Source organism: Lethenteron reissneri, unplaced genomic scaffold, assembly GCF_015708825.2.
Source record: "Lethenteron reissneri isolate LAM-NWPU_2019-01 unplaced genomic scaffold, ASM1570882v1 scaffold_1846, whole genome shotgun sequence".
In the NCBI taxonomy this organism is placed as follows: domain Eukaryota; kingdom Metazoa; phylum Chordata; class Hyperoartia; order Petromyzontiformes; family Petromyzontidae; genus Lethenteron; species Lethenteron reissneri.
This window is the reverse complement of record NW_026891604.1, coordinates 1,055,081-1,118,425: the sequence shown is the minus strand read 5'-3', so window position 1 is coordinate 1,118,425 and position 63,345 is coordinate 1,055,081. Positions and strand designations below refer to the sequence as shown.

The 63,345-nt window shown below is 48.7% G+C and overlaps 1 protein-coding gene across 1 annotated transcript; it reads left to right on the top strand.

The window, feature by feature from the left end:
• Positions 1 to 2,770: 2,770 nt before the first annotated feature.
• Positions 2,771 to 32,959, top strand: LOC133339359 (interferon alpha-inducible protein 27-like protein 2A; the record flags this gene model as incomplete). The annotated part of the gene is made up of 5 exons (XM_061547492.1): positions 2,771 to 2,806; positions 20,962 to 21,000; positions 25,547 to 25,597; positions 27,919 to 28,080; positions 31,891 to 32,959. Coding segments are annotated over 5 exons (395 nt in total), but the record flags the coding sequence as incomplete, so codon positions are not given.
• Positions 32,960 to 63,345: the final 30,386 nt, after the last annotated feature.

Genomic DNA, 63,345 nt, shown 5'->3' with positions numbered 1-63,345 from the left:
AAATCTTGGGTGAGAACCTCCTTCCCTCAGCCAGGGCATTGAAAATGGGTCGTGGATGGGTATTCCAGCATGACAATGACCCAAAACACACGGCCAAGGCAACAAAGGAGTGGCTCAAGAAGAAGCACATTAAGGTCCTGGAGTAGCCTAGCCAGTCTCCAGACATTAATCCCATAGAAAATCTGTGGAGGAGCTGAAGGTTCGAGTTGCCAAACGTCAACCTCGAAACCTTAATGAATTGGAGAAGATCTGCAAAGAGGAGTGGGACAAAATCCCTCCTGAGATGTGTGCAAACCTGGTGGCCAACTGCAGAAACGTCTGACCTCTGTGATTGTCAACAAGGGTTTTGCCACCAAGTACTAAGTCATGTTTTGCAGAGGGGTCAAATACTTATTTCCCTCATTTAAATGTAAATCAATTTATAACATTTTTGACATGCGTTTTTCTAGCATTAAAATTATAGACTTATCATTTCTTTGTCAGTGGGCAAACGTACAAAATCAGCAGGGGATCAAATACTTTTTTCCCTCACTGTAGTAGTAACTACTCACTCTATAGTAGTATCTACTGATTCTAGTAGCTACTGACCGCAGTAGTAGTAGTATCTACTGACTGTAGCAGTATTGGCTGACTGTAGTGGTATATACTGACTGTTTTAGTATCTACTAACTCTATATACCAGTATCTACCAACTCGATAGCAGTATCTACTATCACTACAGTAGTGCATACTGACTGGTGGTACCTGCTATCACAACAGGAGTGCATACTGACTATGGTAGTTACTGCTTTAACTACAGCAGTGCCTAGTGACTGTGGTGGTACCTGGTTTCACTACAGCAGGGCATACCGACTGTGGTGTTACCTGCTACCATTACAGCAGTGCATACCGACTGTGGTGGTACCTGCTATCACTACAGCAGCGCATACCGACTGTGGTGGTACCTGCTTTCACCACAGCAGTGCATACCGACTATGGTGGTACCTGATATCACTAAAGTAGTACAATGCGGACTCTATATCAGTATATATCGACTCTACAGCACAAAGTACTCACTTGACAGAGTGCCGTGGTAAGGCCTAGTCCAGTGCAAAGCTCCGGCCTCGCCTAGATTGCCCAGCCAGCGAGGCTGGGTGCTTGGACGCTACCCCCGCCCGCGCTACAATAATACTATCTAAGCGCTATAATATTAGTATCTACCGACCCTATAGTAGTCAGTGTACACATTGGGGTGAGGGGGGGAAAGGGAAAGAAGAGAACATGACACTTTGATGAATTTACATCAGCGCGTGTATTTTTTGCATTTTGAACGCGAAGGAGAAATCCCCCCACCATCCACTGATGACGCGCATGCGTTGCCAGGGGCAACGCCCGTGCACAAAAACGCTATTTTAACTAATTTAAAGGTGACGGACATGGAAAAGGAATAGCCTATGCCAAGCACGAGGCTTACGACGTGGTACCCGGCTAATTTTCGCAAGCGCGCTTACGAGACAGACAGACAAACAAAACACGTTCCTTCGGAGTGGGCAGGTAGGAACTTGGTTGGACAGCGCATTCATGCACGACAGACAATATGCACGACAGACAGACAAATAATCCCTGGTGGGCAGTGTGGAACCTGTTGTTCCTACCTGTGTACAAGATAACTTGACTTGAGGTAGCCAGGCAGCCAGCCAGGTAGCCAGCCCCCTTAACTATCGGCCCCTCCCCCTTCCTTAGGCCCCCCCTGACCCCCCTCCTCAGCCCCTCCACTGACCCCCCCTCCCCTGACCACCCCCCCCATATCCTTAGGCCCCTCCCCTGACCCCCCTTCCCTTAGGCCCCTCCCCTTACCACCCCCATATCATAATGATAATTGGTTCTTTACCCTTCTATCTGGCAACAAAACTGACACCTTTTTGCAAGGAGTCATGTTTGCATAGACCGCAATACCTGCAGTCATAATACAAACAAAAGAACATAACTCTGATAATGTGCACTGTCCTTGAAGTTGATTGGTCCACACCCGAGACAGCTTTCCTTCGAGCCTAGTCTCATATGGGTTGGACCAGATGACGCCAAAAGGCGCACAACTCAAAGACAATGCACCATCAGAGTATGAGAGCTCGGGGCAAGCATCTACACTACGGGAACCTCATTTGCCAGTAAAAATATAATTGACTCCTTGTAAAAAAAAAATAATGCAAACAAAAAACACAACTCCGATAAAAGGCGCCTTTTCACGTCATCTGGTCCAACCCATATGAGACTAGGCTCGAAGGAAAGCTGTCTCGGGTGTGGACCAATCAACTTCAAGGACAGTGCACATTATCAGAGTTATGTTCTTTTGTTTGTATTATGACTGCAGGTATTGCGGTCTATGCAAACATGACTCCTTGCAAAAAGGTGTCAGTTTTGTTGCCAGATAGAAGGGTAAAGAACCAATTATCATATTTACTGGCAAATGAGGTCCCCATGTAGACCCCCCATATCCTTAGGCCCCTCCCCTGACCCCCCCCCAGGCCCCTCTCCTGACTCCCCCCTTCCTTAGGCCCCTCCCCTGACCCTCCTCCTTAGGCCCCTCCCCTCTCCGTACCCGGCAGTAGGTCTCCACCAATCAAAGAGATGTTTATATATATTTATTTATGCAACGACAGACAAATAATCCCTGGTGGGCAGTGTGGAACATTGTTTCTTACTGTAAAATGCCTTTTATATATAAGATACTGTGTATATCTGTGTGTGTGAGTATGTAGAACTAACCTCTCTGTGCAACTCCCCCACACAGAAAAGAAGTCGACCAACTGGTGGAATTTCTGTGCAGGTAAACTTTGACGTCACCCCGCCTACACGTGATCGCTTGTGTGGTGACGTTGTCATGACGCTGTGATGGTGATGGTGTGTGATGGTGTAGTTCTAGATTTGAAGCTTTCGTGACTGCAAGGATTCATACTCTTAGGTTTTTTTGGTAAAGTCACGTAGGTAAAAAATAAAATTAAAATTAATAAAAGTAAAATAATAAATCACTATTTTATTTTTTTCTATCAATTTTATTTTTTACCTACGTGACTTTACCGAAAAAACCTAAGAGTATGATGGTGTAGTGTATAGTGTAGTGTATAGTAGTGTAGTGATTAGTTTTGTACAGTGTAGTATAGTCTATACAGTAGTGCAAAGTTTTGTACAGTGTAGTATATAGTAGTGGAGTGTATACAGTAATGTATAGTAGTGTACAATGTAGTATATGGTTGTGTTGTAGTGTAGTAGTGTATAGTAGTGTAGTAGTATAGTAAATAGTAGTGGAGTAGTATATAGTAGTGTAGTGTGTTGTAGTATGTAGTAATGTAGTATATAGGTACTTGTTGTATATGTTGGGTTATGAAAATTTGTTATGTTGTATGCGTGCGTGGGTGAAATTATTATGTTGTATGTGTGGGTTATGAATATTCAGTGGAAATAATAATAATTAATGAAATTTGGCCAAATGTGTAATTATCCGGAAATATGTTAATTATGTAATTACGCACATTTAATTATGCCAATTCGAGAGGTAATCGTATTAATTATGCGAGTGGGTGTAATTATGATAACGCAAGTCGTTATGATAACCAGACCCCGGTTCACCCCCGTTATCGCTTTAACATTTACTGAGTATGTATTAGTGTGTTTATTAAGGTCACCAAGTTCAAATCTCAACGCAGAAGCAGATCTTATGCATAGATTTCAGGAAAGAATCACACAACCACTTCTGTATTGATCAATTTATTACTAATTCAACCTTAACTATGATATAGTATGCGAACTCTCAATCCCGGAACGTCAATACGGCATCAATACAGTATCATCAACGATTGTCTGATTTCACTTTGACAACTGCACATGGATCCCGCATAACGCGATGGTTGTTAGTGAGAGAGAGAGTCGTTAAAACATGCAAATACTATGCTAAGAAAACCTTAACGTTAATGAATGATTATACTCAATATTGTTCACGCAGTACCGCACTCCTTATTGATCATACGCAACCCTTATCACGTTGTTAACACCTTGGGTCACGGGACAGTTGAATATTCTGTAGAGGATGCGAGTACGTGCGGCGATTATGACTGAAGATACTTGAAAGATTATACGGCGATAAAAAAAAAAAACACAATCAAAACAGTTACTATTCTTAAAGGCACCAATCTCAACAGATACATCGGCAGGTTATCTGACAGCAGAACGGCTCGGAGTAAGGGCCTGCGACGGTGCTCCTTTTCCGAAGATCGTTATCTTATACCAAGTTTACTAATTGGGGACCAGATCACCTGATAAGGATCCGGTGGGCCACCACTCCCCACGTGAGCGTGGCTCGGCGGAAGGAGGTGCCAAGAATCAGTTCGTATTGATGGATCTGTTGGGAATTTATGCGATTAAGAGTACAGCCCACTAAATATTAAAGATAAAAATTAAGAATACTCTTATACGACGGAGGCCACCACTCGGTCTCGTTGTGATGCTTCCCAGCCACGGATGACTTATGGGTTCGAGTGTGTTTGAGTGGTAAGAGTTGTCTTGAATAGTCAGTGTTCGGAGTCGATTCTTTATGTCAAACAGACGCCTGGTGGTCGTGTGGTGAGGGGGCGGTGCGCGTCATACGTATCAGGCGCTCCCCTGTCACCGTGGTGAATTGGCTCGGATGGCTGTTGATACGCTGTCGCAGTTCGGAACCCGGTCGGTAGGTGGCGCCCACAACTCGCTCGTAGCGTGCAGCGCTGGATCGTCGCCAAGTCGCGACGCTCACCACCGGCGGCAGCGGAGATCTCCGGCGGCAGCAGAGATTGACGAGCTGAAGATGAGTCGAGCCGACCCGCTGGTCGCAGCTCGCTCCTGAGTCGACCCTCCCGGTCGAGCTCGCTCCTGGGTCGACCCGCTGGTCGCCCTCGCTCCTGAGTCGACTCTCTGGTCGCACTCCTGAGTGGACCCGCTCTGGTCGCACTCGTTCCTGAGTCGACCCTCCCGGTCGAGCTTCTGAGTGGACCCTCCCGTCGCACTGGTTTCCAATGTTCAGGATCCGTTCCTTTATGCTGAAAAATCCCCCTGGATCCCGCCCACAAGGCGGGGCTTCCGATTTTTGCTGTGTCAGGATCTGTCCGTAGGCAGGTGTGTCCATGTGTGTGTCCGTATGTCCTTGTGTGCATCACTGACGGTATATTCCGTTGTCAACTCCCTCCATAAAACCCACGAGCAAACAACCAGATGTTACAAATTGTCTCGAAGTCGTCTCTCTGTCTGGGTGCAATTTATCTCTTGTCTGGCCTTCTTCATGAACCCAAAACACAGACGTTACAAATCGTCTCATAGGCGTCTTTGTTCGTGTTGCACAACCTGGAGGGAGGGGCAACACTCTCTCCGACCCGGCGCACAAAGAAATGGTTAAAAGTTTTAAGTTAACATTTGTCCCTTACTATTTCACAGTTATGATTCTGTATGTAACCTAAGGTCTGTCGTTTCCCATCGTGGTTCCTGACTCAAGTGTAGGTGTTTCCCCGAGCGTATACACTCCTATCCCGCGCTGCGGGGATACAAAGACGGCCGGGATCTCCCTTTCTCTCCGACCCTGGGTTTAACATTGTTTTTTTTTATTATGTATTTATATTCGACCTGGTGGTGATTCATCCCGTTATCCTGGCTTTTCCATAAGTTTTACTTTGTCTTTTCATGCATATACTTATTACTATTAATTTATTTCCGATATCTTAGGTTAAGGGGTAAGTTTCTTGATCCTAGGAATTCGTATTCCTTGGTGCCTGGATGGTTATATAAGCGGAATATAGTTTACGGTGAATAGCGTTAACATTGATGTTATGTGCGATATTATGTATTGTGATGTCTTTAACTTAACTTGTTTGTCAGGGCTTTACTGACACGAAGTTGCATTCCATAGCCCGCAGTCTTTGCCCCACCCTATCTCTGCTCGCCGTTGTTGTTGCCTGCCGTTAATTCAAGGCCTCATTAATTTCCGTCACTCCTGAGTAGGTGAGGGCGGTTGAACCTTGGAGTCAGTTCTGGTTTTTGTCTGCCTGCTTCTTCTTGTGTCCCCTGACCCCGGGAGTTATTATTCTACTTTATGGCCTGTCGAAGCCCCACTCGCTGTTGCTGGGCTGGTGTTGTTCCCGGCTTTTTGCTTACGTTTGCAGTTCGCCGTGCTCTTGATTTCCTTCCCTCTTCAACCTTATATTGACTATTCGCTCCTGTCTGGGTGCGATTCAATTTTGACTTAGGAAGGTTCTGATTGTCATATGCTTCGGGTCGAATTGTATAGAAAGTATTGAAGTATGGAAATAACATTTCATATTGACTTAATGATGGTGATGGTTCAGTAGGCGTAACTTGTGACCTGGTTTAATTGGAGTGGGTGTGAATATCAATAACTTTAGCCTACCCTGTTGTTAAATTCCGACTTTAACGTTACTTTAATAGCAATACAGAATAATTGAGCTTTTTGTCTTAACTAGGCGAATGCGAACTTCTGGTGACCCCCGCAGCCGTGTTGTTCAGCTGGGTCTTGTGCCTTGAGAGATATACAACCCTCTTTTAAATCACCTCTCCCCCTGCCAACCTTCTGCTCTGGGAGTGTTTATTCTTGATTCCAGGTCCAAGGCCCCCTCACATCCAGACGCGCAGGGTTGTTTACATCAGCTCCCCCCCCTGTGCACGTGTTCTAACTAGCTCGGAATTCCTGAACACACAATCAGTGATGATTCCTGGCTTTCTGTGGTTGTGATTTAGACAAAGGCGCCTCTGTTTTCTTCCATTGCCTTTGAGTCGACACTGCCCTATTATTTGCCCATGTGCTGAGGTCATAGAATTCGTTTTGACTTCAGTAATATTAACATTCAGTATTGGATTAGCAAATGGGCAATGGTTCATTGATGTAGCTCGCAGCCTGGTCTCCAATTTGAGCGAGCGCGAGGATCGATAATTTAGCCTACTCTGTTGTTGAATTTCGAATTTTGACGTTACTTTAAAACCATGCAGGATGATTGGGCTTTTGCCTTAACTATGTCTGGCTGACACTCCCACTGTCTCTGCCGCCTGCACGGGTGACATGTGCCCGTTCATCAGGCCTTATCTTCCCTTGAAGCAACGTTGTAAATTCTGCCATCCTAGCCCTCCTCCGGTTCATTACTTAACAACACCTGGTGTTTTGCAGTTTGCTGCGCTTGGTGTGTTTCACTCATTAAAAAAACAAGTAAAAAGATAATATATAAAAATCATCAAATATTATTAATCTCAATTATGGAAGAAGGGTTAGGATACAACATACCGCCCTTTTAAAAATGACCAGTGGTCAAATGGCCACGGGTTATTTTAAAAAAAAATGTATACCCTTCTTCCATCATGAACCATCGATTGTCCTCAAGTTTTGCTGCTATTCCTTACAACGCGCGCGTACGTGTCACAACTTAACATGGTTATATTTGAATTGAGCAAAGAAAATTAAACAAGCGTTAAACATCGATATTGCGTTACATCGGTTCTGATACATCATGACTCCGACGAATATTCATTTTTGTTTTTGTTAAATCCTGGGAAACGCTAGGTAGCGGTCTCGAACGCATTTATGCGTTACCTTCCTCATGTTGCCTCGTTCACCACTTATCACTTCGATAATTCGATCACGGTTTTCGGGGTTCGTTTTTGTAGTTTCTTCTCTCACTCTCTGTGTCGTGGGAGTGTGTGGTGAAAAATTGTGCTGCACATAACCAGAATTCGCGCACACGACCCACTTTGACCCTTGGTTCGAGGCATTCGCTCTCTCTGCGATTACATGCACATTTGCCGAGTCAGTGTGTCGATTTAATTCTGTCCCTCGTAATGTTGCCCTCTTTGTTTTTACTAGTGTGTTGGATTTCAACACCATTCCCGATACGTCATGGACATTCGTCTCCATTTTAGCACTCCGATCCACATAATTTTTGGTTTCCCTTGGATATTTTCCATTCAAAGGCTCATGCCTGCGCTCCTCAGGGCGTGTCCCTGCTGTCTGTTTTTGTACTGTCCGATCACGCTTCAATGCAACCCTGTCCTTGTATTCGATCCGCGCGTCATTTACGGGAGCACTGTCCACGTTTTTGCCCGCCCTGTCACTTGCAGCCTGCCTGTATTTCACATTGAGCGCCGGGTTTAACACCTCGGCGGGTGTGGCGCGTATGGGCTGCCCGCTCTCAATCACTGTGGATGGTTCATCACGTATTTGGACCGTATTCTGTGTTATTCCTCTATTCCCTCCTGGTATAGCCGGTGGAGGAATTGGTCGGAATTGGATCGATTGTGTTTGACCTCCCATCCTGCGATTCTCGTGAATGTTCGCATCCATACCTCCGCGGTATGTGTAACACCTTCCCGCTAGGTGGTTATCTTCCCATCTCTGTGCGTAATTTGAACCTTGCGTGTGTCGTGGGATGGGGTGTTGATATGGTTCTGCTCTGAACCTCTCCCTCCTACGATTCTCCTGCACCCTTGGCCCAGTGTTTTTCCCATTTGGGTGCCAAATTTTTCCTGGATTGTTACTTCGCCATCCCTGTGGGTAATCTTGACCTTGCGCATGTCGGGGCATGGGGTGTTGGTATGGTTCTATTCTGAACCTCCCCCTCCTGCGATTCTCCTGAATGTTCGGCTTTGTGCCGCTCTCATTCTCGTGCCAACCTCTCTCTGGGTTATTTTGCCATGTGTGCGTGCGTTTCTGCTGCTCTCTGCATGGTGGGACTGCTCGGTGATTTTATTCCTCTCTGAGAGGCTGGGTTCCTCATCCCTCTCCCTGTGTTCTGGATCCGAATTATGATTCTTAGCTCTGTATAACCATGCCATGTACGCCTTGCTCTCTATGCGGCGTAAGGATGCGGTTTCTGGATTCAAAACCATTCTCACCCTTTCTGTAATCTCTGGGCTCAAGGATTCAAAAAACATAATTTTGAACATTTTATCCCCTTCGTGGTATTGATTCACATCGCCTGCGTAATACGCTCTTTTAAATTGGACGAGGTAGTCACGTGGATCTTGGTCCATGCCCTGGGTCATCGATTTTACAGCATAAAACCCCTCAGTGAGTGTCGAATATTCTCCAAACTTCCGAATCACTGCCAGGCTCAATTGTTTAAAATCATTTCTAACCTTGTGTGGTAGTGACTTTACCCATGGAATAGATTCTTTATGTAAGGTCCGTTTCAACAAACTCGCTTTTTCATCCCGTCTCCTCAGCCCTCTAATCATTGCCTCCTCTTCCACTGTCGCGATATGTGTGTGGATATCCATAGTCTTATTGTGGGGGTCAAAATCGGGAATTCTGACTAGAGCCTTGTCCATCAACTTAAGGGTTTTACTGGTGAACAGGTATTCCGAAAGTTGATTGCTGACAGCGTCATCATCAAACAAGTTATCATCAGGCAATCTGTCACTTTGGTCTGTGCTGTGTCTCTTGTGTTTAAGTGGTGTGCATTTTCTGTGTGCGCGCCCAGGGCCGTGTCGCTCGTGTTGCCATTTCCCTTCAGTTTTTGCCTCTGCCCTTAGTGTACCATGTCCTGGCGATTTTACTTTAACTTTTGTGCGATCAATCCCTGGACTCTGTCCACGTACCCAAGAGAGTGATTTGATGTTACTTCCATATTTATTCTGTGGCTCAACGTCTGTGAGTTTCGCTGGTGTCGCGAGCTTTGATTTCTCCTCCCTCTCGAGGGTGTGAGGACATTTCTCGTCGTTTATTAGAGACGATTTCTCTCCCGTTTCCTTTCCAAATTTTCCTTCATTCCACAATCCCTGTCTGTATGCCTGTGTGAGAAGGTATGAGTCCTGTCCTGCCTTCTCTGCAGTTTTTGCATCGTGTTCGCCTTCGTTACTTTTTATCCAGTCAATTAGTTTCCCCCAAGGTGTGTTCGTGTTATCGATACAGCTCCCTTCCCATATGTCTCTCTGACTGTACTGCTTTGTAACAGATTGGTCGGTACGTTTAAATACGAGCTCCCCGTATCCCGTAACCCATTCAAATATTATTCTTAATCCTAGCATCTTAAGTATGGCAAGAGTTACCTTAATATTTCTTTTCAGAGTGCATATAAACAATTGTATCACAGGATGCGTCAGTTCAACTCGAGCAAATAATCTCAGCCCAGCTGTCTTTGTTATACTCTGCTACTCTGGTATTTCCCTTCAGAGCGCGTTTTGTTTGTATACCCCCGTTTACAATCACAAGGCAACGTTAGTTCACAACACTTTGATTAACACATCAGTGATTCGTTCCTGAATTCATGCATAAACTGTCTGCGAGAGATCCCGGAAGACGAGCCCCCATTATGTTGTATATGTTGGGTATGAAAATTTGTTATGTTGTATGCGTGCGTGGGTGAAATTATTATGTTGTATGTGTGGGTTATGAATATTCAGTGGAAATAATAATAATTAATGAAATTTGGCCAAATGTGTAATTATCCGGAAATATGTTAATTATGTAATTACGCACATTTTAATTATGCCAATTCGAGAGGTAATCGTATTAATTATGCGAGTGGGTGTAATTATGATAACGCAAGTCGTTATGATAACCAGACCCCGGTTCACCCCGTTATCGCTTTAACATTTACTGAGTATGTATTAGTGTGTTTATTAAGGTCACCAAGTTCAAATCTCAACGCAGAAGCAGATCTTATGCATAGATTTCAGGAAAGAATCACACAACCACTTCTGTATTGATCAATTTATTACTAATTCAACCTTAACTATGATATAGTATGCGAACTCTCAATCCCGGAACGTCAATACGGCATCAATACAGTATCATCAACGATTGTCTGATTTCACTTTGACAACTGCACATGGATCCCGCATAACGCGATGGTTGTTAGTGAGAGAGAGAGTCGTTAAAACATGCAAATACTATGCTAAGAAAACCTTAACGTTAATGAATGATTATACTCAATATTGTTCACGCAGTACCGCACTCCTTATTGATCATACGCAACCCTTATCACGTTGTTAACACCTTGGGTCACGGGACAGTTGAATATTCTGTAGAGGATGCGAGTACGTGCGGCGATTATGACTGAAAGATACTTGAAAGATTATACGGCGATAAAGAAAAAAACACAATCAAAACAGTTATTATTCTTAAAGGCACCAATCTCAACAGATACATCGGCAGGTTATCTGACAGCAGAACGGCTCGGAGTAAGGGCCTGCGACGGTGCTCCTTTTCCGAAGCTCGTTATCTTATACCAAGTTTACTAATTGGGGACCAGATCACCTGATAAGGATCCGGTGGGCCACCACTCCCCACGTGAGCGTGGCTCGGCGGAAGGAGGTGCCAAGAATCAGTTCGTATTGATGGATCTGTTGGGAATTTATGCGATTAAGAGTACAGCCCACTAAATATTAAAGATAAAAATTAAGAATACTCTTATACGACGGAGGCCATCCACTCGGTCCTCGTTGTGATGCCTTCCAGCCACGGATGACTTATGGGTTCGAGTGTGTTTGAGTGGTAAGAGTTGTCTTGAATAGTCAGTGTTCGGAGTCGATTCTTTATGTCAAACAGACGCCTGGTGGTCGTGTGGTGAGGGGGCGGTGCGCGTCATACGTATCAGTCGATCCCCTGTCACCGTGGCGAATTGGCTCGGATGGCTGTTTGATACGCTGTCGCAGTTCGGAACCCGGTCGGTAGGTGGCGCCCACAACCCGCTCGCAGCGTCGCAGCGCTGGATCGTCGCCAATCTGCGACGCTCACCACTCCGGCGGCAGCAGGAGATCTCCGGCGGCAGCAGAGATTGACGAGCTGAAGATGAGTCGAGCCGACCCGCTGGTCGCAGCTCGCTCCTGAGTCGACCCTCCCGGTCGAGCTCGCTCCTGGGTCGACCCGCTGGTCGCCCTCGCTCCTGAGTCGACCCTCTGGTCGCACTCCTGAGTGGACCCGCTGGTCGCACTCCTGAGTCGACCCTCCCGGTCGAGCTTCTGAGTGGACCCTCCCGTCGCACTGGTTTCCAATGCTCAGGATCCGTTCCTTTATGCCGAAAAATCCCCCTGGATCCCGCCCACAAGGCGGGGCTTCCGATTTTTGCTGTGTCAGGATCTGTCCGTAGGCAGGTGTGTCCATGTGTGTGTCCGTACGTCCGTGTGTCCTTGTGTGCATCACTGACGGTATATTCCGTTGTCACACTCCCTCCATAAAACCCATGAGCAAACAATCAGATGTTACAAATTGCCTCGAAGTCGTCTCTCTGTCTGGGTGCAATTTATCTCTTGTCTGGCCTTCTTCATGAACCCAAAACACAGACGTTACAAATCGTCTCATAGGCGTCTTTGTTCGTGTTGCACAACCTGGAGGGGGGGCAACACTCTCTCCGACCCGGCGCACAAAGAAATGGTTAAAAGTTTTAAGTTAACATTTGTCCCTTACTATTTCACAGTTATGATTCTGTATGTAACCTAAGGTCTGTCGTTTCCCATCGTGGTGCTTGACTCCAGTGGAGGTGTTTCCCCGAGCGTATACACACTCCTATCCCGCGCTGCGGGGATACAAAGACGGCCGGGATCTCCCTTTCTCTCCGACCCTGGGTTTAACATCGTTTTTTTTTTTATTATGTATTTATATTCGACCTGGTGGTGATTCATCCCGTTATCCTGGCTTTTCCATAAGTTTTACTTTTGTCTTTCATGCATATACTTATTACTATTAATTTATTTCCGATATCTTAGGTTAAGGGGTAAGTTTCTTGATCCTAGGAATTCGTATTCCTTGGTGCCTGCATGGTTATATAAGCGGAATATAGTTTACGGTGAATAGCGTTAACATTGATGTTATGTGCGATATTATGTATTGTGATGTCTTTAACTTAACTTGTTTGTCAGAGCTTTACTGACACGAAGTTGCATTTCATAGCCCGCAGTCTTTGCCCCACCCTATCTCTGCTCGCCGTTGTTGTTGCCTGCCGTTAATTCAAGGCCTCATTAATTTCCGTCACTCCTGAGTAGGTGAGGGCGGTTGAACCTTGGAGTCAGTTCTGGTTTTTGTCTGCCTGCTTCTTCTTGTGTCCCCTGACCCCGGGAGTTATTATTCTACTTTATGGCCTGTCGAAGCCCCACTCGCTGTTGCTGGGCTGGTGTTGTTCCCGGCTTTTTGCTTACGTTTGCAGTTCGCCGTGCTCTTAATTTCCTTCCCTCGTCAACCTTATATCGACTATTCGCTCCTGTCTGGGTGCGATTCAATTTTGACTTAGGAAGGTTCTGATTGTCATGCTTCGGGTCGAGTTGTATAGAAAGTATTAAGTATGGAAATAACATTTCATATTGACTTAATGAATGGTGATGGTTCAGTAGGCGTAACTTGTGACCTGGTTTAATTGGAGTGGGTGTGAATATCAATAACTTTAGCCTACCCTGTTGTTAAATTCCGACTTTAACGTTACTTTAATAGCAATACAGAATAATTGAGCTTTTTGTCTTAACTAGGCGAATGCGAACTTCTGGTGACCCCCGCAGCCGTGTTGTTCAGCTGGGTCTTGCCTGCCTTGAGAGATATACAACCCTCTTTTAAATCACCTCTCCCCCTGCCAACCTTCTGCTCTGGGAGTGTTTATTCTTATTCCAGGTCCAAGGCCCCCTCACATCCAGACGCGCAGGGTTGTTTACATCAGCTCCCCCCCTGTGCACGTGTTCTAACTAGCTCGGAATCCTGAACACACAATCAGTGATGATTCCTGGCTTTCTGTGGTTGTGATTTAGACAAAGGCGCCTCTGTTTTCTTCCATTGCCTTTGAGTCGACACTGCCCTATTATTTGCCCATGTGCTGAGGTCATAGAATTCGTTTTGACTTCAGTAATATTAACATTCAGTATTGGATTAGCAAATGGGCAATGGTTCATTGATGTAGCTCGCAGCCTGGTCTCCAATTTGAGCGAGCGCGAGGATCGATAATTTAGCCTACTCTGTTGTTGAATTTCGAATTTTGACGTTACTTTAAAACCATGCAGGATAGTTGGGCTTTTGCCTTAACTATGTCTGGCTGACACTCCCACTGTCTCTGCGCCTGCACGGGTGACATGTGCCCGTTCATCAGGCCTTATCTTTCCTTGAAGCAAGGTTGCAAATTCTGCCATCCTAGCCCTCCTCCGGTTCATTACTTAACAACACCTGGTGTTTTGCAGTTTGCTGCTTTGGTGTGTTTCACTCATTAAAAACAAGTAAAAAGATAATATATATAAAAATCATCAAATATTATTAATCTCAATTATGGAAGAAGGGTTAGGATACAACATACTCCTCCACTAAGGGCAACTGTTCCCCCCTCACTTGGAGAGCACAATCCACCATCTGTCGGGAATGAACCATGATCTCAGGTTTGGAGGTGCTCCCAGCCTTCACACTCAGCATCAATCAGTTCAAGTGCACGCTGGAGATCACAGACTGACGAGGCAAAGAGAGCGACGCCACCTCCATAACCCGTACTGGAAACTCTCCATAGCTCGCCTGCACCTTGATATCCTGTCCATGAAAATCACAAACAGGAGTGGAGGCAAGACGTATCATTGGCAGAGTCCAACACCCACAGTGAACAAATTTGATTTAATACCAAGACTGCGGATACAGCTGTAGGGGTGTTACGGAGGGGCTGTTATACAATGGAATCAGATGGGAAAGAAACACAGTGGGCGTGGCTATGTCGGTGCATGGGAAGGTGCTCCCAGCGACGTCCGCATCGGGCAGTCTGGGGGGCTGACTCGGAGCTGGGATCCCCCGGGGCCCCACCCCTCAGCGGGGGTTTTGGTATAAAAGGGGATGAGCCGGAGGGCTCAGGTAGAGATGTTGAAGCTAACCAGTGAAGACTGAAGATCGTCGTAGATAGAGCCCTGGACTCCCCTGGATCGCCGCCCTTATCAGGGCCGAACAGGATAGAGCCAGCGGCGTGGGTCCCGAGAATCAGAGCCGGTGCGCTTGTAAGAGCTGGTCTGGGACTCCGGGTACCGTGAGCCCGACTTACCAGTGTCGGGCTAGCTAGCCTCCCCTAGCCCGTTAGTGGAGGACCCAGAGGTAGGCTAGGCGTAGCTAGAGAGTGTATCCCCAGTTAGACTGGTGAGGGGGCCGATACCCCCTCCAGTGTTGTATGTCAGTGTTGTGCTGTACCGACACGGAATACATACGTGTGCCTCCAACCCCGGCGTCCAAGTCTCCTGGAACACTATTACACAGCTCTAACTCCGGATAGCACACAAAAGCGGCACCAGTACATCATACTCCCGCAGCACCTCCCACAATACATTCCGGGGAACATAGTCATATGCCTTCTCCAAGTTTACGAAGCAGAGGTAGACTGGAGAAGCATACTCACATCACCCCTTAAATATATGTGAGAGAGAAAAGAGTTGTCTATTGTTCCATGACCATGATGGAATCCACATTGTTCCTCCTGAATCTGAGGCTTGACCACTGGGTGTAGCCTCCTCTTCAGCACTCCAGCTAAGGCTTTACCTGGCACGCCGAGTAGTGTGATCCCTCTGTAGTTGGAGCACACCCTCTTGTCCCCTTTCCTAAAAATGGGGACCACAACCCCAGTTTGCCAATCCAAAGGTACTGTACTCGCCCTTCCATGCACAATTGAAGAGGCGCGTTAACCACGACACTCCTACACTGTCCAGTGCTTGTGTAATGGGTTCCGGAGACACTTGTAGAGGTAACTTCTTTATTACAATCCAACAGCACTCCAACAGTCCTGATACTCTGTTACAGCCTAGGTACACAGCCTAGGTACACTACTCTGGCTACGCTCTGGAACTCGCCCTCACAAGGACGTAGAGTCGGGAGTTCCAGAGTCCCACCACTGGCTCTCACAGCGTCCCAGGGTCCTGAGATGGCTGGTCTTGGGTCTTGGGTCTTGAGCTACGACTGGCCCTGATCGGCCAGGGAGCTGCCCTTTTATGCCTCGTCCCCAACGAGGGGTGGGGTTGTGTGCGCCCCCAGATATCCCACAGAGCACACACAGCCCCCCCGTTGGTGGCGCCAAGGGGATTAAGCGTCTGGGTTGTCTGGGATCCTAGCGCCTGGCGCCGACGGCTTATCTGCCTAGGGTCCCAGAGCCCCCAGCAGGCCCTCCCCTCTTATGTCACTACACTAGAAACAACTCTGCACGATTCTCGTCCACCCCAGCAGCCTTGCCGCTACAAAGGTCCTCAACCGCCGCAGCAACTTCAGCAGCCATGATGGATCTGACCCCCCCCACCCCCAGCTGTTTCCAGGGCTGCCTCCTGAAAGGAGGGCATCTCCACCTGGTTGAGGAGCTCCTTAAAGTGTTCCTTCCACTTCTCGACTATCTCCTCAGTTGAGTTCAATGTTACGCCACCCTGACTGAGAACAGTCTGGGCCACGTCCTGTCGACCCCTCCTAAGGCGTTGGACGGTTTGCCAGAACAGAACTTTGAAGCTCCCCGCTAGTCCCTCTGCAAGGCCTCTCCAAACTCCTCCCGTACCTGGGATTTTGTTCAGCAACTGCTACTGCTGCTGCCCTCTTGGCGATCCGGAAACCTCTCAATTGAGTTGGGAAACCTTTATCTGAGCACAGCTCGGAAAGCATCCTTCAACTTGACAGCTTCCCTCACCACCGGTGTCCACCAGTGGGTCCAAGGGTTGTCACCATGACAGTCACCAAAGTTCAAAGTTCATTTATTAGGTAGAGCCCTGTGAGCCATTCGGCTCTTGAATCGGTCGCAACCGCAACAAACAAAAAACAAAAACATGAACAAGAAAACATCTTAAAGTGACTATGTGCAAACAGAAAATCCAAGTAAAGACAGCAAAATATTGCCTTTAGGCTACAGCTGTCTGTAGCTGCATCCACAAACGAGGTCCTGAACATCATCCACTCGGACTCAATGTCTATGACCTCCCCTGGAGTGTAGGATACATTTCCTGGAGGTGGAAGTTGAAATCTTTCTGCACTGTTTCTTCCGGCAGACATTCCCAGGAAACCTACACTATTCGTTTTGGCCTTCCACGTCTATCTGGTCGGTACCCCAAGCATCGGATCCAATTTGCCACCAGGTGGTGATCAGTTTACAGCTCTGCCCTTCTCTTCACCCGAGTGTCCAGAACATACGGCCTTAGGTCCGATGATACAACTATAAAGTCAATCATTGACCTTCGGCCCAAGGTGCTCTGGTACCAAAGTACACTTATGAGCATCCTTGTGTTCAAACACGGTGTTTGTTATTTACATTCCATGACTCGCGCAGAATTTTAATAACATCTCACCATTCGGGTTCAGATCAGGGGGGTGGGGGGCATTCCTCCTAATCACGCCTCTCCAGGTATCTCCATCATTTCCCACGTGAGCATTGAAGCCACCCAGTAAGACTGTGGAGTCGGTAGGCAGCACTCTGTTGAGCACTGCACCCACCGTCTCCAAGAAGGCCAAATACTGCTGTTTGGTGCATAAGCACAGACAACAGTCAGAGCTTTCCTTTCTGAAACCCAAAGTCTCATTGAGGCAACCCTCTCATCCCCTGGGACAAACTGCAACTGAACAGCATCCAGCCGGGGGCTTGTGAGTATCCCCACATCCGCACGGGGCCTCTCACCAGGGGTTACTCCAGAATAGGAGAGAGACCACTCCCATCGAGAAGATTGGTTTCAGTGCCAATACCGTGTGTGGAGGTGAGAACGACTACGTCTCGTCGGTACCTTTCTACCTCCTCCAATCCCTCCCCCTGCAACACACCAGAATCGCATCCGCACCGCACCCTGCATCCTGCAGATGGTGGGCCCACAGGACGGCACCACGTAGCCATTTCAGGCTGAGCCTGACCGGGTTCTGTGCGTCACCCGGCCGACCAGCGCTTGCCGGAGAATACCACCACAGGCCTGGCTCCAGGGGGGTGTCCCAGTGGGGTGTCCCGGTGTACCTTGTCCGGGCGACGTTCTCTGATTTTTATTTCCCAACCAATCATAACAGGCTATATAGTGTCGTAGTATATAATAGTATAGTAGTGTAGTGTGTTATAGTGTATGTTCGTTTCGTGTGGAGTAGTGTATAATAGTGTGTAGTAGTGTGTCATGTGTATTCTGTAGTGTATAGTAGGGTGTAGTAGTATAACGAGTCTCGGACACTTCTTGTCTTTCTTCTTTATTTATTAGGGCGCAGAACACATTCCTGCAGAGGGAACTGGTAGGAACGTTGGGTTGCTCGGTCAATGGCCAGGGTCGACGGCGGCGTGGTGTGTTCCGTAAATATGCCCGACTGTGAGGGTGGGCACAAGCCGGCGTGAGTAGGTTAAACGTTGAGTTTTATAAGGGCACCACGGGGTGACCAGCCCCTCCCCACACAGCCCCTCCCCACCCTCCCCACCCAGCCCCTCCTCAACCTCCCCTCCCCACCCAGCCTCTCCCTCCCCACCCAGCCCCACCCTGCACAACGGATGGACGGACACAATAATCCCCTGTGGGCTGGTGGAACCAGTGGGTTCCTACCAGTATAACATACTCTCATATCCTACAGTACTTAGCTTTGACTAGCATACAGTACTGGGCTAGAATAACTACAGACACTTGGGCTAGGACAACACCCAAGCAATGACCGCATGGAGACAGCGACGACACAGAGACACCATTGGAACCTCATTTGCCAGTAAAAATATATATATATTTTTACCCTTCTATCTGGCAACAAAACTGACACCTTTTTTTTTACAAGGAGTCATGTTTGCATAGACCACAATACCTGCAGTCATAATGCAAACAAAAAACACAACTCTGATCATGTATGTGCACTGTCCTTGAAGTTGATTGGTCCACACCCGAGACAGCTTTCCTTAGAGCCTAGTCTCACATGGGTTGGACCAGATGACGCCAAAAAATGTGTCAGTTTTGTTGCCAGATAGAAGGGTAAAAAAAAAAAAATTATGACACAGAGACAGCGACGGCCCATCGACAATGGCGGCATAGAACCGGTCTATCCCAAATCCCAGGGCTGCCCCTGAGCTCTCTCAGCCTCCCGCCTTATATTCCTCCCCGGCGTGGCCTTGCCCCACCCTCGGCCACGCTCTCTTTCCCGAACTGGCTCAGCCAAAGCCGAACATCCCCCTATGATTCCCTCCTGTAATTATCCCTCATGACCACCTGGCCATGCACTGTCCCTATCCCCTTATTATCTCCACCCACGCACCGTCTCTCTTTTTCTGCACTGTCCCTACAGTGGCGTAGTGTGTAATAGTGTGTAGTAGTGTATATTGTAGTATATAGTAGTGTAGTATATACTAGTTGTAGATTGTAGTAATATATAGTAGTACTTAGTAATTTAGTAGTGTATAATGTCGTAGTATAGTGTGTAGTATATAGTAGTGTAGTAGTACATATGTAGTGGTCATTGTAATGTAACACGCCATCACCACTACTGCCCTGGTGTTGCGCCAGCCATGGGCCAACAGAGGGCAACAGCAAGTCCGGCCTGTGCCAGGCAACGCCGTTAAGCGCGGGAACCCAGAGGGCGGTTAGGAACCGGAAGAACACACCCCAGGCCCCCAATGGGGGTTGGGGGATTACGCAATAGTCCAGGTCCCTCAAGAAGGTTCTAGAGAGTAGGCGTGGCCAGGGTCGTTTATGCCATTTATTGTGAAAATTCTGTCACAGTTCCTATGATTGCTTTTTCATTGCTTTCATGGCTTTATTTTGGTGATTTCGAAGGGTGTGTTGGTTTGGCCATGTTTGTGTTGTTGTAGTACAGAGTTAGACTGATGGCCTTAATCTAAGTTGTCTTGTGGTTGTTGTTGTTGTTGTTGTTTGACTTGCATCCCACTGGGATTTTTACACACAGCGTTGGTGTACGGTGTTTTTTCTGCAATATTTTGCTGTCTTTTCTTGGATTTTCTGTTTGCACTTAGTCACATATTCACTTTAAGATGTTTTATTGTTCATGTTTTTGTTTGTTGCGGTTGCGGTTGCACCCGATTCAAGAGCCGAATGGCTCACAGGGCTATAACTAATAAATGAACTTGAACTTGACTCTGGCCACCGTATATAAGCCGGACCTCTGAACGGGTTGGGCTGTCGTCGTCAAGTTGAAGACCCGAAGAGCCAGCTTAGAATAAGCACCCTGGCAATCCCCGGACCCGTCGTCCATCTAAGGGCCGCGTCTGAGTGGTTCAGTGGCCGGGACCTGAGGACCTTGGCTGGGTCGGGTTAGGCTAGCCTGCCCCAGTGCCAGAGGTCGCAAACGGGTTTTGATTCTTTACCCGTACCTGTACCCGGCCGCACCAGGGTCGCAAATGGGTACCCGTACCTGTACCCGGCTGGGTACGGGTACCCGTTCCCTACCCGTACCCGTACCCTACCCGAAATGAGTGACAAACGGTTACTCACCAGTGACTCACGGCCTACCCGTACCCGGCCGCACCAGGGTCGCAAACGGGTACCCGTACCCGTACCCGGCCGGGTATGGGTAGCCGGGTATCGGGTAGGGTACGGGTATCGGGTACCCGATTGCGACCTCTGCCCAGTGCTCCTAACCAGAGGACTGAGATATAGAGTGGTCCTAGTGATAGAGAGCACGATAGACTGGAGGCTGGACTTCCCCAGGTATCAGGTGGAAGGGGCCGTTAGCCCTTCGTGTTAGGGACCATGTACTGTCATTATTATAAAAATACGTGTTGCCTTCAGTGAAGACTGGGTCTCCATCATTACCACTTCAAATATAGTAGTGTAGTGTGTATTAGTTTTTCGTAGTTTAGTAGCGTATCATAGTTTAGTAGTGTGTAGTGTATAAGTATATTTAGTAGTATATTGTGTAGTATATCGTCGTGTAGTAGTACATTTAGTAGTATAGTATATAGTAGCATAGTATATAGTAGTGTAGTGTGTAGTAATATATAGCAGTATAGTATATGGTAGTATATAGTGTAGTGTATATATATATGTGAGTATGTAGAACTAATTGCTCTGTGGACCCCCCCCCCCCCCCACACACAGAGGAGAAATCGACCAACTGGTGGATTTTCAGCGTCGGAGGTAAACGATGACGTCACCACACCTTCACGTGATCGCTGCTGTGACGCTGCGTGATGCTGTGTGATGATGATGCTGTGTGATGGTGATGCCATAGTGTATAGTGTAGAGTAGAGTAATGTAGTGTGTAGTTTAGAGTATAGTGTATACTGTAGTGTATAGTTGTGTGCAGTGTAGTGTATACAGTAGAGTATAATAGTGTACGGTGTAATGTACAGTGTTATGTACAGTTGTGTAAAGTGTAGTGTACACCGTAGTTGATAGTAGTGTAGTGCATAGTGTAGTGTGTTGTAGTGTATAGTAGTGTAGTAGTATATATTAGTTTAGTAGTGTATAGTTTAGTAGTAGTATTTCTTGTAGCATAGCATAAATAAATATATATTAGTGTGTAGTGCAGTAGTATAATTAGTAGTCTTCTTTTTCGTATGGATGCGAAGCAGCAGCTTAAATATGTAATTTAGATTAGTTATCGACTCACTTGTTTGATCAGATGCAGAGTTGATCTTGTCCTGCTCCTCCTTTAAAGGAGTGAAGACATCACCTGTCTAATGTGATCCATCGTTTGGCATTGGTGGCTCCACTCGCAGGCAACCAAATATTTGATGGCACCATTTGTCCATCAGGTGGCCGCATCAGTTCATGATCGACCATTGGCGGAATGAAAGGGTGAAACAACGGGAAAGTTTCGAAGGCAGGGTCCTGTACGAGACGTTTATTTTTGACGTCGACCACAGTCCAGACTGGCTTCCATCTTTCGCCTTCATTTATATTTGTGGCGTGGAGTGAGGCTGCTCAGATCCAGAATGGGTGACGTGATTCTTGGTGAAGAGGCAGCACTGGGTGTATGTCCCGATGTATCGGAAGGTGCGGCGGGTTAACGAGAATGTTTTAGTACTCGTTGATGGCCGCTGCTTCGCGACAGATTTGCGGCGGAGTGACGTGGGGTGAGCACCGGTGTAACAGGCCGTAGTATACCCCCAGACCGTAGTATACCCGCGGGGTTAAAACGGCCTAGGCTAGATAATACTCTGGGGTATATTATGGCCTAGGCCAAATCATACCCCCATGATAGTAATAGTGTTGACCGATATATATATGAATTACTAAATTTTTCCAACATTTTATTTAAAACTGTAAACACATAGACTTTGATTGCTTCAACCAGAAAAACTTTAATAATAATAACCCTAACCCTATCCCTAACCTTATCCTTATCCCTAACCCTATCCCTAACCATAACCCTAAAAATGCTTCAATTGATCAAATTGAGATTCTTACTTCCATTGATACGCTTTTTAGATATCGATTGAAGTTCGTTTGTACTTTCACATGGGGAATATTCTGGCCTGGAGGTGTATGGTCTGGCCCAGTCTAGTTTAAACCCCCGGGGGGTAATGTTTAACCTAGGACACTTTATCCCCCCGGGTATACTCTGGCCTGGCTAAACTACACCCGGGTTTAATCGGGTAAGGGGTTATTTTAGCCTGTTACACCGGGATCCACTGGGTCAGCGTTGACTTCAGTGTACCTGAGATGAAAATCCCATGGACAGCCAAAACCACCAATACACAAGTTCTGCAAGATATGGGCACTGACAGGCAACTGCTGAAGACCATCATTAGCAGGAAGTGTTACTACCTAGGCCACATTGCCCGAAACGACCACAAATACCAGCTATTAAAGCAAATCCTGGAAGGAAAAATCGAAGGGAAAAAACGACCAGGACGGCCAAAAACGACATGGCTCACTCAGTAACATCAAAACATGGCTACAATTAACAACAGCAGCACAAACTCTACACGCCGTGCTAGACCGGGACCAATATCATCGTGAAGTCGCACACGCCGTTAGGCAGCACTAAAGAAGAAGAATAACTCGAGTGCGAGCATTGCTTCCCCACACTGGTGAGCAATAGTCTCCCGTCGAATGCACGAGGTCGAGTGTGGCAGTCCATGGTGTTTGCGCATCACAGCCACAACTAGTTCCTGCCGGTTTATGGATAATGTTCGTGCGGGTTTTTATTTTGTTGCCCAACTGCTCAATGTGATCCAGCACCACTCCACGCATTTCGGGAGTGGGTCGTGGGTGACGGTTTTACCACAAAACTCGATCTTCAGCGTACTTTTTGCGTCTGCGTTGTTGAGATGGAATCCTGAGGACACTGTCTTGGTCATATTTGGCTTACGTCACCAGGAGTAGAAATCATCTTCCAAATTCTCCAGGTCAGTGTTCAAGATGTCTTGAGTGGCGCTGAGTGTCGTCGCCCGGCTGGCCAGTGCTAGGTCATCTGCATAAATTAACTTGCGGTTTAATGTGGCCAGCATGTCACTGGTGTAAATATGAAATGGGGCTGGTGCTAATACCGACCCGTGCAGTTGGCAATTTTTTTGAGTTCGTGGGTCGCTGAACTGGTTTCCAAGATGGATGCGAAATTGTCAGTCGCTGAGCATAGTGGTGATCAAGCAAGCCGTTCTTTCACACTTGATGGTGTTGGCGAGTTTAAAGAGCTACACTGAACGCATTTCTAAATCATCTCACCTCGCAAAACCCATCCATCCAGTTCACAATGGAAGTGGAAGCTTACAGAACTCTACCATTTTTGGATATTCTGCTCAGACGGGGTCGTAATGTTAAAATAACACGCAGTGTTTACCGAGATAAAACGCATACTGACGCCTATCTGAATGCAGAGTCACACCATCATCCCGCCCAGAAATCTGCTCTCATCAAGACTCTCGTTCATCGGGCTAAGAAAGTGTCAGATGGTGATAGTCTGAGAAGTGAAATAAAACATGTTAAAGAAGCACTACAATTGAACGGTTACAATGATGCACAAATCAACAGGGCATGGAATGCCAAAACCAAATCAAATAACATGAACATTGAAACTGCCCAAGTAATAAAAATGATGAAAATACCTTCTTGGTTCTTTCGGTAAAGGTCACGTAGAAGGGAAGTAATAAAATAATAAAAATAAAACATAATAAAATAAAATATTATATTATTTTATATTATTATATTATTTTATATTATATTATTTTATTTTATTATGTTTTATTTTTATTATTTTATTACTTCCCTTCTACGTGACTTTACCGAAAGAACCAAGAAGATGAATCCCTGCAGTCACGAAAGCTTTAAATCGAGATAAAAATACCGTACATTGCGAGAGTAACTGGTAAACTAACCAGATGTTTGGAAAAAAAAAAAAACATCCGTGTCGGGTTTGGCATGGTACATAAAATACAGAAATTCATATCTGGTACAAAATATGCATTATCGAAGCTATCAACAGAAGATACGTACCGGACTAATTGTACTTGTGGCAAATGCTATGTCGGGCAAACAGGACGAATGATCAGCACGAGACAAAAAGAACACCAAATAAATATTAAATACTCCCAAATACAACTGTCAGCAGTAGCAGAACACGCGTGCCCACAAGGACACTCCATTGATTTTGATGTTGAAGTTACGTGCAAAACTAGTTACTACTGGTCAAGACTAATTGTAGAATCTATAGAAATTGAAAGAAATACAAAAAATTGTAACCGTTCGGATAGCTACCGACTTATTGTTGCGTGGAAGCGAATAATCAAATCAGACATTGTTTAAATGCATGCCTATACAGGCTACCATACTTCAATAGGGATTACCCTTGGTATGGCTATTTTAATAGAGGAAGGACTAGTTTAGTAACTAGTGTAGTTAGCCTGGCGGTCACCACCATAGGTTGTTATTCTGTTAAGGGGGAAAGTTACCCCGTGTGTTGGAACTGAATAAATGTGTTGCCTCCAAGTCTACTTTTGCGACTCAGTTGAACCCATTACATATAGGTTAGTAGTGTATAGTAGTGTAGTGTGTAGTAGTATATAGTAGTGCAGTGTGTAGTATATATCAGTGTAATAGTATATAGTAGTGCAGTGTGTAGTAGTATATAGTAGTGTAGTAGTGTATAGTATTACTTGTGTTGGACATGAAGAAAAAACATGCTCTGGTAATATGTGGCATTGTCGATTTAAAGCTTTCGTGACTGCAGGGATTAATCTTCTTGGTTCTTTCGGTAAAGTAACGTAGAAGGGAAATAATTAAATAATACAAATAAACATAATAAAATAAAATTCTCACGACGTTTCGGCTGCTTGTGTTGTGGCCGAAACGTCGTGACAATTCTATTTTATTATGTTTTATTTTTATTATTTTATTATTTCCCTTCTACGTGACTTTACCAAAAGAACCAAGAAGATTTGGCATTGTCTTTGAAAATGGTTGGTCCACAAACAGAGACAGCTTTCTCTAGAGCCAACCAGTGTTAGATCAGACGAGGCCAAAAGGCGAACAGCACTGGTCTACCACTGGTTGAGACAAGTACTGTGTGTGGTTAATGCAGACTTGATTCATTGCAAAATTCCTGTTTGTTGTTTTAACATCTTAACACCTCCTGTTGTATTGTCAGAATGGGTACAACCTATTTTTATGTAGTGTGTAGTGTAGTATATATATGTGTGTGAGTATGTAGAACTAACCGCTCTGTGTCACCCCCACACAGAGGAGGAGTTGACCATCTTGTGTTATGTTGGCGTCTTGGCACTCGGAGGAGGTAAGCGATGACGTCACCACGCCTCCACGTGACGACGGTGTGTGATGGTGATGCTGTATGATGCTGTGTGTGATGGTGATCGTCTGTGATGCTGTGTGTGATGGTGATCGTCTGTGATGCTGTGTGTGATGGTGTGTGATGGTGATCGTCTGTGATGCTGTGTGTGATGGTGATGCTGTGTGATGCTGTGTGATGGTGATGTTGTTCGTGATGCTGTGTGATGGTGATGCTGTGTGATGGTGATGCTGTATGATGCTGTGTGATGGTGATGTTGTTCGTGATGCTGTGTGATGGTGATGCTGTATGATGGTGATGCTGTATGATGCTGTGTGATGGTGATGTTGTTCGTGATGCTGTGTGATGGTGATGCTGTGTGATGGTGATGCTGTATGATGCTGTATGATGCTGTGTGATGGTGATGTTGTTCGTGATGCTGTGTGATGGTGATGCTGTGTGATGGTGATGCTGTGTGATGGTGATGCTGTGTGATGGTGATGTTGTTCGTGATGCTGTATGATGGTGATGCTGTATGATGCTGTGTGATGGTGATGTTGTTCGTGATGCTGTGTGGTGGTGATGCTGTGTGATGGTGATGCTGTATGATGCTGTATGATGCTGTGTGATGGTGATGTTGTTCGTGATGCTGTGTGATGGTGATGCTGTATGATGCTGTGTGATGGTGATGTTGTTCGTGATGCTGTGTGATGGTGATGCTGTGTGATGGTGATGCTGTGTGATGGTGTTGTTGTTCGTGATGCTGTGTGATGGTGATGCTGTATGATGATGTGTGATGGTGATGTTGTTCGTGATGCTGTGTGATGGTGATGCTGTGTGATGGTGATGCTGTATGATGCTGTATGATGCTGTGTGATGGTGATGTTGTTCGTGATGCTGTGTGATGGTGATGCTGTATGATGCTGTGTGATGGTGATATTGTTCGTGATGCTGTGTGATGGTGATGCTGTGTGTAATGCTGTGTGATGGTGATGCTGTTCGTGATGCTGTGTATGATGGTGATGCTGTGTGATGGTGATGCTGTGTGTAATGCTGTGTGATGGTGATGCTGTTCGTGATGCTGTGTATGATGGTGATGCTGTGTGTAATGTTGTGTGATGATGATGCTGTGTGTGATGGTGATGCGGTGTGATGCTGTATGTAATGCGGTGTGTGATGGTGATGCTGTGTGATGGTGATGCGGTGTGATGCTGTATGATGCTGTGTGATGGTGATGTTGTTCGTGATGCTGTGTGATGGTGATGCTGTATGATGCTGTGTGATGGTGATATTGTTCGTGATGCTGTGTGATGGTGATGCTGTGTGTAATGCTGTGTGATGGTGATGCTGTTCGTGATGCTGTGTATGATGGTGATGCTGTGTGATGGTGATGCTGTGTGTAATGCTGTGTGATGGTGATGCTGTTCGTGATGCTGTGTATGATGGTGATGCTGTGTGTAATGTTGTGTGATGATGATGCTGTGTGTGATGGTGATGCGGTGTGATGCTGTATGTAATGCGGTGTGTGATGGTGATGCTGTGTGATGGTGATGCGGTGTGATGCAGTGTGATGCTGTGTGTAGTGTGTGGTTGTGTGTAATGCTGTGTGTGGCTGTGTGATGCTGTGTGACGCTATGTGTGGCTGTATGTGATGCTGTGGGTGATGTGAGTGAGGCTGTGTGTGATGCTGTGATGGTGATGCTGCTGCGACGCCATACATCCATCACAGACATAATTTCAACCGTGATGACGGTTACAAACTGAGTAATCATTGGAAAGATGTGATTAACCATGCAAAAACGATTTAACTACACTTATTTGCCAATCTTATTTGACAGACAACCATCACAGTTTTACCATGTTTAGTGGTGGTTTCCCTGTCACAGGTTGAGTCACAAACCGCACCTCTCCATAACAAAAGCTCAGTCTTTTGTTATGCAGTCTATTCTTAGTCTTAAGCCTCACCTTACCATATTAATAAAAAGTATGCGGCCCTTGCCCCACCACCTTCTCCAACCATTATATAAACGGAGTGGTAGCTCCTGCAATCTCTCATTCACTTGATACAGCTGTCGTGGCTGTGACGGTTCCACCTGAAGACGGAAGCTTGTGTTGCCTCCGAAACGTCGTGATTTTTATTTTATTTTACTTTTTAATGTTTTTACCTACACGGTGACTTTACCGAAAAAACCTAAGAACATACATCCACGTGTTCATTTGTGTGATGGTGTTTTTGTTATCATCATCGATGTTGTCGGCTCGCCTCCTCCCTCCTCACTGTTGTTATCTTTGCTGTTGTTCCCATTTTTGATGTTGTTGTGAGCCAGTGGGCGCAGTTGTTGTGGTCACTTGGGTAATAGGCGCCATGGGCTTCACCGCCGAAGGGATCGCCGCCGGCTCCATGGCCGCCTGGCTCATGGCGCGGGAAGCGGCAGCCAACGGAGGAGGGGTCGTGGACGGAGGGGTCGTGGCCACGCTGCAGTCCATCGGTACGGAGGTGCAGGGCCTTGGAGTGAAGGGCTTCTGGCCAGGGCTGTTAGGGGGCAAGTGCTGTGAGTAGTAGCGAGTAGAGGAAAGACAGAGACAAAGGTACTCCCAGGTAGCCTCTAGCAGGGATGTAGCGGCAAGTGCTGTGAGTAGTAGCGAGTAGAGGAAAGACAGAGACAAAGGTACTCCCAGGTAGCCTCGATCAGGACGTAGCCTTGCCTGCCGGAGGAGCTCACTGATAGGACTTCATCGAGATATTTCAAGGTTTTGTGAGCTCCTCACACAATCCATCCTGGTTAAACCCGGGATGGATCGTAGACAGGACAGCCTGAACGTTTCTAACCGGTGAAGATGTTCTATTAGGCAAGTCCACGTTTTGCAAGCGTAGAGAAGGGAGGGCATGACCGTGGCCGAGAAGACCTGAAGCTTCGTGTGAAGCGACAGACCAGGTAGCTTCCACGCAGCGTTACATAGCTGATGAAAAGATATTGCTGCTCGACTAATTCGGAGTGAGACCTCTGCTGTCAAACCAAAGCTGGTCATAAGCACACTGCCCAGGTATGTAAAACTCTCCACACTCTTCACAACTGCCCATCACTAATGTGGAGTTTAGGTGGTAGAGTTTTTGATGGTACAAAATACCCAGGCAGGTGCTTAGTTTTTTGTGAGGCTGATGACAAGACCCCACCCCTTAGTGGCATGCTCCAGGTCTAGCAGCAGCACCTCTATCTACTCCTCTGACTGAACAGCAATCACCAAAACATCATTGGCATACGTAACATGGTGGACCAATAGGGACCCATCTCTAGACTGCACCTGGGCATTGATCAGCTTCCCATTGCATTTGTACCAGATGGAGATTCCTCCAGAACAGCCCTAGAAGGCTTCTCGAATTACGTTTTCGAAAAGACGTTGTGCACCCCAAGGTGAACAAGGAATGGCTCCAATTCCCAGGCACATAGCTTGAACCGGGCCTTCCCACCATCATGAAGGTCCTTAATGATTGTGAGCAGAGAATTAGGGACTCCAAAAGCACGAAGAACAACCAACAGCCCAGGTCTTTTGATGGCATCATAGGCCTTGACCAGGTCAATAAAGCAGAGATGTAGGTCTTGTTGGAATTCCCTAAACCTCTAATGTAGAAAACGAACAGAAAACATGGCATCTGAACAGGACCACCCTGGCCCACAACCACATTGGAGCTCTGCAGGCCTGTCAGCGTACCTGGCAAGGCGATTGTTGAATAATCCTTGCCAGGACCTTGTGTGGTCCCCCTTATTAACGAGTGGGACCACCAGGGCATCATTAAAATCCTGTGGAACCCGTCAAGTGGTCCAAGCTGTTATTATGATGTCATGCAGGGTGGTTTGCACACAAACCCCACATTCCCTCAGCATTTTGCTTGGGATATCATCTCTTCCCATCGCTCTTTCTGGTTTCAGACTAAAGATCGCCTTCCGTACTTCCTCAAAAGATTGCACCTCAGCTAGACACTCACAGGAGGTGACTACTTTTCCAATATTTGAGACACAGCATGCTCAGCAGGGTCATCCCCACTTTGTCCCATGATGTTTTCTGGGCTGAAGGATTTCCTTTCCCCCAGGATCTCAAAAAAATGTTCAGCAAACCTCCAACCTTGTTCCTGGTGGCCGGAGATCAGATCGCTGTTCAGTTCTTTAAGGATAGTGATAGGTGTAGTACTGCAAGTTACTTTTTGATGGAGTTAAAAAGTGATTTATGATCACGGGTTACTGAGGCAGAATTCTTCTCCTCAGCAACCCACGATCACCACTCATCCTTGCGGCGTCGCATGGCTCTCCGAACCTCTGAGCGAAGGCTGCGGCAAGATTCTTCATTCTCTGACGTGGGATGATTTAGACAGTAGGTGTGGGCCTGTTGCTTTTTCTCAGCCAGCCGCAACACCTCCTCCATTAGCCAGGGTCTCTAGGGAGGTCTGGACCATGTACCCTAAGTAGCCATTGCAGCTGCATGAACTACAGTCCTAAACCTTGCCCATTACCCCTTGGCTTCAGGAGGAGGGGGCATGATGCAAACCCCAGCTGCAAGCAATGATTAAGTTCTCGTTTCTAACTTTCATCAACTAGCTGAGACCATGCTACTAAGGGTTTGAATGGGGTCCTAGATTGACACCCACCACCAGAGTGGAAGAATTGCAGGTGCATCTTACAGTTGACAAGCCGATGGTCAGTGGGCATATCAGCTCCACGGTAGGACCTAGTGTCAAGGACATGGGTCCGCATCCACTGTTCTGTCACTATATAGTCCAGCAGATGTTCTTGCTTGGACCTGGTGTGCATCCATGATGTTGTGTGGATGTGTTGATGCCAGATCAGCCCCCTACTGTTGTTATTGAGATGATTTAGCACATGCCTTCCAATCACTCCAGCCCAGGTGCCACTCGAACATTAACATAACCCAACAGGATGACTGTATCCCGAGGGGCCATTTTAGCTAGCACCTGGGACAGGAGATCATAGATGGCATCTGACTCATCAGTCATGCCTGCATCCTTCCTCTGATGTTCATCTCCGCTGGGGGCGTAAGCAACTACTACCACCATTCCTCATCTCTTGTTGATCGGGAGGTAAGTCCACAGTAGCCTGGGGCTTACAGCTTCCCACACATCATTGCCATGGTCCCACACCACACTGATTATTTTATTCAGAAGAAGAGCCACTCCCAGTTGTTTGGCAGTCTCCTGTCGTGAGTAGAAGACTGCCACTCCTCACGGTGACTGGACTTTCTGAATGCTGTATAGATCCAGGCAGTACTTGTCCAGCTCCTGACAGAGGAGTGGCAACCTCTCTTTCGCAGTGAGTGTTCGAACATTCTACATGGCCACCGTCAGTGTTTTTTTGTCGTTTCTGGAGGAACCCCGAGGGTGCCGGGATCAGTCTCCTGGCTCCGTCAAATGGGGTTTGGCCAGGAGACATCTTGGACAACAGTCCCCCCAGGGGCCTCCAGCACAAGCTTAGCTAGATATTATCCCGTGTGTTTGTGGAACTTGAATTGAAGGTGGAGGTGGTACCAGCATCTTGCACCTGTCCGGAGCCCCCATTAGCCGCTGTGGTGGCTATAATTGCCATGAGGGGTATTGCCGATTTTGGGATTGGCCATTCCCCCATGCTCACCACAGCATTGCCGTCCGGCACAGAGGACGTAGGGAGTTGTTTTTGCCGGAATACCCACACACTCAGAGACGCATACAAAGGTCCCCCAGATAGCCTCTAGTTGGTCAATAGGGCAAGTGCTGTTAGTAGTAGCGAATAGAGTAGACACAGAGACAAAGGTACCCCCAGGTAGCCTCGAGCAGGGATGTAAGGTGGTAAGTGCTGTTAGTAGTAGAGAGTAGTGGATTCGACACAAAGGCAAAGGTACCCCAGGTAGCCTCTAGTAGGGCTATAGGGACAAGTGCTGTTAGCAATAGCGAGTAGATTAGACACACAGACAATGGTACTCCCAAGTAGCCTCTAGCAGGGCTGCAGGGGCAAGTCCTGGCTATTGTACACCATTACAAAGGTAACCCCAGGTAGCCTCTCGTAGGGCTGTAGGGGCAAGTTCTTGCTAATGTAGACAAACTCAGAGACACAAAGGTCCCCCAGGTAGCCTCTGGATTTCCGCGGTGGCGAGATGTTAACTCTCCCCCCCCTCCTTTCCGTCCTCCCCCCTTTCTCCTCTCTATCCGTTCCTCGCTTCACCCCCTCCTCCTCCCCCTCCACCCCCCCTGTCCCTCTGCTACCCTGCCCCCTCTCTCTCCCCCCCTGCCCCTCCCCTCCTCCTGCCCCCTGTAGGAGTTGCTGGGCTGAGTATTCCATCTAAGATCATCGTGTGGACAGCCGGAGTAGCCATCACCAAGGTGGTGGTGGACCTCTGTTGTTGCGTCTTGAAACATTTATAAAAAAAATTTAAATTTAAATGAAGATTGGGAAATTGCGTAATTATCGGAAATTATGCTAATTAGTGCAATTATGCGTATCAATTATGCTAATTAGGGATGTGATCATATTTGGTTATGTGAAATTATTCCATTATGCTAATGTATACAGTTCTTATAATTAAGATTATTATGCATGATCTCAGGAAGACACCACTCAGATACTTCTGTGTTAAGCAATTAAAATTCAAAACAAAAACATAACACTCGAATATGCGAACTCTTAAGCTTGGAATTGTCAACACAGTACCACTGGGGATGTTCTCATTGATCCGTACATTTAACCCTCAATGATCACGTTGTTAAACTGGGTAACCGAACAATTGATTAATTCCTCAAAGTAAGGCGAGCATATACGGTGATAGGAAAAAGTTCTTAAACGACGACATTCATACGAATGGCAATTTTTTAAAATTATATCCCGAAGGCAAAAGTATACGTCAATAGATTCATCGGCAGGATTATATTATTAACGAAATGTCTTGGAACAATGGTGTGCGGCAATATGCCTGCTTCCGCAGATGCTTATCTTTTGGCTAAGGCTTCAATTAATTCGTGGGCAAGATTCTGTGATCAAAAGAAAGGTTGAACACAATATTCTCCCTGTGAGCGTGTAGATTCGTAACGAAGGTTTCAAACGTTTAGTTTACATCGATGAATCTATTGGTATTTTGTATGCAATTAAAAAGAAAATTACCGACTAATGTACTGTAATTCTAGATTTTAAGCTTTCGTGACTGCAAAGATTCATATTCTTAGGTTTTTTTTCGGTTAAGTCACGTAAGTAAAACATCAAAATAAAAAAATAAAAAATAAAAATCACGACGTTTCGGAGGCAACACAAGTCTCCGTCATCAGGTGGGACCGTCACAGCCGGATTAGCTGCATCAAGTGAGGCAATGATTCAAGATGTAATCCCTTAAAAAGGCAAGTTGAGGGGGAGGAGAGGGGGGGGGCTCATCAGAATGTGGTAGCCAATGAATGGAACGCATCGGGAGGGGGAGGGGGGGGGGCAAAAGAATGCGCGTCGGCGTGGACGCTGTTGGTGTCTCGCACCCCCAGGGTGTGCGTGCTGCACCCCAGACTAAGAAGAGCCACTGGGCTTAGAGTGTGGAGCTGCCTGTGCCGGTTACCAACAGCGTGGCCGCTATTGGTACCAGAGCACTTGACGCCGTCTGGCTTCACGGTCCACCAACCCTCACCCACGATGCCCGAGTGCTGAGCGGCCCAGCCACTCAAGTAGAGGATGTCCGTGCACTGACAGTCCCAGGGGTGTGGAGCGGAATGATCTATAACTCTGCACATAAAGCACTCAGCCTGACTAGAACAACAACAACAACAACCTGCAGCTTCCACTCCTCCATTAGAACAACGCCCACCTCTTGTCTCCGAGACCTGCATCTTCATCATCACCACCTCTGCCACCCAACTATGAGCAGGCCTACCCCTAATCCTGCCTCAACCCCATCACTACAGCTATCACCATCACTACCTCTACCCATATCACTTTCCCTATCACTATCCCTATCTCTACTCCAACGCTTATCACCACCCCGAACACCATTACTACCCCTATCACAGTAACTACCCCAATCACTACCACTACACCATCCCCTATCTCTACACCATCCCCTATTACTACACCTACCCCTATCACTAGACCTAACCCCTATAACTACCCCTACTCCAATCACTACATCTATCACCATCACTACCCCTATCACTACACCTACCCCTAATCCTATCTCAACCCCCATCACTACACTGCACGTCGGCGTGGACGCTGTTGGTTTTGCACAACGCAACGGGAGGGGGAGGAGGGGCGGGGCCAAAGAATGCACGATGGCATGGGTGCTGTTGGTGTTGCACAACGCCAACGCATTAGACAGAGAGGGGGAGGCCTGATACACATGATAGAAAAAAAGAACGAAAATGTCCATGTTTATACCAATTCTGGCTGAACAATGAAGAGAGTACTGTTAAACACTGGGGATGTTAACACTCGGTAAAGTAAAGTAAGATAGTGCCTGTCAGATAAGATGGTCCAAAAAAGTGTAATTAAGTCTTTTTTGCGTGGTTGATAACATCTTTCCAATGATTACTAAGTTTGTACCCCTCATCACGGTTGAAATTATGTCTGTGTTTGTATATTTGTATGGCTTCGTGTACAAACCTTTGATGGTAGCCGGGAGGTTTGCAGAGAACCTTGGTCTCGGAAAAGACAATTTCATGAGAGCCCGCCGAGTTGTAGCAATGATCGGCAACGGCCGATGTACTGTACTTATAAACGACCGGATTCATATCACTCAATGAGCACCAATGTCTTCATGATCAGCTAATGGTTTATGCACTCTTATAATTGGTCTTCTTATTATCAGTCCGGGTATGTGTTTATGTATGTGTTGGTGGATTGTTTCCTTGATACATTCTTTGTGTTAAGCAGACGCCGGGTGATGCGTCGTGAGTTTGTGAGGATGGGGGAGGGGCATACAAACAGCTTGTTGCACATTCCTTCCCTTTATTAATGCTACCCCTATCCCCTGCCTTTGATGCTGCTAATCCTGCATAATGCACGGGCATAATATGACTTTAAACCCCCCGCAAAACTTCCTACGCATTTCACAAGTAGTACTAATCCCATATCTGCATTTCCCATGAATATGCTAAAATTCATCTTGATATGCAAATTCTTTTGTCAAGGCCCCCTCCCCCCTCCATCCCAGCTTAAATAGACGCTCCAAGCCTGGGGTGTGTCATTCAGACTGTCTTTCCGACAGACCTGTTCTTCACCTGAGGACGGCTGCTTGCGTTGTGGCCGAAACGTCGTGAGAATTATTTTATTATGTTTTATGTTTATTTTATTATTTCCCTTCTACGTGACTTTACCGAAAGAACCAAGAAGGAAACAAGTATAACCCGTAAAAACAAAGTGTTTCACTATAAATCCTTTATATGCGTGGCGGCTAGAGTCCTCTCGTCCTCTGGCTTGAGATGGCTGCCACCTATGGGTCAGATTATTGCATTGCACCATTAAGCAATTGGTAATTAAATATAATATTTTTGTCCTAAAAAGTGTAAAATTTAGCAAAATTTTTTCACGAACATTAATTGTCACGCACATCGAGTCTGTGTGCAAAATGTCAGCTCGATTGGATCACGGGAAGTGGGTTAAACAACGACCGAAAGATTTGCACGGTCCTAAGCAAGCAAGCGAACTTGATATAAAGGATTTAAACAAGTAAACCCGTAAAAACAACGTTTTTCACTATACATCCTTTATATGCGTGGCGGCTAGAGTCTTCTCGCCCTCTGGCTTGAGATGGCTGCCACCTATGGGTCAGATAATTGTCTGCCACCATTAAGCAATTGGTAATTAAATATTTAATTTGTTTTCCCTAAACAGTGTAAAATTTTGGAAACATTTTTTCGCGAACATTAATTGTCTCGCACAACGAGTCTGTGTGCAAAATGTCAGCTCGATTGGATCACGGGAAGTGGGTTAAAAACGACTGAAAGATTTGCACGGTCGTAAGCGCGCAAGCAAGCGAACTTAATATAAAGGATTTAAAAAAAAGCTTGTTGCTCGCTCGCTCGGCGGCAGCCATGGCTATTAATTAACGTGACGGGAACAGACAGGGTCACGTTAGGGTAATTTGGGACCTAAGTGGTCGTAAATTGTAATTAGGACAGAGACGGACAGAGACAGGTGCGGTGAGAGAGTGTTTGGGAAGAGGGGCGTGGCAGGGTCGTTAGGGGGATAAAAGCCGGCGTGGAACAGGGCTCTGGGCTGCTGTTGTGGGAGAACCAAGGGACTGCCGTTGCCGTCGTCATCTTGGAGCGGGTCGTCTTCATCGCCCTGGAACGGGCACCTTGTAGTCTTGGAAGTCTTGTCTCCGTGACTGCCACGCGTCGCTCCTGTGTAGCCAGCCAGCTACACAGGGAGCGTCGCGTAGAGTCACAAAAGTTACCCAAGTGTATATAGTCAAATTTCAATTTAAAGCTTTCGTGACTGCACGAGGCGCTCTTCCCCAAGCATGGTGGTGCCCATTCAGACGCTGTCTTTCCGACAGACCTGTTCTTCATCTGAGGACGGCTGCTTGCGTTGTGGCCGAAACGTCGTGAGAATTATTTTGTTTTATTTTTTATATTTTATTATTTACCTTCTACGTGACTTTACCGAAAGAACCAAGAAGATGTATTTAGTCACTCGCGGTTACACGTTAAGTTATCAGTGAGTCGGTGGACTTTATTCACAATAACAGATTCGTGAAGGATGTCGTGATGCTGATAACGACACCCACACACGGCACTTGGCACTGACCACGTGACACGTCACTTCCCGTCGCCTGATGAACGTTAATGAATAAATGTCAAACACGCAACTGCTTGCGGATCGATCTATCAATTGATTTCATCGACGGCCAATCTCCTTGATTGAAATCACGGAGCGCATTCATAGCGATACGTTGAACTATAGCGTAACCACTTCCCTTCGTTATCTACGCACTGCTAGCGTTGGTTACCCTGTGATGGGTTCAGTGCGTTAGTGAACTGACCGTTCAGGGTGCCAATGAACTGGCGGTTCACTTATGGCGATCATCAGTAATAGAGCTGTGGGCGACAGCAGTGTTGGTGGTGGTGGTGATAACCTGATTCAACCATCTGATGTCAGCTGGGATCGCGGTGTTGTTGTTTTGAGGTCAGTGCCACGTGGCTTCTCGCTTGGTCGTGGTGGTGAAAGAAAACCAACTTGGACTGGAGACAAGGACTCCTTTATCATCACCATCAGCTGCAGCATCAACAACCTGTTTATGATATAAGAATAAGGCGTTGTTATATATAAATCTGCATTCAGAATGAGAATCAGGCACTGCTATATATAAGTCTTTGCCAGAATAAGGCTGCTATATATACATGTATTTGTGATTTCAGAAGAAGGCACTGCTATATATAAATCTAAATAAGATATAAGAAAAGGCACTGCTAAATATAAATCTATATAATATATAAGAATAAGGCACTGCTATATATGAATCTATACAAGGTATTAGATTATCATTCTCCAGCCAACTGCGCCTGTTCAGACATTCTGTACCTCAGCCGCTGGATCTCTCGAAACCTCGCAGCCGTGAGGGATATCAATTACAAGACAGACCCCGACCAGCCGCGTTGCTCTGGTACCAATAGCGGATGTCCACTCACTCGGCACGGCAGCGAGCAGAGCCTCGACTGAGCTCGCAGTGCGGGGAGTCCTGGAGTGGTCACAGCAGCAGCTGGAAAACATTTTGAGTGCCAATATCTTATCTCTGTCAGTGTTTTTTTAATGTACAAGTCTCGATGTTGTTCTTTAAGATGCTCAGTGTTGTGTCTTGTAGCTTAAGATTTGCTTGCTTCTCCAGATGTTAGTGAATGCTGCCACTAACTGCTTTCGCCTTAAGAGATCTTCGCTTTTTACGTCTCCCATTCAGTGGTTGTCCCATGCCAGGTGACTTCCCAAGTATGCCAGGTAAGTCCCACTGAGCTACAATTATCTTTTAGAGAAGCGACCTTGCGGGTAACGGGTGTATAACAAAATCGCTGGTCACCCCACCCTTGACCGAGTGGCTCTTGCCTTATCACGATCTGTCATGAGTCTTCAGATGCTTTCAGATCAGGCCATGTATAGCGTGACACCTCCACCACACCGCTTAAGTTTGCCTGGGGTCAAGGGCCAGCGACCCTTGAACCCTCTTCTCAGTTGCCACAAGAATCAAAGCCAAGCCTCCACAGGACGGATCAAAACAGAAACGAACTGCGTCTGCCCACCGACTATGAGACGAGGAACTGCGCTTCAGGCCTTCAAATGCCGAGCACATGGACATCTCCTAACTTCAGGGCACGCCTGGTAGGGACACAATCTTTAAGCTGCAGTGAACAGAATGATTATGCCGATTTAACGTACTAATATCTGATGTGGATACTGTCCGCAATTCCACCAAATATAAGAACAAAAATCACCAATGATAGCACGCCGAAGTGGCTTATCACGTGAAAATCGATAGCAGTGGCCACACACTCGGAACACACGTTGATGCTAAATGTGGAGGGAAAAACCGGAACACGCAGAGAAAAATCCACGCGACCACGGGGAGAGAGAGACACACAGACTCCAACTATACAGCAGGTGTAAGGGCTGGGATCGAACCCACGACCTCTTGTATACCAGGCCAGGTAGTTAATATCTCAAAGCCCTCACGAAGCCTCTCGTTACGTTCTAATGTGGCCCCTGAGTCGGAGGCGTTCTAACTTTCTCCACCTGTCACAGAATCGTGATCATGGTCGTGATGCTGATAACGACACCCACACGGGGCACTGACCACGTGACCCATCGTGCATCACATCCCGTCGCCTAATGATCATTTTAACAAAATCTGACTCAATGAGGCAGTAACCTCAAGAGTAGAAGGATATCAGCACAGTCACCACCTACAAGAGGAAAGGACACAAATCTGGTTGCAGAAACAGCCGCGGCCTATCACGTGTCTCTGTTGCTGTTAGGCGTGAGTCGTGTTCTTTCGCCTCACAACCCACAACTCAGAAAACGTTCTTACAGAAACACAGCGCGTGGCTGCAGGAAAGGCCGAAGCACCTCTGACATGATTTTACTTGCAAAAAAATACAGGCGAAGTGCAGAGAGCAGAAAAAAGACCTCTCTACGTTGCCGTCAGACGCTGTCTCCCCGACAGACCTGGTCTTCACCTGAGGACGGCTGCTTGCGTTGTGGCCGAAACGTCGTGAGAATTATTTTATTATGTTTTATTTTTATTATTTTATTATTTCCCTTCTACGTGACTTTACCGAAAGAACCAAGAAGATGAATCCCTGCAGTCACGAAAGCTTTAAATCGAAACTTATCAAAGCCTTTGACACTGATGACTGAGAAATCCTCTGGATAATGCGCTCAAGAAATTTGGTGTTCCAACCCAATGCATCAACATTCTCACACAGTGTCATGACGTCATGCAGGCACGTGTACTCGTAGGTGGACTACAGTCTGCCTCCTTCGCTGTGAAAGTAGAGGGTGATAAGAGGGATGTGTACTGGCCCCAGTCACATTCAACCTGTTTCTGGTGGCGGCCGCTCTCCTCTCCCGCAAATCTCTCGAGGCGGATGATAGTACACAACTACAATTCCGCCTTGATGGGAGTCACCTCAACATCAGACGCCTGCAGGCCAAGACCAATAATACAGTCAGCAACTTTCGAGAGCTTCGGCGCTCTGATGACTGTGGTGCCTGCCTAGCGCACAGCCCCATCTGCCAGGCAACAAGCGCCGGATGTCGCGTTCTCTGTTTATCGCTCCATGGGCCGTTTGGTCAAAATACAACAAAACCGAGGTCATCGTTCATAAAAAATCTCCACCATCCACTCCCGCCCTGAGTTTAAAATCGACGGCGTCCCCCTCAAGGTTGCACAACAGTTCGGCTACCTCGGCAGAATATGAAACCCCCACGTACCTTATTGATGACGACATCCAGGCTCACATCGACTCTTGCCTCGACAACCTTTGGTAGACTGCGCTCTCGGGTGTTCAGGAACAACAATCTGAGGAGATCAACGAAAGTTGCCATTTACATGAGAGTCTGTGTGTGTTTGTCAACGTCACTCTGTGGCTCTGAAGCCTGGACGAGCTACCGCTCTCACATCAGACACCTCGAGGCTTTGAACATCAGGTGCCTCCAACGAATCCTCGGCATCACCGGGGAGGATCGTGTTCCTCACGTTGATATCCTCCAGCGTACTGAGGCCATCAGCGTGGAAGCAACTCAAGCAAAGAGGCAACTCCGCTGGGTGAGCCACGTCATTGCGATGCCTATTCTAGATTTGAAGCTTTCGTGACTGCAAGGATTCATACTCTTAGGTTTTTTCGGTAAAGTCACGTAGGTAAAAAATAAAATTAAAAGTTAATAAAAGTAATCATGGAAATAAAGTAAAATAATAAATCACGACGTTTCCGAGGCAACACAAGTCTCTGTCATCAGGTGGGACCGTCACAGCTAAAATTACTGCATTAATAAGTGACTTTTCCGAAAAAACCTAAGAGTATTGGGATGCCTGGCTGTCGTCTACCTCGTCAGGCGCTGTATGGACAACTCCCGGCAGCCAGCAGAAGGCCGGGCGGTAAACAAACTGAGGTATTAGGATCAGCTGAAGGGGACACTAAAGAGGTGCAACATCAAGCTGGGCGACCTTGAGGCAGCTGCAGCCGACTATGGCGCTCCTTATGCGACACGGAGTCAAACACCTTGAAGAACAACGCACCCTTCTTGGTTCTTTCGGTAAAGTCACGTAGAAGGGAAATAATAAAATACTAAAAATAAAACATAATAAAATAATTCTCACGACGTTTCGGCCACAACGCAAGCAGCCGTCCTCAGGTGAAGAATGAGACACCACCAAGCTTGGAGCGTCTATTTAAGCTGCTGGGTTTGAGGGGGAAGAAGAGCGCCTTGACAAAATAATTTGCATATCAAGAGGAATGTATCATACCTCCTACGCATTTCTCATAAATATGCTAAATTCCTCTTGATATGCAAATTATTTTGTCAAGGCGCTCTTCTTCCCCCTCCAACCCAGCAGCTTAAATAGACGCTCCAAGCTTGGTGGTGTCTCATTCTTCACCTGAGGACGGCTGCTTGCATTGTGGCCGAAACGTCGTGAGAATTATTTTATTATGTTTAATTGTTATTATTTTATTATTTCCCTTCTACGTGACTTTACCGAAAGAACCAAGAATATGAATCTCTGCAGTCACGAAAGCTTTAAATCGAAATTGTATTATGTTTTATTTTTATTATTTTATTATTTCCCTTCTACGTGACTTTACCGAAAGAACCAAGAAGATGAATCCCTGCAGTCACGAAAGAAGCTTTACATCGAAACATCGCACCCAGCAGCAGGAAGTGCATCGACAGCGCAGACACCAACACGCTGTACCGGAACCATCCCAGCCACCAGTCCCAGACATCACGTGTTCCGGCTGGGGCAGGATGTGTGGCTCCAGGATGGCGCTTCAGAGCCATCTGCGGTCGCTTCATCGCCAACAGCGATAGCCGCTAGCAAAATAATTTTCCAACAAACTACGGAAAGCAATTTCATCTTCGTATAGATGGACTGCCATAAGTAAGTAAGCATACAAGAAATAAAAATACCCCACTGATATATATGTAATGGGTTCAACTGAGCCACAGACATAGACTTGGAGGCAACACATTTTTTCAACTCCAACACACGGGGTAACTTCCCCTTAACAGAATAACAACCTATGGTGGTGACCACCAGGCTAACAGCACTCATTGCAACGTAACTGCTACTACAGACCGGGTCCACGTGTTGGAGACTCGTTGAACAGAGAACGTCCACGAAAGTTTCTTCCAGGATTAACAACAACCCTGGTCCGTCTCGGGACCCGGCTTCTATTCTCTGCGGCGTAGCCAGCTCCGCCCTTGGCCACGTCCACCTTCCAGAATCCTCAGGAAGGATCTGGGTCCCAGTCACGTGACCACCCCTAGCCCCCACTTGGGGTCCCTTTGTAGACTTAACTGGTCACGTGTCCTCCCTGGTCAACCAGAGTGCCATGACCTCGAGTAACCTCATCCTTCGGCCGGCACTCACACACCCTCTCCTGTAGGGTCGGCACTGCACGCCAAGCGTGGTGCCATCCAGCGCTATCAATCAACGCTCACCGGGCCCCTCTAGGGCCGGTACTGCACCCACACCACTGCGGTGTCCGCGATGTCGTTACACCGCACGCCGTGACCCTCTCTAGGGCCAGCACTGCACGTTGACATCTCGCGATGTCACTGCGTATGTGTAGAGAAGTTCCCACGGACGCACTCGGAGACAGAGGTATGTTATGGGCTTTCGCCAAGGGTTTATTAACGGTTAACAATAACACAGACAAGGGTACACAACTCCCAGGGGCTAGGGGTTCTACTCTGAGTCCTGGTCCCTGCCGGCTAGCTCCGGTCTCTCTCTCGTGTCGGATCGTGGACTCTGCCGACTCCACCGACCGGAGAGAGAAGCACCTCTACGGCTACCACCGGCTTCTCCCCAGACTCACTATTCAATCTCTCTCTACCCCTGGTTCCCTCTTCACCCTGCTGACTCTACACGTTCCCACAGTGACCCCGCTTATGTCACGGGGTCTCCCTTAAGTACCCGAGGAGACGTGACGTCATCACACTGAACGGCACACCTGACGTCACGTCCCCATTTTACTCCTCTACATATGTATAAATCAATGTAATTTATAGGAATTAGGCACTGAGAAATATGTATAAATTTACATGAGATGAGAGCATGTGGGATATACGAATAAGGCACCGCTGTATGTAAATCTATACTCTTCTTGGTTCTTTCGGTAAAGTCGCGTAGAATGGAAATAATAAAATAATACAAATAAAACATAATAAAATAATTCTCACGACGTTTCGGCCACAACACAAGCAGCCGTCCTCAGGTGAAGAACAGGTCTGTCGAGAGAGAAGACAGAGTCTACAGCACCATATTTCTACAGCACCATATTTTAACACTAAAGCAGTCACTGACTCGCAACAACTTGCAATCATAAGTGACAGAGATAATTTTTTGTAATTTTTTATTTTATTTTTTACCTACGTGACTTTACCAAAAAACCTAAGAGTATGAATTCTTCACCTGACGACAGCTGCTTGCGTTGTGGCCGAAACGTCGTGAGAATTATTGTTTTGTTTTATTTGTATTATTTTATTATTTCCCTTCTACGTGACTTTACCGAAAGAACCAAGAAGATGAATCCCTGCAGTCACGAAAGCTTTAAATCGAAATTTAAATCTATACTGTTCAGACATCCTGTACCTCAGCCGCTGGATCTCTCAGCACCTCGCAGCCGTGAGGGATTCCAGTGACAATACAGACCCCGACCAGGCGCGCTGCTCTGGTACCAATAGCGGCTGTCCGCTCACTCGGCACGGCAGCGAGCGGACAGCGCGGTGAGAGCCTCGACTGAGCTCGCAGTGCGGAGAGTCCTGGAGTGGTCACAGCAGCAGCAGCAGCTGCAATACATTTCGAGTGCCAATATCTTATCTCTGTCTGTCTTTGTTTAAATGTTCAATTCCCGCAGGCATACAGAGCTGCTACTGAACACACATGTTGTTCTTCCCTTCTACGTGACTTTACCGAAAGAACCAAGAAGATGAATCCCTGCAGTCACGAAAGCTTGAAATCGAAACACATGTTGTTCTTTAAGATGTTCAGTGTTGTGAATTGTAGCTTAAGATTTGCTTGCTTCTGCCAGACGTTAGTGAATCCTGTCTCATGCCTACGGCTTTTGGGAACCATTGTCCCTGTCTCTCTCCCTGTCTGTCTCTCTCCCTGTCTTTCTCTGTTTGTCTTTGTCTCTCCCTCTGTGTTTCTGTCTCTGTTTCTCTCTCTCTATCTTTCTGTGTGTGTGTCTCTCTCGCCCTCTGTACCAGCGTGCACGACACCCTCATGTTCACCTTCTGAAGCGCTCGCTCGTCACCGTGGCGTGCGCGATGACCACCACCGCCACGTGACTTTTCTTTCGTGTTGTGCGCGGTGCTTGTAGCGTCACATCGTGCGCATTTATAGCGTTTGTTTTATTTGTTTGCTGGTGACTTTGTGTATTTCGAATCGGAATCGCCTCCAGTGCTGTTGCTGCTTGCGGCACTAAAAGTTGTTTAAAAGTCTGTCTCTTTATTTATATTTCTCTCTCTCCCTCTGTCTCTCTCGCTTTGTGTTTCTCTTTCCCTGTTTGTCTCTTTCTGTCTCTCTATTTGTGTCTCTGTATCTCCATGTCTCTCTGTCTGTCTTACGCCTTCCACTCCTGGACTTTTGGTTTCTCTTCATATGTTGTTATTTTGCCTTTTCCCATATTATTTATAACTCTATGTTTCGCTGCCTATGTGTATCTCTATATGTCTCTATGTGTATCTACGTCTCTCTACGTATCTCTGTGTGTCTATGTATCTCTGTATATCAATGTGTATCTCGATGTGTATCTTTACTATTTTAGGTATCTCTATGTATCTCTGTGTATCACTCGATGGTGCTGAGGGATATCTTGTTTAGCTCACCCAACAGCTCGTTATTCTCTTGATCCCTATCCCGATACAACTCGCTGTGATACTCAGTAGCCCCATCTCTGTGGGTCTCTCTTCTCTGTCCATCTTGCCGTCCCTGCCTTGTCTCGCTGTTCTACTGCAGCCTGATACTCTAAACTCGTGGCGACGTTGATTCTAAATGTGGAGGGAAAAAACCGGAGGACCCGGAGAGAAATCCACGCGACCACGGGGGGAGAGAGAGATGTAAAGTCGGATCATACAGCAGGCGTTGTCAGGGTCTGGGATCGATTCCATGGCCTCCTGTATATACCAGGAAAAGTAGTTAACATCTTTCTAGCCACCATGATGATGATGAGCGAGAGAAATACAAACCAAATATACAAGCGTCAGGATCGAGATCAAACCCACAACTCCCAGCACACCAGGCGAGATAGTTAACATCTCTCTAGCCACTGTGGCGCCCTGTGTATCATCGGCACAGAAACTGAGTTTTACACCGAAGCTTGAAATTACTTTGCCAAGAGGAAGAATCTCCATGCGGTGACGAGAACAGCGCCCAGAATAGACCCTTGGGGGACACCGCAAAGCGGAAGCTCGCTTGAGAACGCGACCACCGTTCATAGACACCGCAATGCGCCCGATTAGTGGGTGCAGAATTATTATCAGATGGAGCTCATTACACCACACAAACAGCCTCACTTGGTGAAATAAATATAGTCTTAGATGAGTCTGTGGGAGTCCATGTGTATCTGTTGGTCTCTACGGATCTCCATGGGTCTTTATGCATCTCAGTGCGTATCTCCGTGCATCTCTATGGGCCTCTATGGGTCTCCATGGGTCTCTATGTATCTCTATGTGTATCTCTTTGGGTCTCGATGGGTCTCCATGGGTCTATAATCGCTATGTGTATTTACGTGTCTTTACGTCTCTGTGTATCTCTGTATTCACTATGTATCTCTAAGTGTGTCTACCAGTCTCTATCGGTCTCTATGTGCGTGTAATGTCTCCGTAGTGTCATTGGTGTGAGTACCCTTGTGTAGAGACAGCACCATGTTGGAGGGACTGTAGGGGCAGGAGGCGTGGCCAGGGGGGGGGGGCGTGGCCAAGGGGAGGGGCGCGTGGTCACGCCGTGAGGATAAAATCCGAGCCCCGGGGGTAGCGGAGTCGGTCCTGGCTGTGAAGAATCCATCGTCGTCGGCGGTCTGGAGGTCTCGTGGACCAGGCAGCGTGGTGGCTCACCTGGTCCGATTTGCAGTCGTCCTTCCAGAATGTACATAGCCATCTGCTCCCAGTGTACATAGCAAGGTGTAGGAATGGTGGGTTGCCACCTTGTGCTGTTGTTCTGTTAAGGGTTATGTAATGTTGGTTAATGAACAGTGTTGCCTCCAAGCCTGAGTGTGCGCCGTGCTTGGACCCACTCCATCTATATGACGGTGATGGTGATAGCCGCCACTTGTTTGAGCTGCTATAGTTATTGATGGCCAGATCGCTTCTGAACACAGAGCTGCTACACAGCTCAGTGGGGAATTACACCGGGTAAGATAAATACGTAGTTTAGTTTTAGTATGGGTCTCTTTGAGTATGGGTCTCTACGAGTATGGGTCTCTATGAGTATGGGTCTCTATGAGTATGGGTCTCTACGGGTATGGGACTCTATTAGTATGTGTCTCTGGGTATGGGTCTCTATGAGTATGGGTCTCTATGGGTATGGTTTTCTATTGGTATGGGTCTCTATGGGTATGGGTTTCTATTGGTATGCATCTCTATGGGTATGGGTCTCTATGAGTATGGGTCTCTATGAGTATGGGTCTCTATGGGTATGGGTTTCTATGGGTATGGGTCTCTATGAGTATGGGTCTCTATGGGTATGGGTTTCTATGGGTATGGGTCTATATGGGTATGGATCTCTATGGGTATGGGTCCTAATGGGTATGGGTCTCTATGGGTATGGGTCTCTATCGGTATGGGTTTCTATTGGTATGGGTCTCTATGGGTATGGGTCCTAATGGGTATGGGTCCTAATGGGTATGGGTCCTGATGGGTATGGGTCTCTGAGTATGGGTCTCTAAGAGTTTGGCTCTCTATGGGTATGGGTTTCTATTGGTATGGGTCTCTATGGGTATGGGTCCTAATGGGTATGGGTCTCTATGGGTATGGGTCTCTATGGGTATGGGTCTCTATGGGTATGGCTCTCTATGAGTATGGGTCTCTATGGGTATGGCTCTCTATGAGTATGGGTCTCTATGAGTATGGGTCTCTGAGTATGGGTATCTATGGGTATGGATCTATATGATTATGGGTCTCTATTGGTATGTTTTTTTTTGGTTATTGGTCTCGATAGTTATGGGACTCTGTGGGACTCCATGAGTTTGGGTCTCTGTGAGTCAATGGGTCTCTGTGTGATAATGATATCAGTCACATGGTTGAGCTGCTATCGTTTGTGGTGGCCGCGTGGATTCTGAACAAAGAGCTGCTACTCCGCTCAGCGGGACCTTCCACCTGGTGAGATAAAGAGTCAACACACTTCCAGACTGTGCAGCACGACCGGCTCTACATCACGCACTCCGTAGCACATTCACACCGCGACCTAGCTTCAGATATTTTCACTTCTTTAGCCCACCGGTGTGCTGAAGAAAGAATCAACAGCATTTTAAAATTTGAGTACGACGTTTCGCTGATAATTACAATCAGCTTCATCGATGCTATATTGGACAGACGGGACGTAACATCAGCGTAAGATTATAAGAACACTAAAGAAACATTAAATTATCTCAAACACAACTGTCGGCAGTGGCAGAGCATGCTTGTCAACAAGGACACTCAATTGATTTTGATAACGTTGAAGTGTTGTGTAAAACTAATTATTACTGACCAAGACTAATTAGAGAATCCATTGAAATTGAGAGAAACAGAAATAACTTCAGTCGCCCTGACAGCTACAAGCTTAGTGCGGCCTGGAAGCGTATTATTAAATAAATACAATTACAATTCCTTATAAGGGAAACAAATACCAATGAATAACAATTGAATGATTACCAATCTATATAATTACAAAACCCTCCCCCTCCTTGCCTCGAGTCACTGCACCAGATTAAATTGAATTAAATGATGACGTCACCCGGATGCTGCGCTATTTAAGACCGGAAGCAACAGGAGAGCTTCGCCATTCTTGCCCGATGAAGCTGATTGTAATTATCAGCGAAACGTCGGACTACTCACATTTTATAACGCTGTTGATTCTCTCATCAGTTCCCCGGTGGGCTAAAGAAGTGAATTATTTAGTCCTTTGAAAAACGTGACACATTTTTTACTGATTGGCCGTGTCGGGTGGTGGAGGGTTACGACACATTTATAAATAACGCGATCTGACCCCAAAAAACCTATATTATGTACTATATAAAATCGCAAATCTGTCTGTCTGTCTGTGTGTGTGTCTGTGTGTGTGTGTGTCGCCGGACCATACGCAGTTTCATTGGACGAAATGTGAGGGATTTGCGAGACGCGATTGGTCCGTTTGGTTTTCCACGGCGGTTGCCCCTGGCAACGGGTAGCGACGCATTCGCTGCGGGGTGGACGCCATTTTTAATTCCCGTTAAAAATATGCGCACGCATTAACACGCGACTCTGAGGTAAATTCATCAAAGTTTCACGTCCTCTTCACTCCCCCCCCACCCCAATGTGTGCAATTACTATTATAGGGTCGGTAGATAATAAAATTATAGCGATTAGACACTATTATTGTAGCGCGGGGGGGGGGGGGGGGGAACGGCCCCAGTACCCAGCCTCAGCCGGGTGGGCAATTTAGGCGAGGCCGGAGGCTCTGCACGGTACTAGGCCTCGACACCCCACCACACTATAGGCCGTACATATTACTGCACAGCGGCCGAGGAGATCGTGGCTGGGGGAAGTGGGGGGGGGCAGGGGTAGCAGCCCATCTGTGTATATATGTAAGGTTATTAAGAAATATATTTTTCACCCGGGCAACGCCGGGTACTTCTGCTAGTACACTACAATACCATACACTACACTGTACACTACACTATACACTACTAAACACAACAATACCATACACTGCACACTATACTGGACACTACACTATACACTACCCTACACATTACACTATACACTATACACTACACTATACACTACACATTACAATACACTATACACTACACTATACACTACTAAATGCTAAATGACAATGCTGAGGCAGGTCTTCAAGTAAGGGCTTGCACCGGTTTATTAACAAGGGTTGGTGACAACTTCCAGCAGAGGTAGGTGCCCTACACTCGGTCCTTCACGTGGACCCTCGGCTCTGTCTGTCCCTCGCCTCGGCTAGCTCCAGTGCTCTCTCACGAGTCGGATCGGGGGTTCAGCCAACACCTTCCACAACTACAGCCGGCTTCTCTCCAGACTCCCTGAGCTCTCCCCCTGGATGTCTCTTCTACCGCTCTCCATCCCCGGCTCCCACAACGACCCCAAGGTGACATGACGTCATCGCACCGCACAGCGCGTATGACGTCACGTCTCCCCATTACTCCTCTACACTAGTACAGCGCATCTGTGTTGAGAGCAAAGCCACAACATGTACAATCTGTATTCGACGTTTCGCCAGTAATTACAACCAGTTTCATCGGCGACAGACAGATTTGTAGAGAAATCCTCCTGTTTCGTTCCTTAAATAGTGGCGTAGAAGGGATGACAACAGTTGTTAGCAACTTCTGGCTCGAAGTTGTGGTGGGGAGGGATTAATTAATGCATATAACTCACTACATTTACACGATCTAACCCAAAAAATCATTTATTTTGGATGATATTGGTCGCGAAAGCTTTCGTGTTAAACTGCACACTACCTTACTATGCAGTCTACTATAGACCACACTACACAATACTCACAATACTACATTGAAAACCCATTTCTTTAGAACAGCTTTTTGTGTTTAGTTTGTTGTCTTCATCAAGTGGAACATTCATCGCAGCAGCCAACTAATCTAAACACGTGACTGTCATTATGAATGGAGAGGAAAAAACCGAAGGATCCGGAGGAAAATCCATGCAGTGACCACAACGGGGAGAGAGAGAAAGACGCAAACTCCACGAATAGTTGTCAATCACAGCTACCGCTCGCTGATTGATTGATTTCATCGACGGACAAACTCCTTGATTTTAATCAGTGATCGCATTCTTAACGAGACGGTGAACTGTAGCGTAATCACTCGTCGTTATCCACGCACCGGTAGCGTTGGTTACCTGGTGATGGGTTCAGTGCGTTAGTGAACTGACTGCTCACGGTGTCAATTAACCTGTGGTGGCAATCATCAGCGATAGCGCTGTGGGCGACAGCAATGATGGTGGTGGTGATGATGACAATATTCTACCATTTGCTGTCAGCTGGGATCGCGTTGTTGTGATGTTAGGGCTACGTTGCTTATCATGGTGCCTGTGGTTTTGTTTACTATGTCAGGGCCACGTGGCTTTTGGCTTCGTAGTGGTGGTGTTCAAACACAACCAACTATGACTAGAAACGTGGACTCCTTTAACATCATCATCATCATCAGCTGCATCGTCATCAGCTGCAGCATCATCATCAACTGCATAATCATCACCATCAACTGCATCATCATTATCAACTGCATCATCATCACCTGCATCATCAGCTGCATCATCATTATCAGCTGCATCATCATTATCAACTGCATCATCATCATCTGCATCATCATCATCAGCTGCATCATCATTATCAACTGCATCATCATCACCTGCATCATCATCATCAGCTGCATCGTCTTCATGAGCTGTGTCATCATCATCATCATCAGCCTGGTTACCGGTTGCAGGCCAGTAGTGAGTCACCTTGCACTGCACATCGACTGGCTGCCATTGGGGTGTCCCCTAGGCGAGAAGCGAACCGCGCTGTGAGACGTTTAGCTTTGCGTTGCGTAGAGGCTGGGGCAGTAATAGGAGTTGGGGCAGTAGTCACTGTGGTAGTGATCGCTTAGTGACAATGGTTTGGGTAGTGATAGGGATAGTGATCGGAGTAGTGATACGGGTTGGGGTAGTGATAGTTGTTATAGGTAGTGATGGTGATAGGGGTTAGGGGAGTGATAGAGGTAGGACTAGTGGTTAGGGTAGTGACATGGGTAGGGTAGTGATTGGGGTTTTGGATAATGATAGGGGTTATGGGTCGTGATAGAGGTTGGGATGATGATAGTGATATGGGTCTTGACAGTGATAGTGGTGAGGGAAGTGATAGGGGTTTTGGTAGTGATAGGGGCAGTGCTATGAGTAGGGGTAGTGATAGGGGAAGTGATAGGGGTAGTGATAGTGATAGGGGTAGTGATAGGTGTACTGATAGTGATAGGGGTAGTGATCAGGGTAGGGGTAGTGATATTAGTGGTAGTGATAGGGGTAGTGGTAGTGATAGGGTTAGTGGTAGGGGTAGTGGTATTACTAGTGATAGGGATAGTGATCAGGGTAGGGGTAGTGATAGGGGTAGTGATCGGGTTAGTGATAGGGGTAGTGGTAGTAATAGGGGTAGTGGTAGCGGTAGTGATAGTGGTTGGGGTAGCCCTGCTGATAGCTGGTTTGCAGGGGCAGTGAGTACCAGTAGCAGGATGAAGATGCAGTTCTCGGAGACAAGAGGTGGGCGTTGTTCTAATGGAGGAGTGGAAGCTGCAGGTTGTTGTTGTTCTAGTCAGGCTGAGTCCTTTATTTGCAGAGTTATAAATCATTCCGCTCCACACCCCTGGGACTGTCAGTGCACGGACATCCTCTACTTGAGTGGCTGGGCCGCTCAGCACTCGGGCATCGTGGGTGAGGGGTGGCCGTGGAGGCACAGTCCAGACAGCGCAAAGTGCTCTGGTACCAATAGCGGCCACGCTGTTGGTAACCGGCACAAGCAGCTCCACACTCTAAGCCCAGTGGCTCTTCGTAGTCTGGGGTGCAGCACGCACACCATGGGGGTGCGAGACACGGGAAGATTTTTTTTAGAAGGTAAATTATCGAAACACGAATGTTTCATTAAACCCTCTGTGTTTATTCACATTATGCGTTTTTTTACGATTAAGAACCAAAGTGGAGCAAGTTACAGTTAAAGGTTAAAAAACACTTCTTTAAATAGTCTCAATGCAACACGCCAGAAAACGTTTAGGATGTGAGAGAGAACACTAAAAAATAAGACAAAGACACAGATCTCCGAATAGCCTGCAACAGACTGTTGGGGCAAGTGCTGTTAGCGAGCACCTATGAAGGCCAGAAAGGCGCACGAGGGGGTATGTGGCCAGTACCACGCCAGACCGCCTTTGTCTCTCCAGTGGCGATGTTTACCCACTGCACCAGGCACTTATTTAAGGCTGAGTCGACCTAGAGGAGGCCGAAGAGTGGTTTAAATATCGTCACTGGTGTTGGCCGTGAGTGGGAATCGAACCCGAGTGGCCAGGTTCGTAGCACAGCACACGAACCGCTACACTACCACTGCCCACACACAACAAACACACACACACATACACACACATAGACACACACACACACAGACACACAGACACGAAGACAAAGACCCCCAGTACAGCGTTAACAGACTGTTGTGGCAAGAACTGTTAACGAGTAGAAGCACCTATATAGGCCGCCAAAGATACATACACAGATACACACACACACACACAGATACATAAAGACACGCAACATACACACGCACACACCACGTGCCATGCACACAACACCAACGTAGCTACACACAGCACGCGTACTACACACACACAGCCTGGTGCATAGCTCCCACACCACAGTGCCACGCTCGTCCCCTGCCCTCGCACTCCCATGGGTTGCCACCGAAATAGGCGTGGGTGAGGGAGCTAAGACGGTCGAACGCTCCATGCGGGATGCTCTTCAACTGGAGTGGTGACAGGTTTTTACCCTTTCAACTGGTACAAAAACTGACACCTGTATACAAGACATCATGTTTGCAATAACCACAACACAAGCAGTCAAAATGCAAACAAAAAGAAACAACTCTGATGATGACAATGATATGCACTGTCCTTGAAGTTGATTGGTCCACAACCGAGACAGCGTTTCTTAGAGCCTAGTCTCCATTGGTGTTGGACCAGATGACGCCAAAAGGTGTACAACTCAAAGACAACGCACTATCAGAGTATTGAGAGCTCGGGGTAAGCATTAACACTGACACCTCCTTTACCAGTGGCAAATTATAGTAATAGGTTTTGACCCTTTCAACTGGTACAAAAACTGACACCTGTATACAAGGCATCGTGTTTGCAATAACCACAACACAAGCAGTCAAAATGCAAACAAAAAGAAACAACTCTGATGATGATAATGATATGCACTGTCCTTGAAGTTGATTGGTCCACACCCAAGACAGCTTTTCTTAGAGCCTAGTCTCCATTGGTGTTGGACCAGATGCCACTGGTAAAGGAGGTCTCAGTGTAAATGCTTACCGAGCTCTCAATACTCTGATAGTGCGCTGTCTTTGAGTTGTACGCCTATCACTATATTTTGCCACTAGTAAAGGTCTCATAGTGGTGGTGACGTTCACGTGGACTCACGTGACCTGCGTTCCCTACGCATCACTCCAAGTCGTGTGTAGCAAGCTACGTGCATCTGCGCTCCGTGTCCATGCGCTCCGTGGTGCTGTCCAGGGTTTCTGCACCACCGCCACCACCGCTGAATTCGCACAGCCACAGGTCGCCACCGCCCCATTATAATTGATTCTCCCGGCGCGGCAGTTTCTTTGGTATCAGAGGAGCAGCTCTGTGCCACGACATCATCTCAAAAAACCTCTGCAACGCGTTCACCTGCAGCATTGCACAACCACCATTGTTGTTGTTGTTGACGTTACCTAAACTACACCCACAGAGACCGATAGACACTCTCAACTCATACAGACCCAAAGAGGCACAAAGAGATCCAGATACAGAACAATAGACATCCCCGGAGACCCACACAAACCAACAGAGACCCATAGCAACCCATACTCGTACAAATCCATTTCAAGCCCAAGAGACCAAAGAGACCCATATGTCATAGAGAACCATAGAGACCAAAAGAGACCCAGAGACTCGGATAGAACCATAGACGAAAAATAAATCAGGTAAAGCTATATACTGTAGCTCCTTGCTCAGAAGGGCATCGGCTGTCACAATTGAACGAAGTGGCTGATATCATCTTCACCTGGATATTCATAGCAGTATCCAAATGCTTTAAACGTGTGACTTTGATTATAATGGTGGAGGGAAAACTGGAGGACCCGGTGATAAAACCACGTGACCATGGGCAGAGAGACACTCAAACTCCAAATATACAGAAGGTGTGATGCCGCCGCCACGAAGCCGTTCGGCAGGCGCCAAATCTCCGACCTCGCCACCACCAAGCAACGGAGCCGACCCCTTGTTTCCCTCACCTCACCTCACATGAACACACCCGCACTCATTTCCCCCCCCCCATAGAGCTCCGAGGGGAGGTCGCCTGGCCGACCGGTTTTTATCCGAGAAACCCTTATCGGGATCAACTCTCACGGTTTCCGGCGATCAGGGAATTGGATGACCTCCCCCGTGCTACGTTGCGCCGCGGCGCTGCGACCGGCCTTAATATGGTGTGGTCGCGGCGTGGGGCATTCGGCCACCGCGGTTGAGGCGCATTTCCCCCCACACACGCCAGTATCGACGGGGCAGGCAGAGGGAATAAGCATTGTGATGGAGGAGCATCATTAGAAAACACGCAGCGCATCTGAACTGCATAATCAGGCACCCCCGCACCGGCAGCGGAGGGACGGCATAATTACGCTTGAGCGCGCAGGCCCCATTGTTAGGAAGGGTAAGGGAGTAATTAGGATGTACGCCGCCAACGCAGCTCACTGATTAGCAGATCAAAAGCGCCCGGAATCGCCGTGCGCGGGCTTGGGGTGCACGAGCCCATTGTTCAGCGCAGCATCCCCTTTGAGGTAGGGAGGATAAATAGAGGAGCGCAGAGGGGAAATCGCTCTCTTACTCCAGCGCCAGGCGACCAGACGCAGCTCGAGCCAGCGACCCGGAAGTCCGTGCGACGCACCGAGGCACGCGGTTAGCACAAGGATCAGCGGACCGCCGTGGACACTTAACAGTGAGTAAGAAGGTGAATTAGAATCATAGCCGATAAATAGGGAATAGGTGCCGGTTTAGTGGAATAGGCCAGCCTCGTCGACTCACTGATTCAACATTAGTTACCAGGTAATAAATCATTAATAGCGAAGCGTGGTCTCGCGTGATCTTGTCGTGCAGTGTGAGCGTGTGGGAACGCGTGTGGTACTGTGTGTGCGTAAGCTCGCGGCGTGCGTAATCGGCGTACCCCAGGTGCGCGATCATAACGTAAGCGGCCAGCAGGCGGCGAGCGCTGCGCAGAGCGGCGCAAGAGTGGGTATCGCGTGTGGAGCTGTATGCGTGTGTGCGCGCACGTTCACTACGTGTATAATACAGGTGCGCGATCCTAACGTGAGTGGTCTGTATTGAGTGAGTGCCGCACAGAGCTGTGTGTGGGTGTGCACGTACGTAATTAACCATGCCTATTACGCGGACCCGCGGGGGAGGGGAATCCTCGAGCGACGGCTCTCACCCCATGGGTGAAGAACCCAACAGCGGTTCGCCTAGTAGCGAGGGGGCGAGTAATGAGGTTAATAATGAGGTTAACCCGGCCGTTAGCGGTACAGAGGGAGGGATCTCGGGGGCCGGCGACCCCCACAAATTGGTGTCAGAAGTGGGATGGACCCCCGCGTTACCTCACGCTAAAATAAGACTAATATTTACCGGCCGGGGGGCCCCTTCGTGGAAGGCATTTGCCCGCAATCTCTTAGGGGCCAAGGAAATTAATGGATGGACGGACGCGCAGGCAGTACGTCAACTTAATATGAATCTTGATGGGCGGGCAGCCGATTTTGTAGAAGCGTTACCCGCGAGCGCACAGACACAGCTAGAGGAGCTGATGCGCCGACTCGATCAGCGTTTTGGCACGCGTGACGAGGAGGAAGCAAAATCTGCCTTAGAGGCGCGCCGTCGCCAACCTGGCGAAGATCTACGTGATTACGCCGAGGATGTGCGCGAGTTAACAAAGATCGCACGCCCGGGGTACGCAACTGATGTTATTGAGGAACTGGCCGCCGAGAAAATCCAGCGGTACCTGTCTCGCACGGCGTGGTGGCAGCCAGACATGAGCTGCCCACGTCTTCCCTTTAACACCCTTGTCGAGCGTGCACGTAAGTGTGAAAGAATTCACAGCGAACGCGCGCAGCTCCGGGGGCTGGGACGAGAGCGCGCCATTGCGAGCCTGCTCTCGGAAGACGAGGAGGAGGAACAGGAGCTCGCAAGGACGGTAAGGGGCCGGGAAAGAGAGCCTCCAGTGTCCCGCGAGACAACCCCGGGATGGGTTGCCGGTATACAAATGGGTATAAAGGATGTCTCCGGCCAGGTAACCCAGGTACGCGAGGACGCAAATAAAAATATGAAGACCCTCCAGTCTGAGATGGGTGAACTACGCTCGACAGTAGGGGGACTAGACGGGAGGGTGTCCCAATTAGAGTCCGATTTGGGACAACTGCGTACAGGAAGAAGGAGCGGGCAGGGGACCCACTACGGAGCCGCCACCCCTCCCCGGACGTGTTATGTTTGCGATCGGCGAGGGCACCTCAGGAGGGACTGTCCTCAGGTCGCCCGAGCTAGACAAGAGCTGAGGACAAACACTAAGGCCCCCCTAGAGAGGGGACCACCGGGGGGTGAAATCGACGTAGCCCCGACACGAACAAGCTGTAGTGATAATGGCGAGCGAGTGATCTCCACACAGGTTCCAGCAACAACGCCCACGGAAACGGTGACTCCTGGCGACTGGCTGCGGGAGCTGGTGGCGGGGATCACGGGGGCCACGTCGCTGGTGAACGGGGAGGTAAACGGAGTGCGTACCCGCATCCTGCTGGACACGGGGGCGGTGGCCTCGCTCGTGAGCGCAGCGCACTGCAGCGCGATCGGGGTCGACGTGCGTCACCTGCAGGCCCCGGACCGCGCGCTGCACACGGTGAATGGAGCCGGAATGGGGTTGCTAGGGAGAGCCACCCTAGAGGTCCGCATAGGCAGCCAGGTGTCCACCCAGGAGTTCTACGTGTCGAGTGCGTTGTGTCACGAGTGTATCGCAGGTACCGACCTCCTAGAACGGTTGGGACTCAACGTGCAACCCCGCCAGCGATGCGCCACCATGGAGAGCAACGGCGAGCGGATACCGTTCCTGGGACGAGAACCAACGCGCCTCCGCTTTGCACCTGTGGCCGCTATCCTGGCGACGGCAGTCACCATCGGCCCGCTCACCGAGATGCTGGTGCCGGTGGCAACATCCCCCACCGACCCCGCGCTCCGACCATCAGGGGAGGTAATGCTAACTCCTCACCCGGAGTTGGCAAAACGGTATGGGATAGTGGGATCCGCCACGTTGGTAAACGCAGATGGGGACCGATTGTTTATGTGGATGTTTAACCCCCACAATACCCCAGCGATACTGCGACGGCGCACCCCGATAGCCACCGTACACCCCCTGCACGCACGTCACTCTAACGACTCGGTGTTCGCACTCTGGGCTGAAGACCCCGGTCGTCCTGAGGGTGACCAGGACCTGGCCTGGCGAGTCGGCCCGACTCCCCGAGCCGAGGTCGTTCCCCTGCTCGACGCGTTACATGTACCACGGGCGGATTTACCTAAGGGAGAGGGCGATCGGCTGCGCGAGTTACTGCGGGAGTATGCCGACGTATTCAGTGAACACGACTCGGACGTGGGTCGGACCGATCTTGTTAAGCACCAAATTGACACCGGTGCAGCCCGACCCATCAAACTCCCTGCGTACCGAGTGGGCGCACCCGAACGCGCCCAAATCAAAGAGGGAGTTGGGGACATGCTTCGCGATAACATAATTCAGCCCTCGGCGAGCCCCTGGTCAGCCCCAGTGGTACTAGTAACGAAAAAGGATGGGTCAACCCGGTTCTGCGTCGATTACCGTAAACTAAATGCAGTCACGCTCGGCGATGCCTTCCCCATACCCCGCATCGACGACACCTTTGACAGCCTCGCCGGAGCGCGATATTTTTCCACCCTCGATCTCGCGTCCGGGTACTGGCAGGTGGAGATGGCGGAGGAGGATCGGCCGAAAACCGCATTCACCACCCCGATGGGGCTATTCGAGTTTCGAGTACTCCCGTTCGGACTCACCAATGCGCCTGCGACGTTCCAGCGGCTGATGGAGTTGGTGATGCGGGGCTTGCAATGGGAACAGTGCGTGATTTACTTGGACGATGTGATAGTGTTCAGTAGATCTTTGTCTGAGCATTGGTCCAGGCTTCGAGAGGTGTTCCAGCGACTGCGAGCGGCTCATCTCAAGCTCAAGCCACGTAAGTGTTACATCGCACAACGCGAGGTGGGGTACCTCGGGCATCGCGTCAGCGAGGCAGGCGTGCACACCGATCCGGAGAAGGTACGCGCCGTAGTGGAGTGGCCACGGCCAAGGAATCTGACGGAGATCAGATCATTTTTGGGGCTCGCCACCTATTATCGTCGATTTGTAAAGGGATTCAGCGAGATTGCACGCCCTCTCACCCAACTCACCTCCCCTAAGCACCCCTACCAGTGGACGGGGGCCTGCCAGACGGCCTTCACCACTCTCAAAGATCACCTCACCCACGCCCCCACCCTCGCTTTCCCCGATTTTACCACCGATTTTATTTTGGACACCGACGCCTGCAGCAGCGGGCTGGGCGCGGTGTTGTCACAGGTACAGGATGGGACGGAACGAGTCATCGCGTACGCCAGCCGGACCTTGAGTGGGGCCGAGCTGAACTATTGCGTGACCCGCCAAGAGTTGTACGCCGTGATTTTCGCATGCAAACAGTTCCGGCCGTATTTGTACGGCAGGAGATGTCGCGTACGCACTGACCATTATGCTCTGCAGTTTCTTCTTACATTCAAGGAGCCGCGGGGGCAGATGGCCCGGTGGTTGGCGCAGTTGCAGGAGTACAACCTGCAAATCGAGTATCGGGCTGGCCGGACGCATGCAAACGCGGACGCCTTGTCGAGGCGACCCACGGTGTACGCCGAGACGAGGGCGGAGGAGGCCTGCCCGTGTTTCACGGGGGGACGCTGCCGGCAGGCAACGGACCCCCGAGAGGCCACGGCCACTGACCCCCCCCCCCAGCGAGAGAGAGTGCAGTGTGCGCCACAGAGACCCTCACAGGTGGCACTGAGGATCCCGTCGACCGCCCGGCAAGCGCGGGACCCGCGGTTCGGGACCCGATCGGACGGATCCAGGAGGACGTCGGCTGCGCCTTCCCGGGCCTAAACGACGAGCAGCTGAGACAGACCCAGCAGCGAGATCCGGATCTGGCGGCAGTGGAGGCGGCACTGCGGGAGGAAAAGAGCGCCCTACCAGGACCCTGGAGCGGTTTGTATGCCCGGTTGTGTGTGCAGAACGGAGTGGTACGGGAGTTAACCGAGGCCGGCCAGCCGGGGTGCATCTGTGTTCCTGCCCAGGTGCGACCCCAGCTGCTACGGCTGGTGCATGACCACCCACTCGGGGGCCACGATGGGGAACGACGTACTCGAGAGACCCTGCGTCGCCAGTATCTCTGGCCCAAATTGGCACAAGACGTGGCGGCCTGGGTACAGGGCTGCCGCGCCTGTCAGCAGTGCAGGCCGAAACCGGCACGATACCAGGTACCCCTAAGGCCGTTCCGCGTCAGCCGCATGAATCAGCTGGTCGGGATCGACCTACAGGGGCCATTCCCGCGATCCCATCGAGGCAACCGATATATCCTAGTCGCAGTAGAGTATTTCACCCGCTACCCCGTGGCAGTGGCCATCCCTGATAAAACGGCCTTGGTGGTGGCCCGGGCATTTGTGGAACACTACGTACTTAAGCACGGGATCCCAGAACGAGTCCTCACCGACCAGGGTAGCGAGTTCGAGGCCGAGTTGTTCCAGGCACTGTGCCGAGAGTTCAGAATCCAGAAGGACCGAACCACAGCGTACCACCCCCAGGCGAACGGTATGGTGGAGCGCATGAATCAGACCCTAGCGGGGAAACTCAAACGTATGGCGGCCGCAAATCAACGGGATTGGGATGAACACCTCCCCTACACACTTTTCGCCTACGCCACCACCGTACACACGTCGACGGGACAAACCCCGTTTTTAATGATGTTCGGCCGTGAGTCTCGTTTACCCGCAGATCTGCTATTCGGCGTCCCTTCCCCCCAGCCGGAGGAGGGAAGCCGCCCCGTGGAACACCTGTTGGAGACCCTGCGAGAAGCCCGAGGCCGAGCATACCCGCAAGGGGAAGCCGCGCATCGGCGGCAGGAACAGGGCACCCGACCCCGCATGGAACCCCCCTTATTCCTGACAGGCGCTAAAGTGTGGCTACACACTCCTCGCGTCGGGGCCGGGCAGGTGGGGAAACTGACGACCTACTGGCGGGGACCCTGGACCGTGGTGCGGCAGATATCCCCCTGGACGGTACTAATTTATGGCGGGGAGGGGGGTCGAGAGACGGTGGTCAATGTCCGCCGCTTAAAACCGTGGAAAGCGGCCCCGGCGAGAGAGAACCCCGTCACCCGAAGGCCCCGAAATCCCGGAGTACCCGCACCCCTCATGTTGGGGGGCCTCGCACACTACATGGGCCCCACCGGACCCCCGAGACGCCCCGATCCAGTCCAGAGACGGCGCGGACGACGGGCCCTAGACCCTTCCGCTGCCGAGTTTGTGCCCCAGCCCACAGGTGCCGGAGGACGGGGAGAGCCGCTGGAGTGGAGGAGGAGGCCGCCGCAGGAGCTGCAGAGGACGGAACCACCCGCCCCGAGGCCAGCCACCAGGTCCGGACAAATCCCCCGGACCCCGCAACGTTTCCTCGTGGGCGCGGCCCAAGCGAGGTGCTCCAGTCAACCCGGGACGGGGACTGGCACCTCGGGGGGCTATGTGATGCCGCCGCCACGAAGCCGTTCGGCAGGCGCCAAATCTCCGACCTCGCCACCACCAAGCAACGGAGCCGACCCCTTGTTTCCCTCACCTCACCTCACATGAACACACCCGCACTCATTTCCCCCCCCCCCCCATAGAGCTCCGAGGGGAGGTCGCCTGGCCGACCGGTTTTTATCCGAGAAACCCTTATCGGGATCAACTCTCACGGTTTCCGGCGATCAGGGAATTGGATGACCTCCCCCGTGCTACGTTGCGCCGCGGCGCTGCGACCGGCCTTAATATGGTGTGGTCGCGGCGTGGGGCATTCGGCCACCGCGGTTGAGGCGCATTTCCCCCCACACACGCCAGTATCGACGGGGCAGGCAGAGGGAATAAGCATTGTGATGGAGGAGCATCATTAGAAAACACGCAGCGCATCTGAACTGCATAATCAGGCACCCCCGCACCGGCAGCGGAGGGACGGCATAATTACGCTTGAGCGCGCAGGCCCCATTGTTAGGAAGGGTAAGGGAGTAATTAGGATGTACGCCGCCAACGCAACTCACTGATTAGCAGATCAAAAGCGCCCGGAATCGCCGTGCGCGGGCTTGGGGTGCACGAGCCCATTGTTCAGCGCAGCATCCCCTTTGAGGTAGGGAGGATAAATAGAGGAGCGCAGAGGGGAAATCGCTCTCTTACTCCAGCGCCAGGCGACCAGACGCAGCTCGAGCCAGCGACCCGGACGTCCGTGCGACGCACCGAGGCACGCGGTTAGCACAAGGATCAGCGGACCGCCGTGGACACTTAACAGTGAGTAAGAAGGTGAATTAGAATCATAGCCGATAAATAGGGAATATGTGCCGGTTTAGTGGAATAGGCCAGCCTCGTCGACTCACTGATTCAACATTAGTTACCAGGTAATAAATCATTAATAGCGAAGCGTGGTCTCGCGTGATCTTGTCGTGCAGTGTGAGCGTGTGGGAACGCGTGTGGTACTGTGTGTGCGTAAGCTCGCGGCGTGCGTAATCGGCGTACCCCAGGTGCGCGATCATAACGTAAGCGGCCAGCAGGCGGCGAGCGCTGCGCAGAGCGGCGCAAGAGTGGGTATCGCGTGTGGAGCTGTATGCGTGTGTGCGCGCACGTTCACTACGTGTATAATACAGGTGCGCGATCCTAACGTGAGTGGTCTGTATTGAGTGAGTGCCGCGCAGAGCTGTGTGTGGGTGTGCACGTACGTAATTAACCATGCCTATTACGTGGACCCGCGGGGGAGGGGAATCCTCGAGCGACGGTTCTCACCCCATGGGTGAAGAACCCAACAGCGGTTCGCCTAGTAACGAGGGGGCGAGTAATGAGGTTAATAATGAGGTTAACCCGGCCGTTAGCGGTACAGAGGGAGGGATCTCAGGGGCCGGCGACCCACACAAAGGCGTCAGGGTCGGGATCGAACGCATGACCTCTTGCAAACGCCTCCTGAGTTGGAGGTGTTCTAACTTTCTGCACCTGTCACAGAATCGTGATCGTTGTGGTGATGCTAATATAAATCTACACAATGTATAAGATGATTATTCTCCGGCCAATTGCGCCTGTTCAGACATCCTGTACCTCAGCCGCTGGATCTCTCAGCACCCAGGAGTCGTGAGGGATGGTGGGCACAGAGTGGACCCCGACTCAGCGCGCTGCTCTGGTACCAATAGCGGCTGTCCGCTCACTCGGCACGGCAGCGAGCGGACAGCGCGGTGAGAGCCTCGACTGAGCTCGCAGTGCGGAGAGTCCTGGAGTGGTCACAGCAGCAGCAGCTGCAATACATTTTGAGTGCCAACATCTTATCTCTGTCAGTCTTTGTTTTAATGTCCAAGTCTCGCAGGCATACAGAGCTGCTACTGAACACGAATGTTCTTTAAGATGTTCAATGCTGTGTCTTGTAGCTTAAGATTTGCTTGCTTCTCCAGATGATAGTGAATCCTGCCACTAATTCCTTTGGCTTTTAGAAATCCTTGCTTTTTACGTCTTCTGTTCAGTCGTTGTCCCACGCCAGGAGACTTCCCAAGTATACCAGGTAAGTCCCACTGAGCTACAATTATCTTTGTGAGACGCGACCTTGCGGGTAACGGGTGTGTAACAAAATCGCTGGTCACCCCACCTTAGACCGAGTGGCTCTTGACTGCGCACGATCTGTCATGAGTCTTCGGATGCTTTCAGATCAGGTCATGTATAGCGTGACACCTCCACCGCACCGCCTAAGTTTGCCTGGAGTAAAGGGCCAGCGACCCTTGAACTCTACTCTCAGTTGCTACAAGAATCAAAGCCAAGCCTCGACAGGACGGATCAAAACAGAAACGAATTGCGTCTGCCCACGGACTATGAGATGAGGATCTGCGCTTCAGGCCTTCAAATGCCGAGCACATGAACATCTCCTAACTGCACCGCACACCTGGCACGGACTGAGTCATTGTGCTGCAGTGAACAGAATGATTATGCTGATTAGATGTACTAATGTCTGACATGGCTTAGTGTTCACAATTCCAAGCAATAAAAACAAAATTACCAATAATAGCTCAGCGAAGTGGCTTATTGTCACGTGGCATTTCACAGCAGTGGCCACAAATGCTGAACGCACGTGGATTCTAAATGTGGAGGTAAGAACCAGAGGACCCGGAGAAAAATCCAAACGACCACGGGGAGAGAGAGAGGCACACACACATAGACTCCAACCATACAGCAGGCGTCAGGGTCGGGATGTTTTCCACGACCTCCTGTATACCAGTCTACTGTGACGTCAAAGCCACGTGGCTTCTCGCTCGGTAGTGGAGGTCAAACAGAACCAACTCGAACTGGAGACGTGGAATCCATTGTCATCATCATCAGCTGCAGCATCATCAGCCTACTTGAGATATTAAAATAAGGCGCTGCTATATATAAATAAAAACATCTTCGTGATAAATTTGAATAAGGCACTGCTATATATAAATCTATACAAGATATTAAAATAAGGCGCTGCTATATATAAATCTAATCGAGGAATAAGATGATTTTTCTCTGACCAACTGCGCCTGCTCAGACATCCTGTACCTCAGCCGCTGGATCTCTCAGCACCCAGGAGTCGTGAGGGATCTCAATTCCTATATTGTGAACCCCGACTCAGCGCGCTGCTCTGGTACCAATAGCGGCTGTCCGCTCACTCGGCACGGCAGCGAGCGGACAGCGCGGTGAGAGCCTCGACTGAGCTCGCAGTGCGGGG